At 36.8% G+C, this 72,089-nt stretch overlaps 1 protein-coding gene across 2 annotated transcripts; it reads left to right on the forward strand.

Moving 5' to 3' along the window:
• Positions 1 to 30,099: 30,099 nt before the first annotated feature.
• Positions 30,100 to 58,229, forward strand: LOC149267167 (annexin-like protein RJ4). 2 transcript variants are annotated; one of them, XM_089431662.1, is made up of 6 exons: positions 30,100 to 30,418; positions 34,219 to 34,364; positions 35,132 to 35,269; positions 36,655 to 36,867; positions 56,703 to 56,792; positions 57,817 to 58,229. In XM_089431662.1, exons 1-6 carry the CDS (start codon positions 30,343 to 30,345, stop codon positions 58,021 to 58,023), a joined length of 870 nt encoding a protein of 289 aa, XP_089287788.1. In that variant the 5' UTR covers positions 30,100 to 30,342; the 3' UTR covers positions 58,024 to 58,229. The 2 variants fall into 2 exon arrangements, with proteins under 2 accessions (XP_089287788.1, XP_089287781.1); XM_089431655.1 differs by having other exon boundaries at positions 30,101 to 30,418; positions 35,132 to 35,350.
• Positions 58,230 to 72,089: the final 13,860 nt, after the last annotated feature.

The raw sequence follows: 72,089 nt of genomic DNA on the forward strand, positions 1-72,089 counted from the left end.
TTATCAATTGCACATTATTATTTGTAATCAATTGAAAGTTGTGGTCATGTAGATAAGTAATAATTTAAGTTGGATTAGTCTTGTAGGGCATAGGAATTGTTTGTCAACTTAATTGTCTTAAATTGATTACATAAATTATCAATTGGATTTGGTAAACTTATGAAGTGAAAGTGCACAATATATGCTATAAGCCTTTTTATTAAGTTGGATTTATTAATTGCTTGAGTTATTGGAAATGTGTTTTTAAGTTTTGTATTCCTATTTCAAGATGAAATTAACATTGTTATATAAAACAAAATTATTGTGAATTTAATGCTATATTTCTTACTTGAAAAATGAAACCATAAAGAACTCCACACTTGCAAAAATAAACTCACACTTGCAGAATGAAAACTATATTAACTCACACTTGTAGAATGAAAACTAAATTAACTCACACTTGCCGAATGTAAACTATATTAACTCACTCTTACTTCAAAATTGAAAGTTCAAGAAAGTAATTACAAATAAAACAATCTTCTTATGAAATTAAACTAAGAAAACTTTTGAATACAAATTCTATGAACATAAAGCTGAAAGAAATCTATATACCTAAATCTATAGAGAGAAACATCTTATGCTATGAAGTTGAAATGATTTTTGATGAAATTCCAAAGAAATCACAAGGAAACCACTAGTATTTTAATGAGTCAAATCAACTACATAAACTATAAAAGAGAGTTGTAATGTTATCATAGGAAGATAAAAACTATAAATGGACATGATTAATAATTGATGATCCAAAAACAACTAACAGAGAATTTCACTACTACTTTTCTAATAATAAAAAAATATCATTGTTTTTATCTAATATAAAATGAGACTAAGAATTATGAAATGAACATATGCAAAAATACTACAACAAATAATAACAGAAAAGAAAATCTACAAGTTAAAAAAACCTCACTACTTGCAAGGGCCCTCCACAAAAAAGCAGCCTCAAGCTTCAACGAACAATTAACTGTGCATCAAGTCTTCAAAGGTGCTTCCATTAAATAGAAACACAGGTTCCAAAACGATTGCAATCATGAAATATTCATTCACATCGTATCCTATTTTGTCCTGCCTTACAATATTTATAAAATCCATTTAATAAATTTTTGAAACTTTCATGCCTACTTTCGGCTAACAGAGTTCTAATTCAACTATCAAACTGAGAAGTGGATAACGATTCGTTCATGATTTGTTATTCGGAAAAGAAATTGTGAGGCGTTTTCATCTCGAACTCCTGCTCGCTTGCTCCAGCTATGTGTTGAATTTTGTGTTTTACCACGTGATTCGGGCTTTCTTCTAACAATTTGGTGCAGATGATAGAAAGAGATCGTTGAGGGGATCAACCTATTTTTTCCCATATCTCTCTTTCCTTGAATGAAGCCTCAGACCCTGTTCAACAATGGACTTGGTTGCAAAAACGGATGTTAGCTGCAGAATTGCACGAATCCGGTAGCCAATGCAAAATTTAACTTAATAATAAGGAACATTTATGAAATATGAAAAATAGGATAATTAATACCTTACCTATGTCAAAAACCTACAATTTGATGCCTATCAAGTTAAAAGTAATGGTCAAGGAGAAGGAAAATGAGTGAAGAAGAGTGTCAAGATGAAGCATTCATGAGGCTCTACATTCCCCCACACGGAGGTCATTGTATATCCTCATCAAAAAATTCAAAAATATGTACCCTTGTCAACTACTGCATCTCCTTTGAAAATTGAGCTAGCACATCCAAACTTGTCTTTTTCACCTTTTTCCTTGCCACTGCCATCCTTGGCTTCTTCATCAAAATTTTGTATTTCAGATTTATCACTTTTCTTTTAAGGACCTTATTCTTTTGTTTCAACTTCTTATTTTTCTTATACCACAAGCTCAAATGTAAGAGAATATTGTCATTTTGGGTCCTTTGGATTTCATTCTTCATCTTCAAGGCTTCATGTTCCCTTTGTATTTGTTTATTTAGCGTCTCCAACTCAAATATTTCTTGTTTTAAAATATTTATGACTAGAGGTTCTTGTCGGCTACTAGACTGACCTTCTTTATCATGCACTGTTGAACCAAATGTCTTTTTTGCAACTTTCTTTTCCAGAGATTCGATATAATTGTATATCTCTTGTTGTACTGGATCTATTTCTAGTGTTCTTCGGTCTGGGCTTTGAATGGGTGAAATGACAGTAGGTGAGGGAGTCCTTTGTTTCTATGTTTCCTCTATATTATATTCCATGTCTTTTAAATATGGTTCCTTCAATGTTGGATTGAACCTAGCACTTCTTCTCACATTTGATAAAGAAGGGTTTTTTATTTGAATTCTTTTCTTTTCTATTTTGACATCCTTTATCTCCTTGGATGAGTTTTCTTCTTCTTTGCTGACTTTATTTCTTCTAATAGTTTGCTTTTTTATGTTTCCTAAAAGTTTTGCAATAGGAATTTCATCCTCTGATTGTTCCTGGGACTGGTGTTGAGGTAACTTTTGAACAAGGTTTTCACATACTCTTTATCTCCCTCTTTTTCCTTTACCACTACTGGTATGTTCTTATTCTTCTTCCTTAAAATGGTTTCTAAGTAAGAAGTTTTCCCAATCATCTCTTGAACCCTTAAGGTGGAATTCAATAAGCATTTTGATGAGGCCATGATGATACATAGTGGTTTCTGTAAATCGAATCTTTTTCTGTACATTACCTGACATTTTTCTTAAGCTATTCAACAAAAATTATGGGAGATTGATCTCATTCCCTTCCAGAAAATGCATCATTAGGTGAATGTGATAAAAGAACATGCATCCAAACCTTCCTTCGCAAGAGATAAATTTTTGAATAACTAAAAATATATTTCTCCATTTACTTTTAAGTGTAGTGCTTGGGATTCCTTTCTTGAAAATGGATATGTCCATACTTGGGTTCTTTCAGAAAATCTCCATTCTTCACTTTCTATGCCTCTATTTTTAAACCATCATTCTCCTCCTCTGGACAGGCTGGTAGCTTAAGAAATAAGGGACTCTATCACTGTGAATTTAACATCTCCAATCTCAACTTCTACTCCATGAAAGGCTCTGGCGAAGGATTTGGTCACTTCTTTGTTGAAACCATCAAATTTATCCACAAAATGTAGCCACTATGCTAACTGCAACATCTCTTTTACTTGCGGGTAACCTTCCATGAACTTTCTTCCATTCGGCTAAGACCTCACAATGATCCCCACGATTGGAAAGTTTTTCCTCTGACTTGCTTCTTGACAGAAAATGGATCAGGGTTTCAGAATGAGGGGTTTCTGAAAGGGTATAAACATAAAATGAGGATGAGAGAGGAATGAATGAAGTGACCGTTCTAGAGGATTTAATGAATGTGAGTTGGCGATTTCAACGATCTCTTCAATGAATTCGAATTTGAGTTGGGATTGTTGTGAAATGATTGGAGACAATGGCGGTGTTATGGTGATATGACCAAAATATCTTTCAACCTTAGGCAATGATGGTTTTTAACTGGAAGTACAATCATCATAAAATTCATATACTAAATGTTTTTTTATCATTATTACTAAATTAAATGTTTGCATACCTTTACATTGATATTTCTGACCTTTGTTTGCTCCTTTCTTCATTGTCTTCAGGTGCTTTCAAGAATGAATTTGATCACTACTTCAATTGCCCAATTGGTGGTTCCTATCAAACATTAGCTGCAAAATTATTTAAAAGTTGCAGATTTCTTGCTATTCTGTAGCTATTTTATTTTTGAAAAGAAAAGAGTGGGATATAAAGAAAATGGGTTTAGAACAGGTATGAGGAAAATTTAAGGTGTCAAAAATTGATTTTCACCTTAGATTTTCTATATAAACATGCCAAGCATTGTTGGTTTTCAAGTTTATATATATTATTTCCTTTAAGAAAGAAAAAGACTTTTGGAGATCAAGTTGGGGAAGAAGGAAAATCCTTCTTCACCAACTTTGAATTAGTATTATCTTTCAAATATTTGATAAAGTCTTCCTTTGTTAATGGCTTATGATAGATTCTTATTCGATGACCATTCATAAAAAAAGTGGTCCTTTCTTCATCAATAGTTCTGATCCTAACTACACCATTACCAAAGATTGTTTCAATCTCATAGGGCCCAAGCCAATGAGTTCGAAATTTCCCTTGGAATTCTTTGAACTAGATTGGTTCTTTGGATTGCATCTTGTCTTATCTCATCAAGTTCATTTAGTTGCTCCATCCTTTGATTTTGTGCCTCTGAAAGATCAAGACCCAATTTGTCTGTTGTCTTGAAAGTTTTGACTTGAAACTCAATAGGAAATAGGACTTGCTTCCCATAAACAAGCTCATAGGGAGTATGCCATGTAGTATTTGTCCATGTGGTATGGTATGCCCATAAAGCTTCCATGTAGTATTTCTCCATGTGGTATGGTATGCCCATAAAGCTTCTGGAAGCTTTTCCGCCCAATTTCTTCTATGCAGATGCACATTTTTTGTGAGAATTGCCTCAATGAAATTATTGGTGGACTCCACCTGTCCATTTGCTTGAGGATGATATGGAGTATTCTTCCAATGTTTGATTTTGTACTCCTCCATTATCTTCTGTACCAACTTGGATGTGAATGGAGTACCTTGATCTGTTAAAATTTCTCTTGGGACACAAAAATGAGTAAAGATATCACATTTTTAGTAGCAAAAGGAAGTGCTTTAGCTTCTACCCGTTTTGTAACTGCAAACAAGAATGTACCTTTTCTGTCTCGATGGTGGATTGATTGGACCAAAAAAATTCAGAGCCCATTTTTCAAAATGCTCAATAATTACCTGAGGTTGTAGAGGCATTTCATCAAAAGGAACAAGTTTCCCCATCCTTTTTCAACTATCACATCTCTTGACATACTCCTTGGCATCCCTAAAAAGGGAAGGACAATAGTACCCTAAGAGAAGGACTTTGTAGGAAGTTCTTTTGTCAGTGAATTGTCCTCCACATGGCTCATCATGACAAGCTTTCAATATCTCTGGTACTTCATCATCTCTAACACACCTTCAATGATGAAATTTGGTATGTTTTATACAATTCTTCATTTATCCATGAATAAGATGCAATAATTTGAATTACCTTCCTTTTTTCTCAAGGAAACAAATATGATGGTAATTTCCTAGTAGAAAAATAGTTAGAAATATCTGCAAACCATGGAAATTTAGTAGATACTGCAAAAAAAGGTATTCATCAGGAAAAATATCTTCTACAGGCATGTCATTATTATCATTTTGAATCCTTGATAAAAAGTTAGCAACTGTATTTTGTTTTCCAGGTCGATCCAAAATAGTAATGTTAAATTCTTGCAGCAACAACAACCATCTAATGGTTCCACCATTAGCGATTGGTTTATTCATTAAGTATCTAATTACAGAATGATCAATATGTACAGAAGTTTCATAGCCAGTAAGATAATGTATGAATTTATTTATGGCATGAACAAAAACTAAAACTTATTCTCTGTAACAATATAATTTAACTCTGTAGGAGTCAAATTTTTACTGGTGTAATAAATGGCATATGGAGTTAAGTCTTTTTGTCCTAGTATAGATCCTAAAGCTATGTCTGAAGCATAAGTTGAAATGTGAAAAGGTAATTTCCAATTTGGTCCTCTAAGAATGGGTGTTTCAAAGATTTTATCTTTTAATGTTTCAAAGGCCTTTTGGGAATCAGGATTCCAATTGAATTCACAGTGTTTTGTAAGAAGTTTGAAAAGTGGAGATGCAATTTTTGTAAAATTTTCTATGAATCTTCTATAGTATCTAGTGAAACCAAGAAAACTTCTAACATCTCATTGACAAGTTAGAATTGATAATTTAGAAATAACTTCTATTTTAGATGTGTCCACTCTAATTCCATCTCCTGAAATGTGGTATCCTAAAACAATCCCTTCATTAAACATCATAATCCATTTATGGAAGATAGAGGTATGTAGTCTTTAAGGTATGTATATAGTATGTTTAGGGTTTGTAGTTAGTGTTTCACAATTCCTTATGGCAGGTTTTGATAAGTAGAAAAGTTTCCAGGGTTTGTAAAAATCTTAAAGATGCTTGATATTTAGGGTTTATAAACCCTAGACTAAAATAACCCTAGAAATGAAAAACCCTAACCCTAACTATTTGTTACCTCTAATAAATCCCTAGCACCTATAAGATCTAGGGTTTGCAGATCTAATTTTGAAAGGATAATTTAGGGTATGTGGTAAAACTCTAGCAATTGTTGAATTGAATAAAACCCAGGGTTTGACATCAAAACCCTAAGGTTGATGTTTACGCTAAAAACCATAATAAGCGTTAGATAAAGACATATAAGGTTTGTAACTAGAACACTAGAAGTACACCTTGTGAGAAACCATGGGAACCTTAGATTGACAAAATTGACATCATTCTTTTGTCGTTGTATATTTTGCTTGGTTAAAACCCTTCGAGAGGGAAACAATCCATGGCCTCAACCAAAACGACCAACTTAGTTATTCTTTGGTATATTTCAACCTAATATAATTGATGTATGAAGCAAGAACTAGTGAAGAAGATTTTTTTTTTAATTCTTGAGAAAAGGAAGATACGTGGAAATTCCCCATTATATGTAAAATAAATAATATTGATATCACAATATAATATGAAAGAGATGCGAAATTTCTTATATTTTTACTTTCTTTTAGTAAATATGAATTTCTTAATATTTTTTAGAACAAACTCTTTGAATAAAATAATTGAACATAAAAATTTATAGCTTGTAATCTATCCTTGCAGTTTCCATGTTAGTGATAACATTTTTTATTTATTGATGTTGATTTCTTACATCCCATATTTCATTTTCAAGTATATAGATGAACCTAATGGCGAACCTTATCTTAACCCCATCAAAAAATTCAAACTCGAATCAAACCTAATCATTGCCAAATTGAATTCGAACTGGAACCATGTGACATTCATATTAAAATATTTTATTTAATATAGGCATTGAAATATTTTATTTATAAACCACATCACTAATATTAAAAATAGCATATTTTTAAATATATGTCAACATGGGTTAGTCTTGCATATTGAAACATTTTATTTATTATATGCTTTATTTTATTAATAATATTTTTTAAATGCCACATGAATTTTATAAGAATTGAATCAATCACACTACTATAAGAAAAAATATATAATTATTAATTTTTAAATAGGAAAAATATATTATTTTTATTTTTTATTTAAAATTTTTTAATTTTTTTATCTCTCTAGAGTTGATATAAAATTACATAGGCATAGAAATATTTTTTGAAGGGGTAAGAGTGAGGGTAAAATATTTTGATGTCATCTTCGTTATACTGGGTTATCAACCAGCCTAGATCCATCTTAATACCAGATCTATCAAGCGCCGAGAGGGATCAAATATCTCGAGGTGCAAACCTATTTTTTGAGTGCAAAACTTGAGGAAATGTTTGCACCTCGAGAGATTTGATCCCTCTCGGCACTTGATAGATCCAGTGTTAAGATGGATCTAGGTTGGTTTCAGTCGTGTGCGGTCATACAAAATTTGTTGAACATCTAATTATTTTGATCATTTTAAATATACTAAATATGTCTAAGATTAATTTGGTCAAATTAATTTAAAAATTGCTTAGTTACCTCAGTTTGTTAAGATGGATCTAGGTTGGTTTCAGTCGTGTGCGGTCATACAAAATTTGTTGAACATTTGATTATTTTGATCATTTTAAATATGCTAAATATGTCTAAGATTAATTTGGTCAATTTAATTTAAAATTTGCTTAGTTACCTCAATTTGTTGAAATGAGAGAGACTGTTAGTAACTTGAATGATGAAATACAAATTTTGAGTGCAAAGTGTCAATGTAACAATTTTGATAGATAGAAAATGTGAATACTAAGAATATACTCAATTACAAACAATCTTCATTGTAATCAATCTGAAACTATTTTCTTCTACTATTTCTATTATCACACCTATTAGTTTTTCGATTTTCTCATAAGAGTAGTTGGAATCATAGACCATTCAAATATTTAACTCTAGCTATTGTAGTAAACAACATACCTTGTCTCTATTGCTCTCCAATATTAATAGTAGTTTTCTCCAAAGCCAATCATTGTGACTTATGGAGAGTTAATCCCCAAATAATTTTCAATGGTAGTTATTTTCTATTACTGTGTTGGAATGCAAAGTAATTAACAATGTTGAATGATGGAAAATGGGAATAATTAGAATGTAGCCAATTATAAATAGTTTATAGTTTCAAGAAGCAAACATTTGGGGTAAGAAAACATTTTATTTAGGATGAAAATTCAAGTATTGTATCTAATGTTGAATAATTTTTATGTGCTTACATTGAGAGAGAGTGTGTGTGTTTTGGGGGTGAGAAGGAGAGACAAGGGGAGATAGAGATATAGATGGGGGGAGAGGGAAGAAGAGAGAGGAAAAGATAGGGAGGGAGGAAGAGATATATATATGTAGAGGTAAATGTTAGAGAGAGGGAGAGGGAAGAAGAGAGAGGCAAAGACAGGGAGGGAGGAAGATATATATATATGGAGAGAGAAATGTTAGAATGAGAGAAGGGGAAGAGAGAGAGAGAAGGAAGGGAAAGGGAGAGAGGGAGAGAGAGAGATATATAGATATATAGAGAGAGTGTGTATGTTTAGGGGTTGAGATAGAGAGATAGAGAAGGAGAGACAAAGGGAGATAGAGATATAGATGGAGGAGGTAGAGATGTGCTTACACTGAAATCAATGCACATTATTAATCTAATTACTTTGAATCATACATCTTGTTGCATCAAATCAGAAATCAACATCTACACTAAAATCAATGCATGTAGTGCAAACAATCAAATAGGATTAGAAATCAACATCTATACTGAAATCAATGCATCTAGTGAAAGAAATAAAATAGGATTAGAAATCAATATCTACACTGAAACCAATGCATCTAATGCAAGAAATCAAATATGAGTATAAATCAACATCTACATTGAAATCAATGCATCTAATGTAAGGTATTAAATATGATTAGAAATCAACATCTACACTAAAATCAATGCATCTAGTGCAAGCGATTAAATAGGATTAGAAATTAATATCTACATTGAAACCAATGCATCTTGTGCAAGCAATCAAATAGGAGTAGAAATCAATATCTACACTGAAACCAATGCATCTAATGCAAGCAATCAAATATGAGTAGAAATCAACATCTACGCTGAAATCAATGCATCTAGTGTAAGGTATTAAATATGATTAGAAATCGACATCTACACTGAAATCAATGCATCTAGTGCAAGCGATCAAATAGGATTAGAAATCAATATCTACACTAAAACCAATGCATCTTGTGCAAGAAATCAAATAGGAGTAGAAATCAACATCGACACTGAAATCAATGCATATAGTGTAAGGTATTAAATAGAATTATAAATCGACATCTACATTGAAATCAATGCATATAGTGCATGTGATCAAATAGGATTAGAAATCAACAACTACATTGAAATCAATACATCTATTTTAGTGAAAATCTAAAATATTCATGACTTTCTAGATCTAACTTCTATGTCTGTATTTGTCTCTGTGAGACTCTTTCTTCTTCCCTCTCTCTCCACCTTCCATTCTGTGTCTATCTCCCTCCTCCTCTCCTTCTCTCTCTTCCCCTCCCTCTCTCCCTCGTCTCACTGTATCTGCCTCTCCTTAACTTTCTCTATCTTTCTCTTCTTTCCTCTCTCTCCCTACCATCTATATTTATACCTCCCTCCATCTCTCCTTATTTACCCTTAAACATATTGTTATAGACATTTTTGTGCCTTACAACTCCAAGCACGAAATGTCCATAAACCAAGGGCTTCTAAGTCCCTAAAAGTGTTGTTCTAACCCCTAAAGGAACAAGGTCAACAAATTACAGCTTCTCCCAGAACTTCTCCACCAGAAACTGCTCAGAATAAGTCAAAACAGGATCATTTCAGCTGCTCCACTGGCTAGGTGCGTTGCATTGCACCCAAATACATTGTCTAGGTGCATTGCAACGCACCTAAATGCACTATGAGGGTGCGTTGGGCGAGAAATGACAAATGGCAGTGTCATTCCGCGAGGTGGAGAGGCAATGGAAGCTTCCAGAATCTTCTCCTGTGACACTTGCCTCACTGAATTCAACCAAGGATGAGTAAGAGGCCTTCAGTCTCCAAGTGGAAGCAAGAACTGACAGAGAGAAGACACTAATCAAATCACAAGCTGACTCATCATCCTTACACATATCTATATATGGATCCCTCATCCCAGAGATCCAGAGGCTAGAATTTTGCACATTGTAAGGAATTGTTGTTGGTTTTGAGACAAACATCAGAGTATTGGGTGATCTATGCTTTGTTGGAGGTGAAGAGAGGCTTCTTTGCTGGGAGGTTGATGCTGCGTCAGGAACCACCGGTTGTAACTCCTCCTGGATCTTTTCTTGTTTATCAATAAAAACTATTTGAGTTTTTCCTCCATGCTTTTGTATCATTGATGCTTGTTACATTTGTATGGTTAACTTAAATCTGATCCTAAGTTGTTTATGAATATAGATCCATGTCTTTGTATAGTGTTCTTCTTCTGTGATCTTACGGGTACTTGGTGAAGCTGGGCAAGTAAGGGAGCAGGTAGCTGGAAGCTGTCAAAGAAGAGAGGGATTGGATCAAAGGATTAGCGCAAGACACAGGTTGGTTCTTTCTATTCCTCTCTATCTATAGTTCATAAAGGAAATACAAAAGTAGTTTTTCTCTGTTTGTTTATAAGGCAGCTGTCACACCTTAGTGGGATAGAGCAGTTCTAAATAGACACTTTTCCGGGTAGCAAAATGGCGACTCCACTGGGGAGAATGTCTAATTAGTTTGTTTGTGTATCTCTTTGTTGTTTGTTTCATAAACTCATAGGTAGCATTCGAACTGCATTTGCCATAACAAATGAAAAGTAGACATTTGCTGCTTCAATCCATTCACTGGATTTGTTTATGATTTGAACAGCTAATTCACAAACTATCTGATTGCCCTTGTGATAGCTCTTAGACCCTCCTTAGATCTACCCCTAATTGTGCATTACTGATTGCTTTTACTCGGCCAAAAACCAAAGACTGAACTACAAACTGTGACCCAGAACCCGGACAGATTCTCGTTTCTGGCCCAACGCAGGTACTGTTAAGAGATCCTGCATTTCAACGCACTTCCTGAAAGGGCAACCTGCGCTGCAATGCAGTTTCTCTGTGTTACAGGTGCGCTGATCAGACTAGCCCTGTGCAGCTGAGGTTCTTGTGCTTCATTCTTTCCAGTTCTGTCTCTGAATTTTGCTGCCTGTGATCAGTATATGTCTATTTAAAACCCCTTTTCCTTGTTGTTATTCTGCCTCCTTTGTACAAAAGAACTGTAGATGTTTTTGTGTGTTTGTTGAGTCGTTTGTAGTTTTCCATTGCAAAAGTAGAATAGTCGTACTGTCGTCCTTTGATTTAGATCTGTCGCAAGTGTCGATTTCGATCATAGGAGAAAGTTTGATTGTTGTTGATGGTCGATTATACTTTTACTATTGCCTTTGGTCTGAATTTGTGATTTTCTAGTGTCAAAAACGAGTATTCATTTCAAAATCGTAAGGTGTCGTAATCGTCTCTATCTTTTGATTTCGAAAAGAAGCTTGTTTGTCTTTGTCGCTTGAAAGCAAATTCAGATTTGTACATCAACTTTCTTTTTAGCATCAATACTAAGAAAGTCAAAAACAAATACATGCATGTGCATTTGCATATAGACAGTCTGTTTGGCTTGATTTAGGAAAGTGCATTTACAGTGTGCTCTTTTCTCTTTGTGAAAAGATTGTGTCTTTCTTTTCCTCTAGTAGCTAGGATTTTCATTGCACAAAAGAGATAAAAGTTTGTTTATCATCTTTAGATTGCATTTTAGGAATTACATCTACATCTCGTGGTGAACCCAAAAGGCAAACTTCATAAGCAAGATCAACTTAAAATAAATTCAATGAATCTAACAACGCTTTGGAACTTAAAGCACAACATTTAGAGGTCTAGGCTAGAGACGTATTCCGGCGTCGTAAAGCCTGGTAACTGTTGTCCTCACTGATGGTTGGGTGATTCCTCCACTTTGAGACGATAAGTGCCAGTACGGACTTGTGCTCCCACGTACCGTCGAGTATATTTTGGGAGACCCCTATAGGCTTAAATCCTTTATCCATAGGAAGCCATGTCTGCCGCCCTATCGATCGCAATGCACTGAACACAGCATTCGGGAAGATTGACTGTCGTACCGTAAAAAGTATTCTACAGTTTTGCGATTGGTTTGGTACTCCCTCTACCTAGACCTCCAGAGCAGTCCCTTTCGTTCCTTTTCAGACTCCTTAACGGAAAAGGTCCATCTGAGCACTTGTCACTTCAGGCTCATTAAAAATCGAAGGAGACTAGAGTCATCTTTTGTTTTTTCTCGACTCTTAAAAACTGAAAAAACAAGTTGTGTCAAAGCGTATAAAATTTATTTTAAACGGAATATTCATTACCCTTTCCTACGTTGATCTTGGGTTGAGAAAATGGAGTCTACCAACCAAGGAATTCCCCTTGGAGGAAATCCTAGTCCCTTCTCCTCTTGGGGAGATGTTGGTGCGCCCCATATGGCCACATTGTCGCTTCCAGGGCTGACAATTGGTTTGCCTGTTTGGCTCTTCTCAACCTCTATCGTTCAGAACACCACTATTCCTGAACAATCGAATCAGCAATTAGACGAGTCCAGAGTTGCCCACCAACCTTCTACTTCCTCTAATTTTTCCTCTCCTCCTTCCTCTTCGCTTGATGGGGCTGGTAAAGCCAAAAGTCAAGTTCCTAAGGAGAAGAAGGAAAAGAAGAAGAAAGAGAAGAAGAAGAAGGAGCCAAAGGCGAATGGGGGAAAACGAGTGTCGTCTAACGAAAATCCACACACTGCACCGACCAGGCCTAAATCACCATGTGTCATTTGCAAAGGAGACCACTTTCACAGAGATTGTCCTTGCATCCCTCGGATATTAAGGAACTGGTCTCCTCGTTTGCACAACCCGGTGTCGTCAACCTCTGATAATCATGTTGAAAACACACCGTCGACTAGTGAAAGTGAAGCCCTAGGACAAAAAGGAAAATATAGATTTCCTTGTAAGCTGTGTGAAGGCGATCATGTTGTTCACTGTTTTCCCTTCTTAGATGAAGCTAAAAGAGTTTTGGATGATCGTTCGGTTTCACCGTTACGACTTCCTCCTGGATATAAAAAACTCTTGTCGAGTCCGTCACTAGTCGAAAATTCGGCTGACCCGCTCAAGTGGTCGGCCGAAGCATCTGTCATTGGAGATGAACCATCTGAATCCACACCAGACGAAAGTCAAAAGGTCGAGGTGGCAGTTGACCCGGTTTTGCCTTCAGAAGTTCCATCTTCAGATGATACAATCACTGAAGAGAACAAGGATGACACCGTCCAAATTCTTTTCATAAGCACAGACTCCAACGAACATGGGGACAATTTACCCGTTCCTTTACCGCAAGAAGGAAGTTCGTCAGAGTCGTACCCCGGCCGTCTATTCGGTCCCACCTCCAAGCAACCTAGTTGTCTCCTTCGACTGGAATCAACTAGGCAAACCCCGTTTACCAGCTAGTGTACCATTCTGAATTATTGTTCAAATATATAGAATGGTTATGGCTAGTACCATCATAGATGAAGGGGCTTCTGTGAGTATCCTTTCCTCAACTGCTTGGAAAGCGCTTGGTTCGCCATCGCTTTTGCCTGAGATGAGAAATCTGACAGGCTTTGATAAAGGAACCAGTCGAACTTTATGGATCCTTCCCAATGTGCCCATAACATTAAGAAGGAAAACAGTTCGCATGAACGTAATGGTAGTTCAAGGACCCCTGGATTACAATCTACTCCTTGGATGAGACTATATTTATTGCATGGGAGAAATTGTCTCCTCACTCTTTAGAGTAATGTGTTTTCCGCACGAAGGAAGAGTGGTCAAGCTCGTGGACCAGCTTTCATTTCCCGGATCATACAGAGCAAATAGTCATATACCATCCCTGAATGGTCTTTTCACGCAAGAAATGTCTCAATCTCCAGTCCGTCCTCCCGATGAGTGCAAGTAATTTGGAGGGATATGACTGAAACCCAGGGGGCATGCACCTTGGTCTGCTTCGGCAGGAAAACTTCGAGTATAGGGTAGGTTTCCGCGGGAGAATATGACTAGTCTGTACCCCCGTCCGTGATTGGAAGAGGGGGTTATTCTAGAACAAGATTCTCTTGTCAAAGTTATGTGAGTTGGCGAGCGCCGCCACTCACCTTTGTTTATCTCGGTAGGCATCGCCGAAGAAGTGTTTTGTTTGCGCCGTAAATAGAACAATCTTTGGGTAACCTATAAGAGGTAGGCCTCTCTCAGTAAAACAAATGTTTTAGCGGAAAGAAGTAGGGGTAACCTTGAAACTCTGTTTTATACCTGGGGGCATGCAAACCTTTTAGAGTGCAAACAAAGAGCGATTATTTATCTGTTTTTTGGATTAGTCGTTTCCTAACTTGCATAAAGAAAGGATGTGGGGCAAAACTCTAAAAGCTGTCGTTTTATATGAGACATTCTTATCACACGACTGGATTAATCGAGCAGTGTTACCACAAGGTTCAAGCTCGTTAAAAAATAAACCCGCACCGAGCAAATGTTTCCACCCGCGTTTAAGCTCGTTAAAAAATGAACTATTCCCCGGTAAATAACCACCGTGAATGTAGTACTTTAGCCATAAAAGCCTTGGTTGTGTTTGCACCGTCACCTCCACTTTTTCATTGGCCGATCATTCACCTCCACTTGATTGTTTACCCATTTTGAGGAACAGCTGCGAAGAGTGATTTCACTAGCCATCCTTGTGATACTGCCGTGATTGGAAAATTCCAAACCTTACCTGGAATCAGCTGCTACCCATTTTATCACTCGTTCCTCAAAAGACGAGTCTTCTTTAAGCTCTTTTCAACTGACTCGTAAAATATGAAAAGATTGTCGAGTCCTTGGCCTTTCAGCTCGCTAAAGGGACAGGAAGTGCTATCCCTCATCTAGATTTTAATCTTTTTGGACCTGAGGGAATATTGCACAAAAAGATCGAGCGCTTGTTTTGTTCGGATCGTTAAAACTATCGAAAATTCATCCCTTCTGTATTCTTTTATACTTTTTCGGACTTAAGGGATTAGATGACGAAAAAGGAATTTTGGAGTTACCTTTACGTACCTTTTCAGACTCTCTAAAATTGAAAAGGACCGAGTTATCTTTGTCGTTAAACTCGTTAAAAAGATTAATAGCGACAAACTTGTCTTTAGACGAGAACGAGTTTCACTATCGCTAGGCTCGTTAAAACATAGCGATGGGTTTGCCCGAAGGGAAAATTATAGAACAAGCATATGTTATCCTCCTCAAGCTTGACAAAAATAAAGAGGTACTGGTCAACAATGACTGGGGAAAAATTGGGAAGAAAACTCAAAGAATCTTTATTGGTAGCAAGTCGCTCTTGAACATGACACTTCCACTCCATGTCTGAGTCGGGTTGGGTTGTTTCATTCACCGGTCACATCGCCATGGTCACACCATACCATCCACATTTGGGGTTAATGCTACCAATCCATCACATCAGTGTCGCCGACATGTTCAAGAGAAGTCATCCAGAAAAGCCACCTGTGTCCCACCCACTACCATACATTATATTCCATTCTTTCATGACCGCCACCCTGAACCGTATATCATCAAATCGTTTTCACCTCCATCAAAATCATTTGCTCCGTTCCGTGTCATTGATGTGGGATTCATTAAGGCCCTCCTCTGACGGATCACTTCTTGTCGACATCAGCTCATTATCCAAGAAGTTGGTCTAGGAACACCCCATCCAGTACTTTGAAGCTTGCATGCCTCAATGGAAAGTTTCTCACTTCCGGCAACAGGTTTACATCAATGACCTTCGACCGAAAGATTTTGCGTGGTGTTCGACGCCAAGTCCTTTATTCACACCACGTGAATTGTACTGCAGTACCTTGAGGATCATTATCATTATCGGTGATTCCTCTCGTGCTTGTTAACAGTTCACATCATTGACTGGTAATCAAGCGATGTCTTTCCATGTTCGACTTCAGAACATTTCTCACATGGATCGACTTGTACTTCGAGTGAAGATCGGATGAGATTGAAGACCCTGGATCTAGTTTCATCCATCCGGGCTGCGATATACATCCAGGGAAATAAAGACATTAAATGTACAAGAATTACAGCACAGATAATCATCCTACCAAAAGGATGATGGCTCTATCAGAATCATCAGTCTACAATCAGACGATTGTCTGTCCTATGTACATGAAAATGAATTTATAAAGCTGAGCATGGGAATGCCCGCCTCAGCTAGATCATGAAAAACAGTATGAAGATAATGTATTGTATTGTATCTTATTACAGGTCTCCTCCCAGCATTGAAAGAACTTCGGATCCTCATAATAAAGCATTTCACCCGACACCAAAAGGTTAACGGCCTCATACTTTAGGGGGCAACTGTTATAGACATTTTTGTGCCTTACAACTCCAAGCACGAAATTTCCATAAACCAAGGGCTCCTAAGTCCCTAAAAGTGTTGTTCTAACCCCTAAAGGAACAAGGTCAACAAACTACAGCTTCTCCCAGAAGTTCTCCACCAGAAACTGCTCAGAATAAGTCAAAACAGGATCATTTCAGCTGCTCCACTGGCTAGGTGCATTGCATTGCACCCAAATACACTGGCAAGGTGCGTTGCAATGCACCTAAATGCACTATGAGGGTGTGTTGGGCGAGAAATGACAAATGGCAGTGTCATTCCGCGAGGTGGAGAGGAAATGGAAGCTTCCAGAATCTTCTCCTGTGACACTTGCCTCACTGAATTCGACCAAGGATGAGTAAGAGGCCTTCAGTCTCCAAGTGGAAGCAAGAACTGACAGAGAGAAGACACTGATCAAATCACAAGTTGACTCATCATCCTTACACATATCTATATATGGATCCCTCATCCCAGAGATCCAGAGGCTGGAATTTTGCACATTGTAAGGAATTGTTGTTGGTTTTTAGACAAACATCAAAGTATTGGGTGATCTATGCTTTGTTGGAGGTGAAGAGGGGATTCTTTGCTGGGAGGTTGATGCTGGGTCAGGAACCACCGGTTGTAACTCCTCCTGGATCTTTTCTTGTTTATCAATAAAAACTATTTGAGTTTTTCCTCCATGCTTTTGTATCATTGATGCTTGTTACATTTGTATGGTTAACTTAAATCTGATCCTAAGTTGTTTATGAATATAGATCCATGTCTTTGTATAGTGTTCTTCTTCTGTGATCTTACAGGTACTTGGTGAAGCTGGGCAAGTAAGGGAGCAGGTAGCTGGAAGTTGTCAAAGAAGAGAGGGATTGGATCAAAGGATTAGCGCAAGGCACAGGTTGGTTCTTTCTATTCCTCTCTATCTATAGTTCATAAAGGAAATACAAAAGTAGTTTTTCTCTGTTTGTTTCTAAGGCAGCTGTCACACCTTAGTGGGATAGAGCAGTTCTAAATAGACACTTTTCCCGGTAACACATATGCCACGTTGTCTCTCTCTCCCCCCATATCTATCTATCTCTCCCTCTTCCTTTCCCTCTCTCTTTCTCTTTCTTCCCCATCTCTCTCTCTCTCTCTCTCTCTCTCTCTCTCTCACACACACACACACACACACTAACTCTCCATCTCTCCCTTTCCACTCCCTCTCTACCTTTCTCTCTCTATGTCTTTCTTCCCCTTCCAACTCCATATCTCTCCCCTCTCTCTCAAGTCCTCTCTCTTTTTCCTTCCTTTATCTCCCCTTCTCTCCCACCTCCCTCTGTCTCTGCCCCCATCATACACACACACTCTCTCCACCCTCCAACTCTATCACCCTCTCCCTCCCTCTCCCCCTCTCCCCCCTCCATATATATGTCTCCATGTCTCTCTCTTCCCCTTCTTTCCTATCTTTATCATCTCTTTTCTCTCTCTTCCCTTGTATCCTCTCTCCCTTGTCACCCCCTCTCTTTTCCCCTCCAAATGCATCTCTCTCCCTCCCTCTCTCCCCCTCCTCTCTCTCTTCCTTTCTCTCTCTCACTATGTCTCTCACCTCTATGTCTTTCTCCCACGCTCTATTACCCTTCCATCTCACTCTCTTTCTTAAATATGATCTCATTGTATTGTATTTAAGAAAGTATTTAAATTAATAAAAAACATAATTGGTTGTAAAATATTAAACCTATGTTTTGGATCAATCATGTTAAAGAAAATACAATAATAAAAAGATTAAAAGAATCACTCACTATCTTTCCTCTATCATTGTTAATCACTTTGCTTTCTCACTTCGCTTGGATCCTTGGTTAAGATGCATCTATAATTGTTCTTTATAACTTTATTTATATTATATAAAATTCCCATATGTATATATCAAAGTATTCTCATTTTTTAATTTATTAAAACCTCCATTTAATCTCTATGAAAATATTGTTAGTAGTCCTAAGGTTGGAGGGTTTAGATATACCTCAAAAGTAATTATAACTTTTTTGCTCTTAGATTTAATTAAAAAATGTTATAAAATTAAATTAAAATAAAATATTTGTAAAATATTTCTATTTTGAAATAAGTTTTTTTTGGCATGTGGTATTATAAGCCATGGTATTGGCCCATGGTATTGTAACAATTAAAAGCCTAGATCCATAACATAATAATCAAAAGTCTAGATGGCCCATGGTATTGATAAGCCATGGTAGTAGGCCCTTTCTCTTGTGTATATTGGCCCATGGTATTATAAAAAAAACATACTTAGAAATTAATAATATCCATGGTAAATATTCATGATTAAAAATCTTGTCATATAATAAATATTAACTTTTTATCCGCTTATTAATTAAATTTATAGATGGAACACATCTATATTAAGTGTTACAAATATATTGATTACATAAAATATAATATTACAATATTGTACGTTACCCAATATTTATAACCACCCCGATCTAATATTAATTAAAATGTAATATTATTAAATTTTACCTAATATTTCAGGTCAGACCCCACCCTAAATATTACATTCTACTCAATATTTCCCCTCACTCCTACTAATTTTATTGAGCACCTTCCATTATATTGAGTTTACCTTCCTACAACTGAAGGCAAGGAAATTTAAATTTATCTAGTTATTCTTATTATAGAAATCACACAACTGAAAACTTAAATGCCAGGAAATTTACCTCATTATTATTACAAGATATGCCCAATTGAATCCTCCGCTTCCTTTACCTAATTTTCTTTGTTATTCAATGAATAAGCTAATGGATCTCTTTTTAAATTGTATATGTTGTCATTGATGTCAATATGGCAATATTAGAGGAGCAAATGGAGCCAAGAGGAGTAGACCAAGCAAGAGGAGCAAACGGAGGAGCCATATATATATATGCCAAAGAAGAGGAGCTATCGGAGGCAAAACTCATATATATATATATATATATATATATATATATATATATATATATATATATATATATATATATATAGATATATAGATATATATATATATATATATTTATATTTATATTTATATAGATATATATATATATATATATGTATGTATATATATGTAAACACTATTGGGAGTGGCCTGCGGCCTTAACACTATCGGCGGGCAAGCTATGCATCCCCAACAATACACTATCGGAGGCCAAAACTCACATATATATGCCGTTACACTGTCGTAGGTAGAGACCGGACTTGAAAATATATGCATGGGAGATTTGGGATCCTATCGGGTCTGGCACATCGCATCGGCAATTCGGAAGCGAGCATTACAGTGTCTCAAGCGGCCCCTTTGCGATCGCCAATAGCGATTATCGCATTGGGAAATTGGAGCAGAGGTAATACAGTGTAAGGCCCTGACCATATGTGACTTGCGATCACTGATAGCGATATTGCATCGGACCTAACCCTGTGCGACTTGCGATTGCCGATAGTGATATCACATCAGAGCTCCACCAAGGGCAAACCCCGAGTGCGATGAACGGTTGCGGACCCGAAGAGAATATCAACTGTTGTTTAATGCCATATCGTGTCTGCAGGAGGATCGACTCATCGGCCATCGGCAATGTCATGAGGTCACTATATAAAGAACTCCGGGAAGCCGCGATTGCCAATTGCAATAATGTTGTGGAGGAGTGGACCCGATGTTGTTTAAATGTGGGTGTAATATTTCCTGAAGTCTGCCCCTTCAGTCTTTTCGACTGTTTTCCACATATTTCCTGTGTAATCAAGTTTTTCGGTTGCGCGGGGTTTTTGGGCCGAAAGGCCTATGATAACTATTCTGATGAATTAGAAGGCTAAGCGTCACTTACATGGGGTGTATCAGGGCGATGAAGATTACGATTGGAGCATAACATGTTCGTTAAACGAAACAGTCTTGGTGGATGCCTGTTATCATTGAAAAAAATGGGCCTGTGTTACAGTTTTAACACACAGTGACCGTAAAGCCAAGAAGTTGAATGGAAAGCCAGCACAGAGGAAGCCACAACGACCAAGGAGGGAAGTTAAAAGATCAAGCGAGTCAGAGGAGGAAGCCAAAGAGGCGGTGGAAAGCGGAAACGAAGAGTCAGAGGAATCTAAAATACATAAAAACATAAAAACAAAGCGAGATGGTAGTTAATGGATGTATAATCAGTAAGAGAGGAAGTCGAAGAACAAGTAAGAGGAAGGAGAGGCTAGAGAAGCAAGAGAACAGGAGAATAGCAGAAGCTTAGCAGGCTTGTGAGTAGAGAACAGCAACAGAACAATTCATACCAAGGTTGGGTTGGAGCCCAAGAGGTTGGAGCCTCAAAACTGAACAGGACTGAAGTCATTGGGGGTAGGTGCTCTTAAGTGCAGAACCACTGCAAAACAGAGTTGATGCTCTGGAGGTTGGAGCCTCATTGAAGTCCAAGTTGGAGCTTGGAAACTATTCACAATCAGATTTATACTTATATTGTATTTATTTCATTACATTGTCTTGAGTTTTAATAAAAGCATTAATTCCAGCTGTTGATTTCTGTGTTCAGTGTATACATATACATATCCATACATGCTTTTGGCAATCACTAGAACAATTAAAAATCATAAGAAATACTGATTCACCCCCCCCCCAGTATTTCCAACAATTGGTATCAGAGCAGGCTTCTTCATACTAGCCTAACAGCTTGAAGAAGGATCCACAGCCATGATGAGAAATCACGAAGCATCAGGAAGACCTCCTTTGTTCGATGGCACTAACTTTGGTTTCTGGAAGAAAAGAATGACCTACTACTTAATGTCCCTTGGACTTGAAGTCTGGCATTTTGTTCAAAATGAATACAAAACTACTTCCACTCTTCCAACAGACCAAGACGAGAGGAAAGCCTACATCGCAAATGCAAAGGCCATGAACTCCATCACTAGTGGAATCACTGATTCCGAGTTTACAAAAATCATGCACTGTACCTCTGCCAAAGAAATGTGGGAGAAGCTAGTTGGCTTGTACGATGGAGACTAAAAAGTCAAAAAGGCAAAACTTCAAACTAACAGAAGACAATTTGAAAGTTTGAGGATGGAAGATGAAGAAGATATTGCAGCATACCTCCTCCGAGTAGCTGAAGTGGTAAATTCCCTGAAAGGATTGGACGAAAAAGTGGAAGAAAGTACCATTGTTCAAAAGGTATTAAGGTCTCTTCCAGACAGATTTGACTCCAAAATAAGCACTATAGAAGAAGCAAAGGATCTAGATACCCTCAAAATGGATGAACTCCATGGAATTCTCATTGCCTATGAAATGAGGAAAGGTGGCCCAAGCTCCAAAGATGTAGCATTCAAGGCCTCAAAGTCAAAGAAGGGGAAAGAAAGGAATGACTGTAGTGATGAGTCAGATGTGGAATCCAAATTGGCTCATTTTGTACGAAAGTTGAAGAGAGGATCTAAGCTTAAAGGCAAGTATCCTCTTATCTGTTTTAAATGTGGTAAAATAGGTCATTATGTCGCAAAATGTCCTCATAAACATGACAGTGATGATGAAGGAAATTCTAAAAGAATGGCACATAAAAAGAAAGGGTTCAATAAGAAAAACTTCTTCTCCAAGCAAGATGAGTCTGATGAGGATGAATTTATGGTCATCAAAAAGAAATCAGATGAGGAAAGTGATCATGATGAGAGCCAAGAAGCATTATTCATGGCACTCGCAAATGATGATGACTCAGGGCTGGAGGGAAATGTAGATGAACTGTTAATAAGTGCCATTGAAGAAAATGAGAAACTATGGAACAAAATCGTTTCTCTCAAAGTGGAAAACGAGGAAATAAGAAGGACATAAGATCTCTTGGAAGTAAAGCTTAAAGAAAAGGAAGAGACTTGTGAAGAATGTGAGGCTGAAATAGTGTCTCTGAGAAAGGAGTTGGAGCAAATTAAAAAGGGCTGTAAAAGCTCTCAAATACTTGAGACTATTCTGAAAAATCAAAAACCTCAACATGACAAGTCTGGAATAGGTTTCAAAGGAGAATCCTCAAGCACTAAGAATAGTGCAAAAATCTATGCCGATGCACTTTCCTGCAATCCAAAAGATGAAAAAGTATGTTATCAAAAGTGCATCCCAGATCCCAAGAATGAAGAGAGAATTACTCCAAAGAAGAATGTTGAATCGAATCATGGACACTATAGCAAATACAAACCTATACTCCACCAAGGGCCCACCGGAAATCCAAAGAACGAGGGAGGAGTAAGTCCCAGGAAGGAAATCGACTCAAATCGTGGTTGCTTTAACAAGTACAAAACCATCTTTCTTGGACACTGCTTTCACTGTAAAAGCTTCAGTCGTCAAGCCAGACATTGTATGGTTCGCAGAAGTGAAAAGACAAAGCTAAAAGACCGAATAATCAACTCATATGCCCCCAAAAGGTAGGGACAAATCAAAACCTTCAATTCATTTGATCCCTTGACCAAATTTGATCTAATTTGCTCTTTCTGCTACAATAATGGACACTATGAACAAGACTGCCCACTCAAAGGAAGAAAGACGAGTAGCAAGAACTCCAAAATGGAAAAATGTGACCTGGCTCTATATGCTCAAAATAATGAAAACCAGTGGTTTGTAGATAGTGGGTGCTCCAGACACATGACAGGAGATAGAAGGAAGTTTGTCTCGCTGAGTAAAAGGAAGGGAATGTGTCCTTTGGAAGCGGATTAGGAAGAATTGCAGGAAAAGGAACAGTTACTCTGATCAATGGAAAAGGAAAAACTCAAGATGCTCTGCTGATTGACGGACTCAAACACAACCTCCTGAGTGTCAGCCAAATCTGTGATCAAGGACATAAGGTTGTCTTCAGCACCAAAGACTGTGAAATAAGGAACTCTGCCTCAGGGAAACTTGTGGCAAAAGGGGTGAGAACACCAGACAACATTTACATTTTGAACAAGATTCAAGAAAATAAATGCTACTTAAGTCAGATAGATGAGAGTTGGTTGTGGCACAAGCGACTTGGACATACAAGCTTCGAAAATCTGATCAATATCAACAAGATCAAAGCTGTACAAGACATCCCAAGGTTGTTCAAACCAAATCAAGTAGTGTGTGGGCCATGTCAACATGGAAAGCAGACCAGAACCAGCCACAAGACAAAGGAACACTGTACATCGAAGCCCTTAGAGATCATCCATGTTGATGTGTGTTGGCCAACTTGAAATCAGTCACTCCAAGGAGAAAGGTACTTTGTGTTATTTGTTGATGATTATACTAGAATGATGTGGATCTATTTCATAAAGTATAAATCTGAAACTTTTGAGTGTTTTAAGAATCTAAAAGCCCTTATAGAAAATGAAAAAGATTCAAAAATTAAGTGCTTCAGAACAGACAGAGGAGGAGAATTCACATCAAACGAGTTTAGTGAGTTCTATAATATTCATGGAATTAAAAGGGAATTCTCGATTGCTAGAACACCTCAGCAAAATGGGGTAGTTGAAAGAAGAAACCGAACAATCCAAGAAATGGCAAGAAATATGCTATTAGCAGCAGACTTACAACCTAAATTCTCGAGAGAAGCAGTAGGAACAGTTGTTTATACACTGAATCGAACTCAATTAAGACCAAATTTTGAAAAAACTCCTTATGAGCTATGGAAAGGAAGACCTGCTTCGATGAAGTACTTCAAGATCTTTGGAAGCAAGTGCTTCATAAAAATAAATGATGGCTCACTCGGAAAGTTTGATTCTCGGGTTGATGAAGGGATATTTCGTGGATACTCTACACGGAGCAAGGCTTACAAGTGCTACAATTATCAACTGAAGAAAATAGTGGAAAGCATTGATGTAAAGGTTGATGAAGATCTTCCAGAAAGGGAAATTGAAGAACATGAAGATGACTCTCTCATTGAAGAAGAAGAACCTAAAGAGGAAGAAATAGAAGAGGAAGAAGAAGAATAAGAAGAGGAAAGAGAACCACCTAATACCCCTTCAAAGATGAAGTATGTCCAAAGACATCATCCAGAAGAGCAGATCATTGGCGATAGAGATGAAGGTGTGCAGACCCGAAGAAGGATAACAATCACACCCAAGAGAAAAGTCATTGCCCTCCTATCTATGATAGAACCAGAAACAGTTGTAGAAGCAAGTAAGGATCCTCATTGGGTAAAAGCCATGGAAGAAGAAATGTCCCAAATTGAGAAGAACAAGACATGGGAGCTGATACCTCGTCCAAAGGACAAAAACATAATAGGAACCAAATGGGTGTTCAAAAATAATGAATGAGGAAGGACAAGTTATCAAAAACAAGGCAAGACTTGTCTACAAAGGCTATTCACAAATCGAAGGAGTTGACTTTGAAGAGACATTTTCACCAGTGGCCCGTACGGAAGCTATTAGGATGTTCTTGGCATTTGCTTGCTCAAGAGGATTCAAAATTTATCAAATGGATGTGAAATCAACTTCTAAATGGGGAACTCAAGGAGGAAGTCTACATGGAGCAGCCAGAATGTTTTGATCTAATAGCAGGAAAGGACTTAGTTTGTAAGTTGAAAAAGGCTTTATATGGGTTGAAACAAGCTCCTAGAGCTTGGTATGCAAGACTGGATCACTCTTTACAACAACAAGGCTTCAAAAAGGGAGTGGTTGGAAGTAATCGATACATAAAGATAGATGAAGGCAAGTTACTAGTTTCTCTTGTTTATGTCAATGATCTGATTTTTGCTAGTAATAATGATGAAATGAGCCATGAATTTTCTCAAAGCATGTCAAAAGAGTTTGAGATGTCAATGATAGGAGAGCTATCCCACTTCCTTGGACTTCAAATATCTCAAACCAGAGCAGGATTGTGTATATCTCAATCCAAATATCTAAAAGACATGCTCAAAAAATATGGAATGGAGGACTGTGCACCCATGAGCACACCTATGACCACAAACTGCAAACTGAGCAAAGATGATGACTCCCCTCTAGTAGATGCAACTCATTACAGGTCAATGATTGGAGCCCTTCTATACTTAACAACTACACAACCAAGTGGTAGGAATGGTGGGAAGATTTCAATCTGCTCCCAAACAATCCCATTTATTAGTTGTAAAAAGAATTCTCAGATATCTAAATGGAACTTCTGATTTCGGTCTTTGGTACACAAAGAACTCAACAATGACTGTAACTGCATACACCGATGCTGATTGGGCTAGAAGTATAGATGATCGGAAAAGTACTAGTGGAAATGCATTCTTCCTAGGAGACTGTTTGGTATCCTGGCTCAGCAAAAAACAATCATCCATATCTTTATCCACAGCCTAAGCCGAGTATATTGCTGCAGCCGACTGTTGTTCTCAGATACTATGGATGAAGAAAGCTTTAAAAGATCTCGACATATGTACATATCAACCAATTACCATTTATTGTGACAACACAAGTGCTATCAGTCTCAACAAAAATCCAGTGATGCACTCAAGAACCAAACACATACCGATCAAGTATCATTTCCTCCGTGAGCAAGTAGCTGAACAAAACATCGTCTTGGAATATATCAGTACTAAGGAGCAGATAGCTGATATTTTCACAAAACCTCTTCCTCGAGAAGCATTCGAACATTTGCGTCAAAATATGGAGGTTATTTCTTTATCATCACTCAAGTTCATTCATAAAGATGCAATGGGACAGGGGGAGCATTTTGACAGGGGGAGTCCGTATGCATTCCTTTGCCATTGATGTCAAAGAGGGAGAGCAGAAGAATATTGCCATCAACAACAAAGGGGGAGATTGTTGGACACAGATTGTCAATGATGTCAATATGGCAATATTAGAGGAGCAAACGGAGGAGCCATATATATATATATATATATATGAGTTTTGCCTCCGATAGCTCCTCTTCTTTTGCATATATATATATATATATATATATATATATATATATATATATATATATATATATATATATATATATATATATATATAAACACTATTGGGAGCGGCCTTAAAACTATTAGTGGGCAAGCTATGCATCCCCGACAATACACTATCGGAGGCCAAAACTCACGTATATATTCCGTTACACTATCGCAGGCGGAGACCGGACTTGAAAATATATGCACGAGAGATTTGGGATCCTATCGGGTCCGGCACATCGCATCGGCACTTCAGAAGCGGGCGTTACAATGTCTCAAGCAGCCCCTTTGCGATCGCCGATAGCAATTATCGCATCGGGAAATTGGAGCAAAGGTAATACAGTGTAAGGCCCTGACCATATGCGACTTGCGATCGCCGATAGCGATATCACATCGGACCTAACCCTGTGCGACTTGCGATCGTCGATAGTGATATCGCATCGGAGCTCCGCCAAGGGAAAACCCCGATTGCGATGAACAGTTGCGGACCCGACGAGAATATCAACTGTTGTTTAATGCCATATCGCGTCTGCAGGAGGATCGACCCATCGGCCATCGACGATGTCATGAGGTCACTATATAAAGAACTCCGGGAAGCCGCAATTGCCGATTGCAATAATGTTGTGGAGGAGTGGACTCGATGTCATTTAAATGCGAGTGTAATATTTCCTGAAGTCCGCCCCTTCAGTCTTTTCGACTGTTTCGCACATATTTCCTGTGTAATCAAGTTTTTGGGTTGCATGGGGTTTTTGGGCCGAAAGGCCTATGATAACTGTTCTGATGAATTAGAAGGTTGAGCGTCAGTTACATGGGGTGTATCAGGGCGATGGAGATTACGATTGGAGCATAACATGTCCGTTAAATGAAACAGTCTCGGTGGATGCCTGTTATCATTGAAAAAAAGGGGCCTGTGTTACAGTTTTAACACACAGTGACCGTAAAGCCAAGAAGTTGAATGGAAAGCCAGCACAGAGGAAGCCACAGCGACCAAGGAGGGAAGCTGAAAGATCAAGCGAGTCAGAGGAAACGACAGCGACCGAGGAGGAAGCCAAAGAGGTGGTGGAAAGCGGAAACGAAGAGTCAGAGGCATCTGAAATACATAAAAACAAAGTGAGATGGTGATTAATGGATGTATAATCAGTAAGAGAGGAAGCCGAAGAACAGGTAAGAGGAAGGAGAGGCCAGAGAAGCAAGAGAACAGGAGAATAGCAGAAGCTCAGCAGGCTTGTGAGTAGAGAACAACAACAGAACAATTCATACCAAGGTTGGGTTGGAGCCCAAGAGGTTGGAGCCTCAGAACTGAACAGGATTGAAGTCATTGGGGGTAGGTGCTACTAAGTGCAGAACCACTGCAAAACAGAGTTGGTGCTCTAGAGGTTGGAGCCTCACTGAAGTCCAAGTTGGAGCTTGGCAACTATTCACAATCAGATTTATACTTATATTGTATTTATTTCATTGCACTGTCTTGAGTTTTAATAAAAGCATTAATTCCAGCTGTTGATTTCTGTGTTCAGTGTATACATATACATATCCATACATGCTTTTGGCAATCACTAGAACAATTAAAAATCATAAGAAATACTGATTCACCCCCCTAGTGTTTCCAACAGTATATATATTGTTTTCAAAATTGAGTTTGTTAATATTAGCTGACACATGTTTATTTTAATTAATTTTTTATTTATTTTTTATTTTAAAGTAATGTTACACATATCTTCAGCATATACAATATATATTAGCCGACACATATATAGTAACATTACACATATCTTTAGCGTATACAATATATATTAGTCGACACATAGATTTTTTTAATGACAACATCTCCTTCATATTTTTTAATATATTTTTTAATGTAATGTTACTATGTGACAACATCTCCCTCATATTTTTTAATGTAATGTTACATTACCTGACAACATCTCCCTCATATATTGGGTTGTTACGTGACAACATCTCCCTCAGATACTGGGTTGTAGAGCGCCTCTCGGTGCAAATAATAAACTTAAGCATAGTGGGAGTGGGACTACAAATGTTTTATAATGCTTGTACTTAAAACTAACCAAATATGTATATTCATTTTTGTTTTATTATATTAAGACATTTTTTTATATAGAAAATATTTTATTTTTTATTTTAAAAGGGAGATATGTCAACTTGAAGTTGAGAACCAATGAATTACACATCTTCCTCATACATCTTGCTCATATTAAATTATAGAATGCACTTCTCGCATGATATGATATATGTGTGTGTGTCATGCACTTCTGGCATGATATGTGTGTGTGTCAAAAGGGATCAAATTTATTAAGATGCAAATTTGTTTTTAAATTTTGCACTCTAAAAGATGTTTGTGCCTCAAGAGATTTGGTCCCTCTAGGAACTTGATAAATCCAAGGTTAACATGAATCTATATTGGTGGCTAAAACATTATGATGATGCAAGAGATGTGTAATTCATTTATGTTCAAAATGGAGTTGACAAATGACATATATATATATATATACTTCTTAACTCCATATCTAACATAATTTGAGAGGCATAAATCTCAAGTGAAAACTTTTTTTCTAAAATTTAAAAAAAAAAAAAAAAAAAGAGGAAAATTTTGCGACTTCAAAGGATTTGATCCCTCTTCGTGCATGATAAATCCTAAGTTAAAATAAATCTTTTATTGAGGTGCTCTACAATCTCGTATGGAAGAGATGTTATGTCTATGCTATCTCTTTTGTGTAAACAAAAATAATAAAATAACCATAAGTTAAAATAAAAATAATGTATTCACCCATGTTATTTACCAATGGTATTGACCCATGGTATTCATGTGGAGTATAACCTATTTAAAGGGGGGAATACTGGCTTAGATCTATATTAACTCCATATCTACCAAGCTTCGAAAGGATCAATTTTTTCACTCTAAATGAGGTTTGCACTTCAAAAGATTTGATCCCATTGGACATTTGTAATGGGGAGTCAATATGGATCTAGTAATTAAAACAATTGTATGGTGTGTGGAGATATGTAATTCCTTTTATAACATATGATATCCATTTTAACTTTAAATTTATCATTGAAAAAAATTAAATATTTTGAATTCTAGAGCCCATTATGGTAAAAATGTTGTAATGTTTAACATTTTGACTAAATCTAATTACATAAAAAAAATAGAAATAAGTAATAATATTAATGTAACATAATGTAAACATTTTAACTCTCTCAGAATAAAATAAAAATAACTCTATAAAAATAAAATAATAACAAAAATAAAAATGTCTCATAGATTCTCAATACCAAATGAATACCATGGAAAAAAAATCCAATTTCCAAAGATTAAAACAAGTTTAATCCAAAACAAAATGCTTATACATCATAATATGAAAACTATATCCATATACACTAAAGATTTAAATGAATTTTTCACACCTTTTAAAATATACTTTTAAATTATATATTTTATTTTAAATTTAATATTATTAAAATATTTTGAATTTACGTTGAGAATATCAAACCCAACTAAACCATTTAAATATTACATACTTTTTGCACACCTTAAAAATATAATTTTAAATTATATATTTTATTATAAATTTATTCTTATTAAAATATATTCACGTATTTTGCCTAGACGAGGTTGCCCACAAATCGACGATAGATATAAAGGGGAAGGGAAGAAGTCGTTGTGACGTTACAACGGGCATTCTTGTGCCAAATGGAAAAAAACAGTAGTCGGTGTGAGCGTCAAATAGGACAACCAGCGGCTGTTTTGTTGAGCTACTCGATTTTGCTAATTCAAGAAATTCATCAGCTGTAAATTGAGGCGTTTGATTTCGTTTTAAGATACATTTTGGTGGAGTTGGTCATCCAGCATTGCTGAAGATACTGTGCAAGATATCTGATTTCTCAAGAAGATGTCAACAATTACAGTGCCAGTGCCAACACCGACCCCAACTGAAGACTCTGAACGCCTGAGGAAGGCTGTTGAAGGTTATCTCCTTTCCAACTTTATTTTTAGGTTGGTTTGTTTTTTGTAGTCTAGATAGATATTGGGGTTCATGTGATGTATGAAATCTTGCATTTTGGTTTCCTGTTTTATAACATTGATTGTGAAAACCAAACTGCAAGATTTAGCACATCATGCATCACATGAACCCCCACATGTATAGCATCACTGCCTCTCAATGTTTTATAACATTAATTGTGACTGAAACCAAACCAAACTGCAAGCTTTAGCACATCATGCATCACATGAACCCCCACATGTATAGCATCACTGCCTCTCAACCCAAAATGAAATGACAGATCAAGTTCAAAATTGAGCAGATCATGCATCCATAGGGTCACTGTCTCTCTTCACTTACGACCATAACCAAAATGCAAGATTTAATCAGATCATGCATCACATGAGTGCGCATATATATACACATATATATGGTCATTGTCTCTCTTTGCGCACAATGATACCAGTTTTGTTTTTTTTTTGTTACATTTAATGTTATAAAATGTCTCTTTGTAGGACAACCAGTGGTTGACACAATGCGATGTTATCTCTTTTACCCTGTTTCAAATTTGATGGGACATTTTTGGCCCCTTATGATAAGGCTCAAGGAATAGGTTCCCACCCTCGTGGAGTCTCAACTCTTGCTAAGTCATAATTTTTTTGGGTTACAGGCGGTTAGATATACTTTTTCAGTGCTATAGTACCATTATAATAGCAACCTAGCTTGTGATAAAACTAAGAGTAGGTTCCCACCCTGGTGGAGTCTCGGCTCTCGCTAAGTCATAAATTCTTGGTATATCTGGCTTATGGGTTGTTGGATATACTCTTGGTATTATAGTGGCATTATAGTAGCAGCCTCTAAGTTTGATCTTGAGTTTCACCCATAAATTCTTGGTATATCTGGCTTACAGGTTGTTGGATATACTCTTTTGGTGTTATAGTAGCAGCTTAGCATGTGATAAGGCTCAAGGAGTACGTTCCCACCCTTGTGGAGTCTCGACTCTTGCTAAGTCATAATTCCTGGTATATCTAGCTTACACACTGTTGGATATACTCTTGGTGTTATAGTGGCGGTATAGTGGCAGATGCTAGGCTTGATCTTGAGCCTCGCTCAGATTACTCCAACCCGGCTCTTGCTAAGTCATAAATTCTTGGTATATCTGGCTTACAGGCAATATATACTCTTTTGGTGTTATAGTAGCAGCCTAGCTTGTGATAAAGTTCAAGGAGTAGATTCCCACACTTGTGGAGTCTCGGCTCTTGCTATGTCATAAATTCTTGGTATATCTGGCTTACAAGTTGTTGGATATACTCTTGGTGTTGTAGTAGCAGCCACTAAATTTGATCTTAAGCCTCGCCCAAATTACTTCACCATGGCAAAAAAATTTTATAAAACATAAAACCAAAATGCAAGATTGAAACAGATCATGCATCACTTGAACTTATATAGAGCGATGGGGTGGATTGCTGTTATACCTGCACACACTATCGCTATCTCTATCGATATCGATATCGACAGATGTACAATATCTCTGTATTCAAGAGCTTAGACCTAGATGTTTGCACTGGAATTTCGTCTCCATATTTTCTTCAATATACCCATATCTCATCGTGAAAGAACTCCTTGACCTGAACCTATTTTCTAGACTTTAGTATTCACACATATTTGAAAACATTTGAGAAGTTTTAGACTTTGTCAAACTTAGACTTCCATCTTCCAAAATCTGTAGAAAGCAATTCTATTTTTTTGCCACATCTCCGCATTTGACACTTCACCTTATGCCGCTTTCTATCCCGGTTTCCAGCACTGCAATTGTATTATGGAGAGTCGTGTTCAGAAACTTGGCTAGGTGAGGCTAAGGTGTAAGATTTGGACTCAGATTCTGCAAAAGCTCTGCAGAAAAAAATAGTTCAAAATGGGGATTTTACTTTTCTTTGGCACTTATATTTGATGCTGGCGAGTTTTCCCACCCGGCAGTGAATACACCGAGAGTTACAGGTGGGTTTGGCTCACTCCTGGTGGGTTTGATGGAGTCAGACTTGGGACTGGGTTAGCTGGGCTCGGCAAAAGGACCGAGAATTGTTTCGCTTGGGAGCACATTCAAGTCTAATGCAAATTTTTTATGTTGGGGTCACGTATTGCCAACCCTGACGAACTTTTTAACAAGGAGGTGCATCTTGAATATGGCATAGAGCACAGAGAAGTGTGGGCCTCCGAAGTTACGGTCAGAGTGTGAATGCCTGATAACTTACATCTGAGCCTTCAACCTTTTTACCTTGAAACCCTAATATGCTTTCAGTCGCGTTAGCATTGCCCATCAGAACAAAATAAATTACCTACTACAAGAAATATGATTAAAATTTCAATGCAGGATGAAATTTTAAAACAAACTTGGGTTTGACACCATTTTGTTTAACATAGGTCTGCAGTTGTGATTCATTAGAAAATTGTAACCCTCTCCAAGGTCTTTTATATAACAAAATCCAAATTGAACTAGGATGTTTACATAATTGACCTGTTTAACCATAGAAATGAGAAATCTTAAAATTCCAACATCCTTGATCAAATCTCTGCTTAAATTTGATTTTTTATCTGCTTCCAATCGAGGTCCTATCGACCAGATAGGTCGAAGTATGTTTAAAGCAAACTGACATGAAATAATATAATATAATATAATTAACTGGTAAAGGTCTTTGTTCTTCTGCATTATTTATTGACATCTACCAGTAAGTTCTCATTATGTTCAAATTTCTTATTCATATTCATATAAAGATAACTGACCATAAAGTGACTATCCAACTAGTAATGATTCTTCTTTGTAACGTCTGTGATGGGGTTATATGGGCTTATGAATTTACGAGAAACCAGAGTTAAATTTTCTTGTTTTGTGCAAGAAAATCAACTTATTTTTCTTGTTGACCCCAGAAACAAGAGGGAAAAAGGTAATTAATAAATTGGTGAGAAACTGTTAAAGGGAAGAAGTAAAATGCATTCAGCTAGGTCATGAAAATGCAGAGGACTTGAGCAATATATTGCCGATTTATTATCTCTGGAGTGTTCCTTCTTTATAGGCATTCTATTTGACAAATATCAACATTTTTATTCGGAATAATATGCAAATTATCACTGAGAAGAAAAAAACTGGTTCAATGATCATGTGAGTGCTTCTTCACACTGGCTGTTGGTTCATGTAAGATCAGAGCAACCATTCATCAGCTATGAAGATGGTTGAAATAGGAAAATGAAAAACGTGGACAATGTTTTAAGGAGAGAACCAGCATTGGTAGTTTAATGCTGTAACACAACAATGAATGCAGTATGCTGTTTATTGCCTAGATGATTTAAACTTCCTTACAAGGCTTTCAGAATGTTCTGAACTCTGTCATGCATCAAGCTTGCCCTTGCACATGCTAACAATCCTTGAAAAGCAACTTGTAGCTATTGTTCTTTTATAGAGGGCATCCAAATTGCTCCTGCAGCCCAGCGATGATTTAGGAAATATCAGTTAATAAACTGTGCTTGTTTGAGGCCGTGATATGAAAATAATTCTCTTTCTTAAGAAACAAACCCATATGTGTGTTTTATTGTAATTAGTTTGGAGGCCTACTTTTTATGTAGGATTTCGAACCTTTTAAGACTTGATTTCTAACAGGTTGACTGCCCTTGCTTTATTAGAATAACACCATCATTGAAATGCTTAATTTGGTATAAGTTCCTTTTCATCAGTGTGGTTTTTGTGATAGCAGAGGTTTCATTATGCTGATCAATGTGGTTAATTTTTCATAGGGTGGGGCACGGATGAGAAGTCAATCATACAAATATTAGGACACAGAACTGCAGCACAACGCAAATTTATCCGGCAAATTTATTTTCAACTGTACAAAGAGGATCTCTTGAAGCGATTAGAATCTGAGCTTTCGAGTCATTTTGAGGTATGTACAAGCAATTGCATATTACTAAGGTTTGATAAAAAGTCTTGTATGAATCTTGCACAATTAAATTTTTTGATAGACCGATCAATGTTAGATGTAGGATGTAAAGGGTAGTTTAAATGTGGTTTAGAAGATAAAATGCCTCATTATAATTATAGATTTGGAGTGATATTTACTTCTGTGCCATTGCCAGCGGGTGCCTAGTTCCAATCCTGAGTGAGGCAGACTAGTGACTAGTCTAAGCTGAAAACCTAAAGGATGCTTCGTGGATGGCTACCCTAATAAATCCATCAGCTTAGACTAGTGTGCCTCACTCAGGATTGGAACTAAGCACCTGCTGGCACAGAAGTCGCAAAAAGATACCCAGCAATATTGAGGCAACCAGTTGAGTTAACCCTGTGGCTATCTATCTATCTATATATAGGCCCTAAAGGTTAGATTGATTAGTAAAACATCCTGTGCAATGTGTGCACAGAGGTCTCGAGATCCATTCCCGTCAGGTCCTTTGGGGTTACCACCGATGGTGCTGGCAGTTGATCTGCTATCCATCCCTGAAATTCTGGGAAGATGGAGATGATTCTGTGAAACTATTTCCTAGGAGAAAATATATGGGTTTACTTTTAATTTGAATATCCTCATCAATTTGACAAGTAAATGTTTTCTCTGTCAAATATGATTTACGTTGTACTAGATTACAGCGATAAGAAAATGTTTTCAGACTTTGTTGTCATGATTCTAACCTTGGAAAATTTGTTTGTGTGTAAAAGAAAGCTGTGTTCCGTTGGGTACTAGATCCTGCTGAACGTGATGCGGTCATATGTCATGATGCAATAAAGAAGTGGAATGCAAAGGATATATCGCTTTTAGAAATTTCCAGTGCTCGATCTTCAGCTGAACTATTGATGGTGAGGCAAGCATATCATATTCGGTACAAAAAGTCTCTCGAAGAAGATGTGGCTGAACATATAAGTGGAAACTTCCGCAAGGTGCACCATTTTTTAGTGGTTTTTATTTCTTTTCTTTTTAATTAGTGATCCATGTTTTGTATCTGTGATGCAAATGCCATGTTTTCCCAAAGCAGAGAACATATTGCATATCTTTCCCCTGTTTAACATTGGTAAAATTTGATGGTATTGGTCATACGTTAGCATACTAGGAATTCATATATATTCACTAAAATCTAATCTATTCTCGGCATTACAAGTTTTGGTTTGCCTCAATTCTGAGGCGTACGAGTGTAACTAGTATAGAAGGATGTTGACCATTCTGTTGATCAAAACTTAATCCTTTGGCAAATATTTTGTCAGTCATTGTTAAATGGCTAATTTCATTCTTCCGTAGATGGATTTCAGCATATATCTGTCATCAGACTTTAGCTTCTTCACCCTAGTGTCATATTTTTGGGTTCTCTTGAAACTGCATCAGTATTGATGTGTATCCTTTATGGGCAGGAGCTGGCATCTTGAGTTTGTGTTTTTTGAACTTTAGTGCGTATATATTTCTGGTTGGTGTTATAACAGTGTAACCTCAGGATATGATATATATGCATTGCATCGATGATGGATCCCTGCTTTAGTATTTGGAGTGTAATCTTAACTGATTCGATCTTGTCTCTATGCTGTGGCTTGGTAGCCGGCATTATCACTTTGGCCTAACTCATCCTGTTAAAATTCACAACCGGTGAATAACATTTTTTATATGTTTACTTTTCTAATTGAAATGTAAAGAAGGATTGTTGTCTTACGAGTATATGATTTCATGATGAAATCAGAAGAATGTAACTGGCTCTGTCAAGCCATGGGGATATGCTCTGTGCAGAAGCAAAGCAATCCTTGAAGACAATAATTAACAGCAAAGTCCTTCAGGAGTTTTGTCTTTTCTCGATTATTCGTAACATTTATGGGGCATTGTGATCCCATGGAATGCCAGACATTTCTATATAGGAATCGATGTTTGTAGATATTCTTAACAAGTTATGAACAGAACAACAAAGTAGATAAGTCACATCTTTTTCTCAGATAACAATTTAATGAGTCTGTCTAGTGGTCTTTAACTGGAGTCTTGGAAACTATTGCAAGTTGAAACACTAGAGCCGAGGTATTTTTATAGAGCTGTTCATTTCTCCTTAAACTAGGGTATTCTCACGAATGAAGAGCAGATTAACAGCAAGACAACTGTAAGTCCCGTCAATGTATGCAGTTATTAGATTAAAATTCCATGTAAAAAGTGACATAATGCCATAGATCTTTGTGTTTGCCTTAATGTGTATCTAGTTATTTTTCTGTTGCAGTTGCTGGTAGCGCTTGTAAGTTCATATCGGTATGAAGGTCCAGAAGTGGATATGCGTCTTGCAAGTTCTGAAGCAAAGAAGCTAAATGAATCTATAACGAGCAGAAAAGATAATTACGAAGAACTCATTCGAATAATAAGTACAAGGAGCAAAGCTCAATTGAATGCTACATTCAATTGTTACAAGGATGCATATGGTCATCATATTAACAAGGTCTGATAACTCAAACTTTCTATTATTTTCATACAATACATTATTTCGTTCTCTTCTTCTCTACTTTGAGCTTGTTTTGGCATTGCATTGATTTGAACTTTTTTATCTACTTTTGTTGTAATTGATCACACAACCTGAATTAATGTATTGAGATTTTGAACCTTCCGGGTATAAAAGAAAGCGTTCATGTTCATTTAGGAATGGATATTACAATAGCATGTATTAATGAGCAGTTCCATTTTATTAATATTATGATAGCATGTATGAATGAGTAGTTCCATTTTAATCCAGAAAATATATGTATGTAGTGGAGTAATAGAGATTTCTTTCTCTTAACCTGTTGCCTTAGCATCCTTGAAATTGACCAACTCCTATTGACTTCTAAAATATGACTTTGATCACTAGACTTGGACTTGCAATGATATGCACGAGAGATGAAAGATAAGAAGTGCTATTTTATTCTTAAAGAAGTCACTGTTTACAATAAGGGAGATTCCCTTATGTCTTTATTCATTACTTACCTGACTATCCTAACTAATGGCATTTTATGGTTAATAACTATTTATTAAAGTCACTTTAACATACTATGACTTTGTTACATCAATTTATAGTGTTGGAGTGTTATACTCCAACACCCTCCTTTAACATGACAAAGCTATTTTCACTTATTAAACTCTCTTTACATCCAAGATTAAAACTTATAAATATGATTTTAGTACAGATATGACATAGATACTATTTTATTTTTCAACTTCTCATATTTCCATATCCTTGGACCTGTATTTGTGCTCCATCAAACTGTCATCTCCTCTATCTTCAAGGTAGAATTCATCGATATCAACTCACATGATCATCTACCCGTCCCTTCTTTTTGAAATTGGAATCCACCTTAGCAACCTTGTTGTTGTCTCTTCTCATTGATGCAGGAATCCACTTATGCAGTATACGAATTCAGCTTGATATGTGGAGTACTCAATTCATGTCTCAACTAAAAATTTAAGTTATTGATTAAAAAATAGTCCGCCTTAGATATTGCTTGGAAGCAATCATCTTCTTGTACATTTGGTTTGATTTCTTCTTCTTCTTTTATCAATTCCAAGCCATGTAAGTTCTTTCAGTCATCCTTACTTTTCCTTTGAGTAGGTCCCCTTGTTTTCCACAAGATTAACAATTTATTCCCTTTTTTTCTCTAAAATCACAACTAGAAAAGTTATATTATAAAGGATTGTACTTGTAGTCAAGCTTAACAGCAAGATTACAAAATTTGATAGCCTTAGATTTCATTCTATATTGTCACCTCCTTTTTCGTTGATTATAGACTATAGAGAATACTTGTGTTCACAAAAACTACATTCCGATATTTCTTGCATAAGTAAATTTTGACAAATTGCTTACATAATAAAATCTAGAACTAGTACACCTAAATTGGATTACATGCGCAACTTCTTGTCACTAAAGGAGATTTTTTTTTTCTCCTTTACTATTGTCATACAAACCTTTGTCGCTTTGGTTGAAGTCTGTGTTGTTCCCCACAATCTTTGCTTGCATTGATCTGGATGTTCAAGTTGTTTTAGAATCTCATCATTTTTAGCCTGATCCACGCAACTCACCTTAGTTCGATGGCTATGCAAGATTTTTGCTTCCTGATTCAGATTTAGAGGAATAGTGGATTCCTCTTTTACCATTCTTTGAGGTGCCAAATCTTATTGAAAAGTAGGGTCTTCCTTTAATGGTGTGTCTTTGATTTCCTTTGAATCCATTTTGGCTCATCCATTTTTGGGACTAGGTTAGCTCATTCTTCCTTGCTAATCAATTGATGTTCTTCCGTAGTGCCTACCCACCAAGTTGATTTTCACTAATGCTTCCTGTTACTGATCTTTTTTAGTAGGGCTGCTAAGGCCCTGGTAGGCTTGCTCGATGAGTACACATGGGATAGGGGCCCACTATCACCTTGGCCCAACCCCCTGTTATTTAGGCCCAGTACCCCCTAAACAGCCAAGGGATGAGTCCCTAAATATTCCCCAGTAACTTTGGTTTATGTCTAGTGCCTTATATGGAGTCAATGGGGTGGAGACCTTCTTACTCTATTTGTTGTCATGTGTAAAAACAATTCTAAAGCATAGCAAAATTCCAACAGCAGATATTAGTAGCTAAAACAATTCAAAGATATAATGTGTAACTTATGAATTTTGGTCTACTGAACTTACCTTAACCTAATATGTGATTATTTATCAATTTTGAAATCTAGTTAAGGAGTTATAAGTCAAAATAGCTTGTTTTCCCGTATGACAGCCCATAAAACCTGCACAAAAAAACAGGGACAACGACCTATTTGTTTGATCAGCCAACCCACTATGTGAAAAACACATCTAGGGAGTTTCCCTTGAGTGTGGAATGGCTAGAGGGTGATTGTAGAGGCTTTTGGGCCTTCCCTCTACTAAATTTGGATTGAAAAAGAAATTTCTAGCTAGCTAGAAATTGTACAATGAATTTTTGGAAAAGCATAGTGTTTGCGAATTCAGTTTGTCCAACGTTTCGAGTGGATACTCCATCCATCATCAGGGACATAAAATCTTTGAGATGATGTGAACAACTACCACAAGGAAAATAAATAGAATGGGGAGGAAATTAATCGTTAATGGAAAAATTGAATTAATTATTAAAAATTATTAAAAATGAGTTAAATTTCTTGAAAAAAGGAAACAAAATAAAAGGAAGGGGAGGAAGGAATCGGTCAAGAGTTATGGGAGAAGAAAATATTAAAGATATGATAGGGCGGGATAAAAGGTCTTAAAATTAAGATCATAAAGAGATATATAATTTTTTTTTTGCTGAGTTGTGTGAGTCCTGAGATGACTACACGATGATTGCATGAACCTTTGGCTTGAGACATCGCGACCCAGGGGCATCTAAGTTGTCATAATTACCCGGGGATCGCAACCCAGCCTAGGCCACACTAGCCCTTAACATGGCTGGATTTTTGCCCATGGAGTTTCGAACCGATGACCTTCACATCACTTAGTTCCTTAATAGTACACCCTATCACTGTCTATTCTACGCCTCATGGGTGAGATTTATAAATATTAAAAAAAACTTTATTTAATTTAAAATGAAACTCATACAAATTAAAAATTAAACTTTTAATTTAATTTAAAAAGAAGAATTAGAAAATAATAGAGAATTTAAACATATTTAAATAGAGAATTGAAAGTCATAAAATCTTTGAGATGATGTGAGCAGGCGTAGTAAGGAAAATCTCTAATGAGTGGGCCAAAAATCCCAAGTATGATGCTCAAATACAAATGAGGTCTCTCATATTTATATGAGCCTCTTACAAGTTCAAAATAGTCATAAAGAACCCCTAATAATATTTAAATGTGCACAATACATGCTTTTGGTGACAAGCCCAGTAAATAGCTACTAAAGTGAATGATAATCCATGCCAAGATGGTTGAAATAGTGCAAAATGAAGTAGAAAGGGACGTTGGAAGGCCAAGATGAGTCCTCAATGTGCCATAACGAAGAGGAGGTCCCCATAAATAATGATCAAGGATGGCCCCTTGATTTCCAAGCAAAACATCATGTGGTGCTCCCAAGTGGTTGTGGGGCACAACCAATGGTCTCATGGGTCTCCAATGGCTCAATAACAAGTCAATGCTCCATCAGTGAAGGCTAGAAGATGATACATGCCCTATCGTGTCTCTCCGAAGGAGAAAAAACCTCATCTGGGCCCTAGATCAATTGGCAAGTGTTGGGTACATGTGTGACCGGCTAGGCAACGTGGTCCAAGTGCATCATCATCTCTGTATGGTTAGGGCACGAACAAGCAATGTGTGGTGCTGAAGAATCCCATGATGTGGCAATCAATGATCTGTTGTAGTGAAGGCCCGTGTCTCTCAACGCTCACCCTACAAGTGCCATGATGACCCTCTGGAGGGCTTTGATCCCGTATAGGGAGACCAAGTCCAAAATGGAGACCCAACTGCAATCCTATATAAGATCCAATGCACCTCCTCACCTTCTAGTACAACCAATAATTAGTGCAATTGAGTAAATAAGCTTGCTAAACAGGGGCAAAAGTGGACACTTCATAGTGGCATGCCTTTCCAAATGGGCTTTAAAATGTACAGGTGTTTCCTAGTTCGACAAGAGAGGTTAATAAAGGACCCTATTAGGTGGTTTCAGCCTCTAAGGGAGTGAAAAGTCCATGGTACATCCATCAAATGGAAGGTGTCATGTGAAATGATGATGGAATGGAATGGGGCAATTGGGAAGGCTCCAAACCACATGCCATGGTACAAGGGAAGCTAGAATGAGGGAAGCCCACACCTTGGATATATGAATGTAGGAGGGAGCAATTGTGGTAAATGAATTACCCTGAACTTTGTTTTTCCACCATTCTTCATATGCCTTTTGACTTTTATTGATTTCTCTTTCTTTATTGCTCGGGGCTCCAGGGGATGAGAGCATGATGTGTATGATCTAGCAGTGATTTCCCCCTTAAGCTTGGCCATTTCATCACCCACCGTGGGTTGGGACAATCGTGGATTCCTTAATGATGCAGGGAGCACTCATAGGAGCCTTATGAACCAGGGTGATGGCCATAGTGATGGGGGTAGAGCTCATGTTGGTTTTTGCCCACGCACTAAATTTTAATGTCTCGACCATATTTTGCATTTTGTGGTACATTTCCTGTTGTAAGTGGCCAAATTATGCTTTTATATTTCTTTTTAGCTGCATCAACCTCTGGGGCATTGTTCCAGGCCTGACACAAAGTGTGGACAAGGGGAGGGGGAGGCTAACACCTTGTGGACCTAATGGACAAATGTGGATCCAGATGGGAAAAGTGTGAAAGGGGTTATAATGAATGGAGGGGAGTGAGATATATGGTGTCAGGAAGCGGGACTACACAACCAAAATTAGGGTTTCCCATGTAGTGCCATTCCTAAAGCTAGTAGCCAATAGAGGAGATCCCACGGGACTAGGATACAAGATTAACCCTCAGGTTGGGACAAGGGAACAAGAGTACAATCCAAGCCTATTCTTTCCACCGAATCCCCTCACTAATCCATGTCCAAATGTGCCCAAGAAAAGCGAACATAAACACCCAATTACATAATGAAAATTCATACCTTTGGGGTTGGAAGGACCACCTTCAAGCATATGTACAATCATAACATATGTGTGAGGGCACACAATGGTTGGCTCGTGTGGCGGAGAATGGTGTCACATCAAGCTATCTGGTGGCTACAAGAGGCTATTGGCTGCCGGCTGAAAACAAATTGAGGAAAAAAATTTCTCCTATATGGGTCACCCACTAGTGGTGGGTAATAGGCCTTACATCCTCCCCCACTAAAATCCATTGTTGTTCCTATCAAAATCCTCAAGAACTTACTATCCTCCAAGTCTACTGTCTAGACTCGTGCATTTGTCTGTGGTTGGCTTCTCTAACCACTATATTGTGGCTAGCAGAATTACTTGTGTAATTGCTCACTATCCATTGCTTCCTTTGACAGAGCATATTTTGCCAACTTCGTCGTAATGCACTTGGATGCCTACGTTGTTGTTGTAGCCTAAGTGTCCACCATTGCTAGAACTACCTCTTGCTACTGTGGAATCTCAAATCTCTACTAAGAAGGTTGTGCAATTGTCTAGGTGTCACACTCCTCAGTGTTACAATTGCTTCCATAGTTTTGGCCTCTTTGTGATGCTCTCATACATTGAACTTCTCTAAGACCATTGGAATAGAGGTGTCCCCAAGCCAACTCCCTAAGAAAGTACTCCATCATTCTCAAACCAGGCACTTCCCTTTGCACTTCATTCTGTTTGTACAACTCTGTTGGACCAAGGCAAGATCACCACCTTTACCTCTAAATTGTCAAGTCAACTACCACAACCCAATATTTCTAACTCCTTCATTGGTGTTGACCCTTTTCTTGGTGCATCTAGGCTCTACTACCAACTTCTAGGCGGTAAGTTGCCTTAAGACAACTACTAATGAGAAGAGGGTGGTAAATGGCCATCACAACCATTTCCCTCAAATGGTCCAACAATTTGTCCAAAGTTTAATAAGTGTGATGTGCTAACTAAAAAATATTCCCATACCTTTTGTTTAAGAGAGGCACATTTGCACTAGTGCTTTTGTTTCCTTCAACCAACAATCTCATGGTCTTCGACTCATCTTGGAAATCATCCTTAAACTGCCAAAGGAGCACTTTGGCTCGTCCTAGGTCCCCATATACGAAGGAGGGCGAGCATCTTTATTGTCAACTTGGTTTGTTTTCATATTTGAACCATCTCGGTTGAATGCACACATTACTTGGTTGACTCCTTTACTTTGGCATTGTCATTGTTGTTGCATAAGGAAAGGTATTAAGCTTTTCCTTGGTTGACTCCTTTGCTTTGGCATTGTCATTGTGGTTGCACAAGGAAAAGTATTCAGCTTTTCCTCAAGCCTATATAGTTGCCTTTTGCAACTTAACAAATTATTGAAGGAACTTGTGCACTAGCACCTCCTAGCCCACTGTCTTATTTCTTGGACAACAAATTGCCTAAACTAGCATTAATGTGGAGAAGATGGTCTCCACACTTCATTTTTCTTACAAAGTGATTCCTCCTTTGTCAACCTTTCACTAATCTAGGCACCTCTGTTGATACCCTAGGCTCCATTACATGCTTCTAGGTAGTGAGCTATTTGTGGTGGCAAGTGGTTGTTAAGGCCGCCTCCATTTGGAAGCAACTGTGTCTAAGGCTTTGTCCAAGGACCATTATAGGATTCAACCTAACAAACTTGTGACCTTCTATCATGGGTGCGCCTAAACTTGCAATTAAGTTACCCAAAAACTTGCAAGGTGCCCATTGATGTTTGGTCATCTTGTGTTGAACCTTCTTAACTTTTATCAATGGACATTTGCTAGTATAATGATTCCTTGCACACCCATCAAAGAATATCCTTGTTGTTAGCTTTCTTGCCAACTTTTCTAGACAGGTTAGTTCTTCATCCTTTCTCCTTGGTGTCGCCTAGATACTCCTTCCAAGTGTCCTAAATCTCCAACCTTACGTAGGGTATCGCTATTCTTGGTTCTCTTCTAAGATTATGGATTTTCAAGGAAAGCTTTTACATAGTGGTTTTTACCACACAGAATTCATGTAACCCACTTCTACTATACTGGCGTCTCATCTTATGCCTAGTTGCTAGATGTTTCCTCAGGCTGTAATTGTGCTTCTGCTTCGTCCATCAAGATTTCCAACCTACAGGACAAAGAGTCAAGTCACCACCAAGTCAATAAGAGAAAAATAATTTAACTCATCAACCATAGGCAGTGAAAACACTTCTCACTTTGAATAAATTGGTGGATCAGTTAGTTCAAGTCACCACCAAGTCAATAAGATAAAAATAACTAAACTCATCAACCATAGACGGCGAAAACACTTCTCACTTCGAAGAAATTAGTGGATCAGTTAATTCAAGTCGTCCAAAGTCAAGAAAGGTCCGATGAGTTAAGCTCTTTTTCTCTTATTAAGTTTCCTTTTAGTGTTATATATATATATATATATATATATATATATTCATATTCAAGGAAATCTTTATGGTGGGCATTATACAGAAGCTTTGACCTGTTAACCTGAAAAAGGCTATGGTGATAAAGGCCGAGGTAGAAAAGCTGCGAGGTTTCCTTTTAGTGTTATATATATATATATATATATATATATTCAAGGAAATCTTTATGGTGGGCATTATACAGAAGCTTTGACTTGTTAACCTGAAAAAGGTTGTTGTGATAAAAGCTGAGGTAGAAAAGTTGTTTAAGGAAGGGTTTATCTTCTCACTTCCTCTTACTAAATGGGTTTCAAATTTCATTCTAGTGGATATAAAGTGTAATAAGAAGTTTATTTTCTCTTATTAGAATCCATACTTACCCAACCAAGTGGTTCCTTGTCCTCAATAGATATATTTTAAGAAGGAAACTTAAAAACAAAAAAGGAAGATCCCATATTTTAAGATGGAAACTTAAAAACAAAAAGGAAGATTTTTGCGTCAAGAGGCACGTTACAACCGAGTAATGAAGGAGATGTTGTCACGTAACATTATATTAAATATTTTAATTTTCACATTTATTTTGTTGTTCGAATAGGGGAAAATGAGGGAAGAAAATACACATTCAGTTATACATTGACCAAGAAAGATTTATAACTAACTAGAAAACTGAATTAAAACACACGCATAAACACACAGGATTTACATGGTAAAACCTTGATAGGGTGTCAAGGAAACATCCACGGGGAAAGGGATTGGAATCTCTATTAATTCAACAATGATTCTCCACGATTACATTTCTCGGGCATTCACTAGTTTTATACAAGCCTCCTCCGTTACATAACTGCTATTTTGGTATAAAACTAACTAGTTACATTTTTTACCCAAATTTACATAATTCGTTGTCAAACTTCCAACAAACTCCACCTTGACAACAATTTTCCTAATCCCTTGCCCATGCCCATTCATCATCTTTTCTGCAAACCAAGAGAAGCTAAACACCATCGCAGCTTCTCTACTGTAACTGGTTTTGTGAATATGTCTGCACAATTCTCTCGTGTATGGACCTTTTGAAGAGCTACTTTTCCGCCATCGATCACATGTCTCAGAAAATGATACCTTACATCAATGTGCTTGGTTCTGCTGTGATAAGCAGGATTTGTAGCCAAGTGAATAGCACTTTGACTATCACAAAGTACATTCATTTTCCCCTACATCCTTCCAATCTCATCGAGCGGACCCTTTGACCAGATTGCTTCTTTACTGGCATCTGAAGCAGCTATATATTCAACTTCGGTAGTGGACAACGCAACTGCTTCTTGAAGCTTTGACATCCAACTAATTGCTCCACTTGCAAGAGTAAAGACATAACCTGTAGTAGATCTTCTTTTGTCCAAATCACCTGCATAGTCAGCATCTACATATCCGTAGACTGATCCTTCACTACCATTAAAGACGATGCAATGGTCACTTGTGCCTCTTAGATATCGAAGCACCCATTTCACTGCTTGCCAATGTTCTTTACCTAGATTTGCCATGAACCTGCTGACAACTCCAACTGCATGTGAAATGTCAGGTCTTGTAGATACCATCGCATACATTAAGTTGCCTAGAGCATGTGCATATGGTACATGAGACATATACTACTTTTCTTCATCAGTTCTAAGACTCAAAACCGAAGAAAGCTTAAAATGGGAAGCTAGTGGAACATTAACAGGTTTCACATTGTTCATAGAGAGCTTTTCAAGTACTTTCTCCACATACTTTTGCTGTGATAACCAATGTTTTTAAAACCAGAACCGGTTTACCGACCGGAACCGGTCTAACTGGGACTGGTTTGGTCTAAACGAACCGGTTTTTAAAAAATACATTAAATAATTAATTTTTAATGAAACAAAACTATTTTTAAGATGTAAAACCATGATTCCAAGCCAATAGAGACAAAATATGCAAAGTTTGCTCATTTATATACCATGCAAAGGTGAATATATCAAAATGGCACCGAGTGCAATACATATCATCGACAAAATAGCAAAATACATAAGAAATGAGGCTCTAAATGGCCTATAAAGTCCAAAAACAATGTTGCAAGCTATGAGGCCATTGGCCTACTACAAGTCTACAGTGTACACATGATCAATCATCAAGTCCATCACCACTACTAGACACAGGATCATCATCAGGAGCTACATAGACATCATCTGGTTCAGAGTCTGAGGATGCCTCAGCCTGATCTGCAACATCAGTATCAATGCCACCAATGACAATAGAAGTGGACCTAATGGAAGCACAAGTTTGTCGACCTGCACGACTAGTGCCTTCCATTGGTTCCTTGCCTTTCCTTGATGCCGCTACTGATCCTGGTTCTGATGCCACCACATAATCTGCCTCATCCCCTGCTAAAGCCATGTCGATATCAAAATCAGCCTCAAACACAGGATCTTCAGTCTCCTCCACCCATTCTGATGTTGGATCAATATCGTCCAACACAATGGGATCTAGATCAGGTGATTTGCTCATCATTTGGTTCCTCCTCAGTCGAAGGTTGTATTGCAAAAAAACAAGATCATTTAACTGTTTTTGTTCCAAACGGTTTCTCTTCTTCGTGTGTATGCGCTCAAAAACAGACCAATTGCGCTCACAACCTGAAGCACTGCAAGTTTGACTGAGGACTCTAATTGCAAACCTTTGCAATTGAGGACACTGGCCACCAAATGACTCCCACCAATGTGCTGCAAAGAAAAAGACAATAATTAGTAACTTAGTTTATAATTTGAATTGTAAAGAACGTAAACAATTTTAACTTGAAATGAAAAACAAAATGGAAATTGGAATTGCTTACCTGGTTGGTCCACATCTCTTGCCATCTTTGCCAAGTTTTTGCCAAAAGTACCACTTGCCATATTGAAAATAGTAAGTTGTCTATGTATTTCCAACTGGTCTACATGGTTAGGGACCATGCGCTCCAAGCAATCAATCAATCCAGCTCTGACCTCCCCATCATGCTGATCTCCTAGCCGATTTTTATAGTGATACCTTGGGTTCAAAAAATACCCGGCTGCATGTATAGGACGATGGAGTTGATTGTTCCATCTATTATCAATGATCTCCCATATACGGCCATATTTAGCTAACCTGTCCTTGTAAGCTGCCCGTATCTGCTCCTTTGCCTGATCCATAGCTTCATAAATGTAGCCCATGGCCAATCTTTCCCCATCCACCAACCTTAGCACCTTAACAAGGGGCTCGGTAATTTTCACAAGCTCTACAGACCTTTTCCAAAAATAAGTGTCAAACACTTTCTTTTTGGTGTCTTTTCCATCTGGTCTACGAGCCCACCGAGATTCAGACCATTCTTCAGAGGAAAACATTTTCTGCAAGTTTTTATGTTGACCATTGAGACATTGCAACGTGAGGAAGTGAGTTGCAAATCTCGTAATTGCAGGCCTAACAAGCTCTTTGCCTCCAGTGTGTTTCCTCATTAGGTTCAATACCCATGAGTGGTTGTAAATGTATTTTGTAATGCACTTGGCATGCTCTACAGTGTTTTTTACCCACTCCACTTTGCCTATATCCTCAAGCATGAGGTCTATGCAATGTGCAGCACATGGAGTCCAAAATATGGTCTTATATTTGGCCTCAAGCATCTTTCCAGCAAGAACATAGTTTGAGGCATTATCAGTGATGACCTGCACAACATGCTGCTCCCCAACTTCCTGAATAACGTTATCCAAAAGCTCAAATAGAAGGATTGCATCCTTTATCTTATCAGATGCATCAACTGATTTCAAAAACATGGTTCCTTGAGGGCAAGAAACAAGGAAATTAATGATAGTGCGGTTCTTTCCATCGGTCCATCCATCTGACATAATGGAACAACCTGTTTTGAGCCATGACTCTTTAAACTCAACCAAATACTCATCAATGGAAGATATTTTTTTTTGCAAAAGAGCTCCCCTCAAGTCATGCATACTAGGGCCTTTGAAGCCCTTTCCTGCAGCTATAACAGAGTCCCACATAGCTTGGTAATAAGGTGAGCGAGCAACATTAAATGGGATATCTGAATCATACCACCATCTAGCAATGTATTGGTGAGAAGTTTCTTTGCATTGTTTTTTCCAATGTTGATCCAAAGTGGGTTGAGAACTTGGATGGGAGGAAGTGGGATTAGATTTAGAAGAGACAATGTTGGCAGAAGATGAGAAATAAATTTGGATGTTTGCTCTCTTTGTTCCTTTTGATGATTGGCCAACTCCAACAGAAGGATGAACATAGTGAAAGGGGTCATTGGTGGAAGGGATAGAAGTGGAGTCTTGAATCTCATAATCATCATACCCACTCCCTTTCATGGCTTCTATTAATTCCCTCTTCCTTGCAATTTCATCTTGGATGGCCTTCTCCCTAGCCTTATCCTCATAAAAATTTTCAAGCTTGGCAATGTATTCTGCCCTAATAGGACCTAACAGTTCTTTTGGTGCATCACATGGCTTTACTTGGCCTCTTACCCCAGCCAAGTGTTGTTTCAACCTAAGAATACCCCCACCTCCAATAGATTTATGGCATAATTTGCATATCATTTTTCCCTCAATTACATCACAATGAACCCATGCACTGTCCTTTCCTTTTGGAGCCATGTTTGCTTGAAATAATAACAATTTGCAAAGAAATCTGCCATTTAAAAAAAAATTGCAGCTAAGCAAAATGGAAAACCAAAGATAAATGTAGGAAAACAAATGCACATGCAAGGCTCAAGCTACAAAATTTGATAGCATATAGCTAGAGAGTTTATAGCATACATGATAGATCATAGAAGTGAGAAGTTTATAAGTATAACACATTAAAAAAAAATTCATGGACAGCAGACTCAAATGAGGAATTATCAAGTGCAAATCCTTACCTGGAAATGCAAACTAGCTCCCTTAGCCTCCTCTTGAAGATGGCAACTCCACTGACAGCTACACACTATCTCCAAAATAGCTCCAACTCCAACTCCAAGATGACTACTTCAGCAAAAACTCCACACTCTCCAAGCTCACAAACAAACTCACAAACACTCCAAATCAGCTGTGTGAGACAAATGAGAGTGAGAGGGGTCTCTTATAGCAAGTGTGAGGGTGTTTTTGGAGGGAAAATACCTTTCCCTCCCCCCCAAAACCCCTAAACCACAAAACAGCTGCGCTTTTTGTCATTAATCGGTGGGCTGTCCATAAACCGGCCGGTTTAGGATGGAACCGGCCGGTTCTGTCCTAAATCGGTCGGTTTTTACCGGTTAAGGCCAGATTTCGGGCACAGGAGGGAGCTGACCGGGTTTTTTAGGCCGGTTCGGACCGGCCAGCTATCTAACCAGTCGGTTTGACCGGTTACCGGTTTTTGTGAACGGTTTTTAAAACTATGGTGATAACCAAAACTTATCATTTTTCCTGTCTCTATGTATCTCCATGCCCAAGATATGTTTTGCTGCTCCAAGATCCTTCATATCAAACGTCCTAGAGAGTTGAGCCTTTAACTTGTTGATCTCTTCCATGCTTTTGCTTACAATAAGCATATCGTCAACATACAAAGCTAAGATAATGAATATGCCATTGAAACTTTTGAAGTATACACAATGATCATACTCACTTCTTATAAAGTTTTGGCTCACCATGAAGGAATCAAACTTCTTGTACCACTGTCTGGGAGACTGCCTCAGACCATATAATGATTTCCTGAGCTTGCAAACTAATCTTCTGTTGCAACCTTGTACAAAACCTTCTAGTTGTTCCATATATATCTCTTCATTCAAATCACCATGTAGAAATGTTGTTTTAACATCTAATTGTTCTAACTCAAGATTAAGTAACGCAGTTAGTGCCAACACAGTACGAATACAAACAAGTTTTACAACTGGAGAAAAAATCTCATGAAAGTCTATACCTTCAACCTGAGAATACCCTTTTGCTACCAGTCTTGCCTTATACCTTTCGATACTTCCATCAACTTTCCATTTCAGTTTGAAGAGCCACTTGCATCCAACAACACTTCTCCCTTCAAGAAGCTCTACAAGATCCCAGGTATTGTTCTTGGCTAAGGAGTCCATTTCTTCTTCCATAGCCATTTTCCATTTTTCGCTATCTGTATCATCTACTGCTTCCTGATAACAAGAAGGTTCACCATCTTCAGTAATCAAAGAAAAAGATGAAGCATAATCTTCATACCTTTTGGGAGTTTTTCTTTCCCTTGTAGACCTTCTTAGAGCGACTGGTTGCTGAATTGGTTCAAAAGCTTGAACTGGTTCAGAAACTTCAACGGCTTCCTTTGTGTCTTCAACACCTTTTTGTCCATAAGTCTCTCCTTCCTTTCGACTGTCACCAAAAGGTCTAGCCTCCAACTGAACTCGTTGATTTGGCGATACCTGTTCTTGTTCAATTATTTCAACATTTGATTTTAAAAGAGAAGATTCATCAAATGTTACATCTCTACTAATGACTATCTTCCACAATGTAGGATCCCACAACCTATATCCTTTCACTGCATAGTCATACCCAACAAAGACATAACATTTTGACTTTGGATCTAATTTTGAATGCTGATTTTTCAGAATAAGAGAATAAGCATCACAGCCAAATATCCTCAAATGTGAATAATCACAAGACTGACCTGTCCAAACTTCTTCAAGAATTTTACAATTAATTGCTACTGAAGGTAATTTGTTAACTAAATAACAAGCGGTAGATACTGCTTCTGCCCACAACTCCTTTTGCAAGTTAGCATTGTTGATCATGCTTCTGGCTCTTTCCATAAGAGTCTGATTCATACGCTCAGCAACACAATTTTGCTGAGGAGTATAAACAACAATTTTGTGTCTAATAATTCCCTCATCCTTACAGTATTGTTCAAATTCAATTGAAGTGAACTCACCACCATTGTCAATTCTTAAACATTTAATAGATTTGCCTGTTCTTTTCTCTACCATTGCTTTAAATTGTTTAAAGACATTGAATACATCAGCTTTCTTTTTTAGCATAAAGACCCAAACTTTACAAGAGAAATCATCAATAAATGTTAAAAAATATAGAGCACCTCCATATGACACAACAAGGGATGGTCCCCACAGATCAGAATGAATATAGTCTAAAATATCTTTACTATTATGATTTCCAACTTTAAATCTTTGTTTACACTGTTTTCCATACACACAATGTTTACAGAAATCTAACTTCAAGGATTTCATATCAGGAAGAGATTTACGTTTCATCAGTATCTGAAGACCTTTCTCGCTCATATGACCTAATCGCTGATGCCATAGACGAGTACCTGCTTCTTCCTTTTCTGACGCAACCGCTGCTTCACTGACTTGAGTACTTCCTTTTAACCTGTAAAGATTTCCGACCTTTTCTGCTTTCATAACCACTAGGGCTCCTTTAGAGACTTTCAAGACGCCATCCTGACCTGTAAACTTATAACCATCTGAATCCAACACTCCCAAAGAAATCAAATTTTTCTTCAAATCAGGTACATGTCTAACACTAGTTAATGTTCTAACTGTGTTATCATACATCTTAATCCTGATATTTCCCATCCCAACAGTCTGACATGACACATTATTACCCATAAACACAGAACTACCGTTTACATTTTCATACGAAGTAAACCAATTTCTATGTGGGCACATGTGATGAGAAGCACCAGAGTCTAACAGCCAGCTTTCTAAACCCTGAGAGACATTACATTTAGGTGAAGTTTCATCTATCATACATAATTCTTCAGCAGATAAAACTTCGTCTATCATACCTGAATCGACCTAATTCGCTTCCTTCTTTGGGTTATCAGATTCCTTTCGTTTCCAACAGTCTTTCTTCAAGTGTCCAATTTTATTGCAGTGCCAACATTTTGCCTTACACTTCTTTCCCTTCGATTTCGATCTGGAAGACCCCCTTGGTTTTTCTCCTCTTTCCTTTGAGCGTCCTCTAGCTACCATGGCTTCTAATGCAGCTGTTTCAGTACTGGATTTCCTTCGTACTTCTTCAGACAAGAGAGCTCCCACGACTAATTCAAACTTCAAAGAATCAGCAGTGCTCAAGCTGATTGAAGTTATGAAGTGATCCCATGATTCGGGCAAAGAACACAACAAGGTTATGGCTTTATCTTCTTCCTGAATTTTAACTTCCATATTTGTTAATTGACATATAAGTGTATTAAAAACATTCAAATGTTCTGCAACTTTTGAACCTTCTTTCATTCGAAGACTGTACAACTGTCTTTTCAGATAAATTTTGTTGGTTAATGACTTTGTCATATAGAGTTTTTCCAGTTTTTCCCACAATCCTGAAGCTGTAGTCTCTTCAACAATATTGAAGAGAACTTCATCCACCATTCATAACTGGATGGTACTAAGAGCTCAGGCATCCAAGTCCTCCCAGTCTGAAGTAGTCATGGTTGCAGGTTTCTTAGTTGCCCTATCCAATGCCTTGTGCAACCCTTGTTGCACAAGCAGATCCCTAACCTTCAGTTTCCAAAGAGCAAAATTGTTCTTTCTGGTGAATTTTTCCACCTCGAATTTTGCATTCGACATCTTGGCCATTTTTCTAGAGTTTCAATCTTCAATCTTTGAACTAGGGTTTTTCCTTTTCAAAAAAAAATCTCAGTCTTTGAATTAGGGTTTATATTTTTCTTTTCAAGAAATTTTTTTTTTTTTTTGGTTATATATTTATTTGCAAACCCTTTCTTTCTTGCAAACCCCTTTGTTTTTTTTTTTGAAAACAAACAAAGAAACCCTTCCTTTTCGTACAATAAAGAAACCCTTCCTTTTCCTCCAATATTTGTATAAAATCCACCCCTTAAAAAACCTTGATTTGATTTCAATCTGTTGTTTTTGTTTCAAAACAAAATTTCTACTGAAAATAAAAATGTTCTGGAAATTTTGATAAATACTCGGGTTCAACAGGCAACAGCAGCAGCTTGATGGGGTTCCTCTTCACGCAGCTCTGGCTCTGCACACAGGCAGGTCACTCCTGCACGCGCAGATTCGGCAGCAGCTTTGCGCAAATTTGGCAGCAGCTTCTTCAGCCACGCAGACTTCCTCTTCACGCTCTGCTCAGATGGGCAGTATTGGCAGCACGCTGGACAGAGCAGCGACCTCCCTTCTCACGCAGGTTCTGGATCAAAAATGGCAGCACTTCACGCAGAGCAAAGGTAGGGATTTCTCTGGTCACACAATAGTAGCACCAGACTCATGCCACGCAGCACTACCAGCAGCTTCCTTGCTCCTTACGCAGAGGCAGAGTCAACAACAGCCTTCACGCAAAAAAAAAAGTCCACACGCAGAGCTTTTGCTCTCCACGCAGCTCTGACAGCGTTAACGGCAGAGTGTTTGGCGGCTGAGACAGCCAACACCTTCACGCAGAGACAAGCTTCTACTCGCCTTCATGGTTTCCCTCAGAAAACATACGCAGAGAATACACACCACGCAGATGTGGAGCGGCAGCAACGCGCTCTGGTCTTCAGATGTGAACCAGTTCAGCAACGCACTCTAGGTCTTCACAGCCTCCCTTCATCTCTTACGCGCAGTCCTCCTCAGAGAATAACGCAGAGAATAGCTTCACGCTTTTCCGTCTTTTTCACGCAGTCGTCTTCCTCTACCGCGGCAGGCTCACTCACACGCAGATGACACCCAACAATTTCATGCCTTTTGCTCTGATACCAATTGTTGTTCGAATAGGGGAAAATGAGGAAAAAAAATACACATTCAGTTATACATTGACCAAGAAAGATTTATAACTAACTGGAAAACTGAATTTAAACACACGCATAAACACACAGGATTTACATGGTAAAACCTTGACAGGGTGTCAAGGAAACATTCACGGGGCAAGGGATTGGAATCTGTATTAATTCAACAATGATTCTCCATGATTACATTTCTCGAGTATTCACTAGTTTTATACAAGCCTCCTCCGTTACATAACTACTATTTCGGTATAAAACTAACTAGTTATATTTTTTACCCCTTGGAATCTGTATTAATTCAACAATGATTCTCCATGATTACATTTCTCGAGTATTCACTAGTTTTATACAAGCCTCCTCCGTTACATAACTACTATTTCGGTATAAAACTAACTAGTTATATTTTTTACCCAAATTTACATAATTTGTTGTCAAACTTCCAACATATTTTACATGATACTTTATATAATGAGATAAAAAAAAAAAAAACAAACAAACAAACAGAACAAAACTTTTTAGTATGAGTGATATATGTAATTTTTTCATTAAACAAACAAAACAAAACTTTTTAGTATGAGTGATATATGTAATTTTTTCATTAAGCCGCGAACTAATTCCACCTAAAGTTATATTAAATATTTCAAATTTCAAATTTATTTTACATCACACTTTATATAGTGAAATTAAATTTTAAAAAATAATTACTTTTTAGTATGAGTGATATATGTAATTCTTTCATTGAGCCGAGAACTAATGCCTATAATACGCTAGAAACGTGTAAGGTAGTGTAATGTAAACATTAAAATTAACTAGGTGAAAATAAAATTAAAATTACCCATGGTATTGATCCATGGTATTCATTTGGAATATAACTTATTTTAGAGGGGACTAAACTAGCTTAGATCCATCTTAGTTTGATGTTATATTTAGATACATGATAAAAAATGAGGACCTTGAATCCATATAGCATGGTGTGTAAAGATTAGAAAAAAATTAAGCAACGTCTTCAGTAGAAATAAAAAAAGCAAATAAAAATAATAATAATAATAATTGATATGTTTGCATTTGTTAGTGTATGTTCAGAGGTGGGGAAAATATTAAAACAATGTAATTATTACATTTTATTTAATATTTTTTTTACCTCCATTCACTTTTTACTAGGTTATATTGGGTAAAATATAATATTATAATATTACATTTTACCCAATATTTCCCCTCTAATGGTCCACTTCTTATTGTAATTTTTATTTATATTTGAAGTTTGAAACTAAACAAACTCAACTATAAAATTAGCAGAGATGAAGTGAACAATTTAGCCAAATTTTATCCAAGATTTCCCCTAGCCCAATTTACTTTTTATTAAAAAAATTCTTTATATTTGAGGTTCATAAGTAGATTTAACTTCTAGGTAAACATTTGATCCCAGTTGGTAAAGATGTTATAATCTTTAACATTTGAATTAGTAAAAACCAAAATAAAAAATTTAAAATTGATAATTATATTTATAATTATAATTATAATTTATAATTAAACCAATGTAGATACCAAATGCTTAAAGAGAAAATTTCTTGAGATTCAAAATTTTTAAAATCATATATATAATTTTATTTTATTTAAAAAAACAAAAAACAAATATATAATCTTAAATAAAAATAAAAAGCCCTTTTTTTGTTTTTACATTTTCTATAAAATATTTTTTTATAAATTTAATTTTCAAGGAAATATTTACGGAAACTCAAATGATTCTTGACATTTATGAATAGCCTTCCTAATAAACTTGTTGGTGTAAATTAACATGTTTGTGTTTCACTTGGGAAGATTCTAAACTGGGTACCTGCTAATTTGGAACTAACCAAATACCCAATCCATCATTGACAACTAGTTGAGCGAACTTATCAACCAAATACCCAATCCATCATTAACAACCAGTTGAGCGAACTCATCAAGGGAAAATTTGCATATAAACGTTATAGGTAACCATGCAGATTTATCAACCAGTTGAGCGAACTCATCAAAGGGAGAATTTTCATATAAACGTTATATGTAACCATGCAGATTTATCAACCAGTTGAGCGAACTCATTAAGGAAAAATTTTCATATAAACGTTATATGTAACCATGCAGATTTATCTCATGTAAATATGATTTTTCAAAATATGATTTTTTTGGATACTTTTACCGAAAAGATTTTTGACAAAAAGAATTCCAATATGATTTCTACCACCCAATAAAAAAAAAAAAAAAAACTCTTTTGAAGTATGGTCATAAGTGAATGACTTACTTAACGCAGTTGAATCCCAAAATGATATCTAAAAAACTCTTCTTAATACTTCAATATGGTCAACTATGTATGTCTTATATGGCCCTTTTGTGTACATTCCATTAGTTAGAGACTAACAAATACTCATATTTTAGTGGCCTTGCATCTCTTCCTTTCCATTATAAGCAATTTATTTCTGATTGTTAACTAGCTCATGGAAATTAGTAATTTTTTTCTGATTGTTAACTAGCTCATGGAAATTAGTAATTTATTTCTGATTGTTAACTAGCTCATGGAGATTAGTTGAAGTTTCCGCCTTTGAGTTGTGTTTAGGCCTTGAAGACTCAAGTACCTGAAGATTTCCAAGATGCTGTGCGAGTTTTGATCAATTGTATTTGCTCTACTGAAAAACACTTCTCAAAGGTGAGAAATATTATTTGGTATACTTCCTTTAATTTGAGTAGTTAAAGCATCTTTCTGTTGTCTACAATGTCAACTTTCAAGTGGAAAAGTGCAAAGACAATAACAGTTTTCATATTAATTTAAACTTTAAACGCTTTAATGCCTTTTTATAATCTTTCGGGAGCCATGTGGAGCTATGAAATTTGAATACCAGCTTTTACATTTAACAATATCAGGAAGGACTTTATGAAATTTGGTCTTTGAATTTTAAACGTTTTTGTTGATATGTGGGGAGCCTTGGGGAGTTATGTATCCCAGCTTTTACGAGATTTGCTTTTTGGGAGGGAGTGATTATTTTCTCATCTTTTGACAATTTTAGTTTTCAAAGTTAAGAGATTTACATGCTAATTATTTTTAATAATTGTCCGCATTTTTAGAGATGTTACAAGTTCATTATTAGAGATTTACTCATGATGTGCAGACTAGTTGGTTTGTTTAGGGTTTAGGCTCAATTCAATTTCAAATTTCATTAGTGGGATTGAGAGTGGGAGCTAATTGTGAGGGTTAAATTGTTATATAGGGCATTCAGGCTCAATCCAGACTCACATATATTTAAAGATAGCATGCTGTTGTTAGACAGGTCATTCTTCCACCCAACATATAGGCTGACCTCAACCTAAGCACACTCCAGTAATGAAAAATAAATAAAAATATTAGAAATTTCTTATGTTCATTATTTTCCACTTATCTCTTTTACCTGAGAAATATGTCAATGGGGTGTAAATGCAATGTTTATTGATCAGTTTCTATGCATTGCAACATGGTCTAATGTCAATGGGGTGTAAATGCAATGTTTATTGATCATTTTCTATGCATTGCAACATGGTCTAATTATTGCTTATGCCTGTAATGATAGGGTTTAAATTATAGCTTATGGTTTTGATGATGATAGGTTTTGCGCTTATGCATTGCAACATGGTCTAATTATTGCTTATGCCTGTAATGATAGGTTTTAAATTATAGCTTATGGTTGTGATGATGATAGGTTTTGCGCTTAGCGCTGGAAGGACTCAGAACAGATGAAGATGCACTTACACGAGTGGTTGTAACACGGGCTGAGGTTGACATGAAACATATCAAAGAGGTATTTGCTAAGAGGACCAGCAAGACTTTGGAACAGGCTATAGCATCCGACACCTCTGGAGATTATCGGGAATTTTTGCTCACATTGATAGGCAAAGATCATGCTTAAGCTCATTCATCCCGATGGTCTCTTTTCAAGCATTTATGTGTGGAATTTTAAGCTTTAGAATCTTAATAATTTTAAGCTAGACACTTATTTTTCTTTGGGTTGTTTGAAAGTTGTGTTGACTCACTGGATCATAAACCTGTAAGTTTGAACATGGTAATTTCATTACTAGATTATAAGTATGTATGCTTATGCAAAATCATTTCTTATATTATTTCTTTTCTTTAACGACTACACTACCCTGACCAATTTTTCCTGCCTGTATGAGCTATCTTTATCATATCTAACTGTCCTTCCTGTAAGGGCTACTGTCTGGATAGATTGATTGTTACTGGCTGGCTCCTAGGGTTGAAACTATCTCTACCAGATAGGAGATACTGATTTTGACTGGCAGGCTTGGGTGGTTTCAATTTGCTGATAATTCAACCTGGCTTATTTTTCCTAAATTTAGTAACTTCTTTCCTGAATATGTCAGTATGTAAACATGGCAAGTGCTTCCCATTATAAAATCCTCCTGGGTTTTAAATTTTGATCAATATATTAATAATATTATCATTAATTATGTTGTAGGGGCTTGGTTGGTTAAGCAGGGGTGGTTATATTCCACATTAGGATTCAATTCCTCCAAAGATCTGACATGTCCAGCCTTGTGAAAGAGCAGGGGCGTCATGGTCGTTTAAGTGGCTCGCCTGTGGTGTTTGCCATAAAACACTGAGGTATCTCACCTCATGGTTAGGTGTTGGGTGCTTGGCACTCTTAAATTTTGAAGAAAGGATGCAAGCAAATCGGTGTTGATTGATAATTTTCAATATTATTAATTAGCACGAATAGTGAAAATCAACATCACTAATAGCATGAATAATAAAATATTACAGAGGATGCAAGCAAATAGGTGTAGATTGAGAAAGGAGATCGATGCACTCTTATTTTATTACGAAGTATGGATATGGAAATTTTAAGACATAAAAAGTTCTAGGTTTTATTCTGGCTATTTTGTTTACTTGGATTCTGTACTTCCTTATGTTTTGTGTTGGTAGGTTATTCACAATATTTCAGGTTGATATTATCTTTTTCTTTTAAATATAGTTATTTCTTTTAAATATAGTAAATAATATAATGAAGTTACAATTTTGCCCATAAAATAATAGAAATTTTGGCAGAATTTTGAAAATTTTAGTAAATTTTTTTGGCAATCTTTGTAACAGCTGTCAAGTTTCAGGATTTTGGGTACCCAGGGATTCTTGATGGTGCTGAATCTATTTCCCTCATCAAAAAAACTATTCAAACACTCCCAAGATTAGATTTCTTGAAAAAAATTCAATAGATTCATTTCATTATCCAGAAAAAATTGTCACTTTCGTAGACAACACCAATAATAAATCTCTATTAGAAAAATAACTACCTTACCTTTGAGACATATTATTTAAAAGAAAAACAGTATTTTAATTTTTGAACTAAGCCGAGTGAGATTTGCCACAATTTGGTTGGGAGAATATCTATGTAATTTTAAATATGATAAAATAAAAAAACTAATAAATAATATTATATATATAGATATATATGATTTATTTTAAAAATACTGAACAAAAATTCGTTTTAATTTTAAATTTATTATTTGTCCAGCTGATGAGAAAAGCTAAGGCGTGGTTTTATTCATGTATTTCCTCAAGAATAAGTTGTCTCATGAAAGTATCGAGTTATCACATTGAAATGAATGACGAAGGGGAAAATGATGATAAAAGTCCTAAGAAAAATAAATAATAAAACCAATTTGCATACGAAAACAATGGATGAGATTGCTTGAGTGGGCTTAACCGTAACTCTTATGAGTAAATTATAAAATTTAAGTAAAGTTCACTTTTATATTGGTAATGATATGTCATTATTAAAACCACTGCCTTCAAATATAAAAGGAAAACAATATTGCATCTATTTGTAATTTTGGCTAAAATAATTACAATAATTACAAAATGCTATATGAAATTTGTCATAATAGTTATATTAAACTTTATTAGTCTTTGCCCTCAGGCATGGACTATAGTAATCGAAAACGAAGGAGATAGCATTATTTGAGCCGTTTTTACTTCGGGCTCATTAGCGATAAACAAAGTTCTTAGAAACATATTAATTTATCGTGTTATTTGGCCTCTTCCCGAGGACCGAAGCTGGACCGAAGCTAAAACAATAGGTTATTTTTGTTTGTGTGATATTTTCAAACTTGTAAATCCTACAACCTAAACTAATGTTAGCATTATGTGAGGAAATTAAATGTTAGCTCAGCTCTCAGGAACATGCTGGTATATATGAACATATAAGCATATAAGCATCCGCAGGTTCCTGGCTACCCACATGGCGATTTCACGGCACATCTATATTGCATGTGAGTGTTGCTGCTTCTGCTGCCTTCAAATCCAGATAGGAGGGCCTCAAGAATACAAACAGCACGGGCAGCAGCAGCAGTTTGATCATTTGGCTTGCCATGATTTTAACAGCAACAGTATGCACCAGCAGCACAAGTAGCAGAGAAAGCACCACCACCTGAGTAAGCACCAGCAACACAAGTAGCAGAGAAGCACCACCACGGCTACCTGTCGCCTATGCTGCCATCTGCGTGAATGGCTCTGCACCGGGAGCCACCACTGCGTGAATGGCTCTGCGCCAGGAGCCAGCCACCACTGCGTGATGTGGTATGCGAGCTCTAAATAACTTCCTGTTACGAGCTTATACTTGACTATGTCCTTCAACCTAAAATACCAGAATGCGGTTGTTACAGGTTGGGTTCCAAGAGAGTCGGCTGCCAAGTTCTTTCTCCTTAATTTTGCTTAGATGATCTGTCAATTGCAGTGGCTGCCTTTTTCTTCCAAGAAAGGTGAGTATAGGGCTTCGCTCTGATCCTATATACAGATTTCAACTGGCCTGTGTGAACCCAAAATAAGTATTCGCTACCACAGAAGTTGACAGGTGCTCGTCCGCAGTCCCAAACAGTCTCAGGGCGGAATTAGGGTGACGTGCTGCCCTAAACAACCTTAGGAAGAGGAAACCAGCCACCGAACGTAGCTTAGAATGCCCTTTCTGCCCCGTTGAGGTTTCACTGGTCCAAACTGAACTCCTGAACCTCCAGCGAATTGACTTTTGGACTCGGTTAGAGCACCACTTGGCTTAGGTGGACTTTGCTGCATGACCAGCACGTTGGTAGCCACAGGGTTCCACAGGTAGCCTTCGTTGTTTGGGTAGAGAGAATCCTTGGTGGCTACAGAGAAGAGATGACTTTCACTGCCTAGAAACTGAACTCGTTGAGCTAGTAAATAACCATAGAGAGCTGCTTGGCTAGAACAGATCCAAATTGCTTTAAGAGAATATGTTCTTACAGGACAAAGAGAAAAAGAGTGACTTCAAACGGGCGAGGATGCTACCTTGGATACGTGGGGAAGGAACGTTTGTGCCTGCCTGCAGAATACACGAAGGCACCCATGTTGGTTCAGACAAACACCTTGATGCAGGGCTACTGTAACATCACACCCAACTTGCCTCTCAGAGGAACAATCACCGCCTCAGGGGATCTGGTTCCCCTCTCCTACATTGTCGGATTGGTCACCGCTCGCCCCAACTCAAAAGCCCTCTCGCCTCACTGCGACCTGTTGGATGTCATGGAAGCTCTCCGGAAAGGCGGCTTCAGAAGTTGGCTAGGATGGCTCGAATAAACCCGGGTTGGGAGATGAAATGAAACTGACCTGGACTTGGACCTGCTTGCTGCTTCGACGTTGGGACCTGAAGAGAGGTGGAGCCACGAAAAGATATGGCTATGGCACGAATGATAGGAAATAAAACTTATAACCTTATTCAATGACATCTGTCAAAAATGCATGTGGAAATATTTTCGTAGATTGAATGCACTTTCTTTAGAAATTGTCTTCTTTTATAAAATTATAGGATATCTTTTCAACTACATGCTCTCGACGAGATTCAGCGGAAATCATGAATGCGAATCTTTCCAAATCGTGCAATCGCTTAACTGCAAGTCCAGAAGATCCTGGCTGTTGAATTCAGTTCTGCAGCTCAATAAGAACTAAGGGCCCTTAGTTTGGTAAAGTAATCCCTCAGAGCAAGCAGGCCTTGAGCTGGTTGACCGGTTGTAAGGATACGTTGCATCTACTACAGAGCTTGTTGATGGAGATTGTCTGACTCGTATGGAAAGGTCTCAAGGATCCCAAGCTTTCCAATTGCCATTGTGATCCTTTATTTAGTTAGAATTATCTTTATACATCAGAATCTTGCTAGGAGCGTTAGTGTTTATGTCTCATGGCATATATGTCCAGGCCCACCCTCCTCGATTGTCATATGTTGTTAAGTTCGATTGTCATATGTTGTTAAGTTTGGCACTCTTGTTTTATTTACAGGCTTAATAGACCACATGTAGCTTACCCAGTCTTCCACAACATCCTCATCACGTGATGAGGCAGGGCGCCCATGTGACACGTCAGGGTACCTTGGTAAATGTTCAACGACATCGATTTGTTCCCTGGTGATCTACGGTGCAGCTACATTTGCAACCCTAATTCATCGCATTACCCTAAGTCCTCCTCACATTTCGCCATTCTTCCACCGCGTTAGGGGTGAGGACTTGCAGAGGTAATCTGCCTGGTTGTCATATAGACGCCACTGCATCTCTATATTGGTCATTCTTCATCGCTGATGGTATCATTTCCTCTTCAATCGCGACATAAGGTTGAGAAAGGTAACAATTACAAGTATCGCCTTTAACAAATTCAGGGTTTTATATTGATTAATTTACATTTTTTTTTTTGCATTCTGGTTTCCAACAAAACAATTTATTTGGGTCCATAATTGGTAAGAGGAGGTGGCTACCGGTCCATGTTGGGGTGGCCTCATCTCCGGTGTTTACAAATGGGTTTTGATTTCTTTATGCCGAATATACAGGTACCAACTGTATCTTTTGGTTTGGTGGTTTTTGTATAACAACATAATTTTCTGTACAAGGTTTTCATACTAACTCATTTCTCGTCTTGTTCTGGGCATATCCGAAGATGGCGCCAAGCTCTATTTCTGATTCTTGCATTTTCTCATAGGTAACAGCCTCTTAGTGGTTTCTCATTTTCTAGTCTTTATCTTCATTCAAGGATTTGATTCTTACTGCGTTTTCTTTTTCTTTTCCTGTATACTCTTGGATGCACGTATCCATCTCTCACTGGTCTAAGATTTGAGTACGATGTGACCAAGGTTTCTTTCTCTGATTACTTATGGGTCAACCTGAATTCTTCTCAAGGTCGGTGGAATTTCTTCATCTCGTTGGAGTTTTGGGACCACAATTTCTATAAGAAAAAATGTTTTCTTACCTATGCTACCGACAATAGGGTTCAACATTTCCGTTGAAAACCCTCAAGGCTAGATGCATTTGTTGCCTGTACTACGGGAATCTTCCTAGTGTATACTTGTCTATGATACTTTGCATGGCAGTTTATAACCAGCCTTTCTTGTACTTTGGCCCTATATCTACCATGATTGACTCTATTTTAGTTTTGGTACTGAGTTTATCTGATTAATTTATTTTGGTGGAGAAGGAGTGCACGTCCTTGGCTTATGTTAACTTTACAAACATATTTAAAATACATTCAATTATTATGATGTTGTTAATGGGACTGTGTTGATATCACGATGAGGGACTCCCTTAGTGTTCTGTTTTTATCTGTATAACGAAGATATTATTTCTGCTTTTATATATGGTTCTGTGATACACAGTTATTTCTATGGCAATAAACAGTCCTGTGGAAAAAAGTTATTTCTTTACTGATATGTTGCGTCTGTCAAGATTTAATGATTCCAGAATAGTTTACTATTTATTACCTATTGGATCGCTATTATTCTTCTACTTCCGGTTTCACACATGCACCATTGGTTTCTCCTTTTTCCTGAATTATAAAAGAAAACCCACGGAAATTATATGTGGAGTATTTTTCATTCTTTTGATCACGTTGAAATGTTGAGGTTAATACCATCCCTTTAGATGTTAACCTACCACATCTATCTAATAGCGTAGTTTATAATTCATGTTTTCAAGCCAAATTTATCTCTCTGATTACTGTTGTTTCCGCATCTCCTGTCTGTCGATTGTCTTAGTTGGAATATGATTCCTCAACCCCAGATCGAGCTGTTGTGTTTGCTTCTGCTCCCCGAAGGGGTTTGATCTGGGGGACTATGGAAAAGCCTCAATCCATCTCTCAAGCGATCAATGAACCTGTGACACTCGTGTGTTAGTGTGTTATTCTATTCTTCTAATGCTACGATCAAGATTCAGGAACAAGCTGTTATATTTGTTTGCTAACATCATTAGAGAAATTAAATTAGAAACATAGCCCTCTTTAATAAGAGTACATAATAAAATGGATATCATTGTTACAAATACCTATAATTTTCATAGGAGTACTCTATTTCTCTTCCATAATTCTGTTCTTAACTAAATCTTCATTATATACGATTCATATATTTCAATTGGTTATAATCCTAAAAGAACTAATTTTTTTTCTTTATATATATACCAGTCTTCTCTTTCATTCCTACTGTAAATTCTCATTATTTATTTCTTCCTGTTACCAGAATACTTGTAGTTCTGTAATATATAACTTCTAGTCATACTTTCCACACTCAGAGTCTATAATAACTCTTGTCTTAGGATCACAATTCATAAACATAGGGATAATGATAATATCTCGAGAGGTGCCACAATATAAAAGCGTTCAATTTGTAAATACTGACCTCGATTCTGGGTTTTGAAAAGATCGGGAGAGAGTAAGTTCCGAATGCAAAAATTGCAATTCCGACACTTTAATGCTGGCTATACATAACTCCTTTAGAGTGGTTACCTAACTTAAGGACAGTGGCCCAACCAGCCACAGGCAGAGCATAGCCCACGGATAGACAAAATGCATGAAGGTAGACCTAAGAGACTTGGACGCAGCTCTGATTTCTGGACCTTCAGGAAGAAAGGATCGGCACATTATGGTACTTACCTCAAAGGGACCAAGAGATCGAAGGAAGAAGTTACTGCGGGAACAACTATCAAGTTATGTTTCATCCTCGTCTCTTCAAACGGCAGACCTGAACACCTCCTCGCAGGAGAATGAAGTCCAGTGCCTTGATATCGCTCAATCAGGTAAACCCAAGAATGATACAGCATCGTCTGTGACAGAGTTTAGAAGAAAATTCAAGCCCAGAAGAAACTGCTTCGAGAAGCCTAGTAGATACAACGCTCAAGGAAGAGATTTCAAGACTGAATGGCTCAGGGGATCTCCACAAATTAACTGACACTGATGCAACAATTGCTGCATTAGAAGAGCAGCTTCAGAATGTGCTCCACAACTAACAAGGAGTAGAAGTTGTATAGCTGAAATAATGACTAGCCCTCCATCCTCTCCCTCTTCTCGGGTGACAAATAGTTAGTTTTGGGCATAACGAAAACACTCCACCAGAAACAGCTGGATGGGTAAAGAACGCAATGTGTTATCCACAGACAGCACATGGGAATGGTCTGAGATCTCTTATGGAAAATAAGAAACAATCCTAGACTATGGCAAATAAGAAACAATCCTAGACTACTTACTTTACCTTTCTGGTGGTGTTTTTGTGCACTGAAATTGTTGGACTGCAAATTACCAATGTCAATGCTGTTGTCACCTGCATGGGAATGGTCTGAGATCTCATGGCAGGGACTTGCTGCCATGCAGCTCCTCTTGTTTTGTTTTAGTCTTCAATAGGAACCTTTTTTCATTTGGTTGATGTATCCCTAAAGATGAAACAAATTCAACCATTTGATCCTTTTTCCAAATCCTTAGGCCATGTTACTAAAAACAAAGTAGAACTTGAGGCTTTGACAAGTCCACTTGGCCATCACAAAGTCTTTTGTTTTTTCATTCGATTCATCAGCCTATTCATAAAGTAAAGTTCCTTGGAAAAACTCTTCTTTGGCATGTATACCAAAATTTGAAATTGAGAATATAAAAAATCTTATTAAAATATTTAGATTTTCCCCTTTAGTCAAGAAACAAAACAACAAATATGTTCCCCAATTATGTTATATATGAAGACTTATTTGACCATGTATGTTCTCCAACTCTTTAGAACTTCCCTATATTACCTTGTTTTGATATCCCTATTTTGTGCATAACTTGGTGTAAATATGATGCATATAGATATGTTTGCTCAGGCGTTAAAAGTCACATTATGATTCATATTTGAATATATAAAGTTGTGTGAAACTGTATTGTTTTTAGTGGGAACCTAAGGCCAAGGCCCACTGGTGAACATGATTAGTTATTTAGATTATTTATTTGTTTTAAAATAAACATGGTACAATCTAACAAACTTAATATTAATAATATAAAGAACATAAATGGATATAACAAAGATGGGGAACTATGATATGACAAGTGATAAGTGAAAGGACGATAGCCGACTAGAACATGTTGTAATATAACACATCACCCATAATTAGAAAGGTGACATGCTTACAAAAAGAGTAGGGAATGTTTGACTTCTTTCTTGCTCATGCATTTATTGCACTTCCTACCTTGTCCAACTACATATACCTAATTTTAACATTTTGCAAAGTTCCTATCATTTTGGCCATTTAGAGAAAATGCAATTTCTCATGGGGGCTTGATTGGGAGAGAAATACCATACCACGTGGGTTCATATTGGGTGATATATATTGAGCAAAAAATGATATAATATATTGGGGGGGTATATAGGGAGTAAAGGGTTTTTAAATTGGTAGGTATAAAAAATGGAGCTCAAAGTTAATGAAAAAATATAAATGGGTATAAAAATGTTAAAGAAAAAATGGATACCTACAACATCTAGTGGAAGTAGGGGTTTTTTAAATTGGGAAGATGTATTGGGTTCGTATTGGCATGAGGTTAATAATATTATTTTTAAGTGTATTTTCCAATATGTAGTCAAATTAAGGGTATTTTTTAATATGCGATGAACGCACGTGATAAGTCGGAGGTTCATTGAGTGAAGCCTTGTGCAATTTCTCAGGCAACACATTATGATGTATATTTGAACATATGAAACAAGTTGTGTGACCTTGTATGGTTCTTAGTGGAATCTTAAGGTTAAGGTTCCGCTAGTAAACATGGTTAGTTATTTAGGTTATTTAAGTTATTTTAGCTTTTCCCCAAGTCAAACAAAAAAATTGCGATGCGAGCACAATGTAATCTCATTAAGTAAAGGTAACAATATAAATAACATAAAAATGTCTATAGAAAAAATGGAAAACTATGATATGACAAGTGGTAAGGGAAAGTGGGAGAGTAAACTACGACATATGGTAATTATGCAACTCATCATCCTTCATTAGAAAAGTGGCATGATCACAAAAGAAAAAGGGGAATGTTAACTCTTCTCTTTCTCATTAATTTAAAACACTGCTTACCATGTCCTTCCATATATATTTCATGTTAACATTATGCAAGATTCCTTCATTTTGATTATTAGGGAAAATGCATTCTCTTATGTGACGCTCAAATATAACCCATGATGGTTGAGAGAATCATATGGAATGTGTAGTTAGAAGTCAAGCACCCATGCTTGTGTCCATGAACATGAGATTTTCGTTGACATTGTGATAGATGACATGGTTTATATACAAACTTGACTAATTTTCCTAACTTGTGGGGGAATACAAATTATAGATGAAGGCTAGAGGTGATGCATTGTAGTTGTCACATGATTCCTTATTCTAGGAAGCATATCATCAATATTTTGGATCATTTATGCTAGCAAGTAGGTTTACAAAGAGGCCCTACACTAGTGGGTAGGCCAACAAGTTTACTAGACTAACTATTGCAAGCCAACCTCTTGATGAGACCTAAAGTTATTTATGCTCTCTTCAAGTGGGTAGACAAGTAAGGTTGTGGATATTTGTTTGGTGCTTGATGATAAATACAACCCATTATTTTATTTGTGAATCCTTGTCATATAACCTTAGCTTAAAGGTGGCGTTCACATCCTACATCCTTGACTCGCTGATATATGCTTCCCTACCATCCATTCCACATTCAAATTTATTTGCTAATAAGTATCGTTCTATGGTTTGTATACAAGATTTCACAAAATGAAATATATTTTTTTGGTTCTAAACGTATTAATTACTTTGCATGGTAATGAATTGCATATAATGCCAATGCTAACTTGCATCTTTGGGCAGTTTGTACTACGTTTCATTTTTATTTTTTTTTGAGTCTCTAAAAGTGATTTAAGCTTACATTTGGAGCAATGAAATGTATTTTGGGCAATAGTGGTTTTTTCCTGCAAAGGACCATTGTCCACAATAGAGTAGTATTAGAGATCAATTCAAACATTATTTCCTTTGTGGGATGAGATTCAATGAAATAATTGTTGAAATACCTTGGTAGGAACAATCTTGAAGTTGTTGGGAAAATGATGAGTTGTTTGGGTAAACGTTGAGTTATTGGGCTAACATTGAAGTTGCTATTATCTTAAGATACAAAAAGGTTGTTTCTAAGAGGTGTAATTGATCTTATAGAAGTAGATACATGCCATTTTGCTTGAAAAGAAGTGTTGGAAGAATAAATTAACTAATAAACTATGATAATGAAAAGTGAACCCTTCCAGAATTGGTTAAGTGTCATTTTGTAAACAAAGACTTTCATATGTTAATGGAATGATCAAGAATACAATGTGAGTAAAATGGCCATTTTCTAAAAAAATTATAATTCATTCCATAGATAAAGGAAATTTGTGAAGCGGTGATAATTTGGCTCCAATGTTCACAAAATAGTCAAATTTCCAAAATTCAATATAAGTGAATAATTTTGCTAGTAAATTAAAGTGATACGTTGACTAAATGATTAGGGTGCTTGAGATGACTAAGATTCATTTTTTGAACAAATCATTTTTCTATTAAACTCTTATGAGCAATAAGAACCTCACAGTGATGCACATGATGGTATTTATGTCAATATGGATGCCATTGGATATGTAACACATTTACATCCAACAACATACATATATACATATACATTGCAAGGTACATCATTGTGGGGTTCATAAGGTTGCTTGTAAGGTTTTTTTTGTCTGCAAAATGATCAAATGATTGGAAACTATCATTGCTATATATTTATACATTTAGGAGTTAGTTAAGATCAACTTGGGCTTATGCATCTTTAGGTAAAAGTGTATTTCTTTAGTATGTATTAGTATACATTTGTAGTTTTTTAATTTGATGATCATGATATATTCTAGATATAAAGGGATTAGACAAGTCATATTCTCCTCATTACTAATGACTATTTTGATTTGTGGCTAACACTTGGTTGGTCCATAATCTCTATTTAAAGAGTGTGGACGGTATTTTTATAAACATTTTTTTCTTTTGCATTAATAAATTCTTTCAAATGACCATGTTGGTTGGGGTTTTAGATTGTTTCCTTCTTTGATTTGATTGCACGAGTAGTTTTTCAAGGTGTTTTACATGTTTGGAAATACCTTGTTTTGTTGAACATCATATAAAAGCACATTTGAAGACTCACTCTCTGTAACATCCCTCATAAATCTTCTTAATAATTTATAATAGAGCAAAAGGACATGAATTTTTTATTTTATTTTAAATTGTTGCAACCAAGGAGTCTTATATGGACATACTCAATTATGTATGTTATACATACATATGTTTGTATATGCCCCTTCTCGGCAATGTTAATAACATAATTATATTTGTTTTTAAATTAAGAGGTGTGTCTTGTAGACTCCCCCTAGCGAGCATATGTTTTAAGAAGACTCACTTTGTCACATAGTATGTGGATTTGACTTTGGTTATGGAAGAAATTTTCTAAACTCTGAAAGATTTTAATAGTCTTCCTCCATCACGATGACATCATGTTACCATATAAGCATTCATATTTTCATTGATTCACTATAGGGATACCACAAGGTATTAAGGTTCACACAAAGTAACATTTATAAGGTTCGGTAGGCTATGTTACACATTACCTCCGACCACGGAGCTTGATATTAACACAACTTTTATCATCATGAAGTCTCTAGATATTGAAGGTTGTCATGTGATATGGTACCTATGTGGCAACACGTTGGAGGTTTGGTCATCAAATACCATGTTTTATAATATGTCTTAACATTGATGGTCCAGGAATTTAGGGGTTTTGATCGACGACAAAGGGGTTTTGGGGTTAGTTTGGAGTAACTACCCACACCCTCTCCATCACACCAATTCCATTTGCACTCTCTCATGTTCGAAAACGAGCTCTACAACCTAATTTTTATCTACTATGTTCTTAAACATTTCTCTACATTGGCGACAGTCAGCCTTGTTATCACATGCAAAATTTCTTTGAAATCAACTCTCCTAAGTTATACATTTCAGTATGGAGTCCTAAATCAACACCATTCTGCCAGTTTAGCTAGTGTCGCCTTTTAATTTGGCAACGCTCATCATCACGATATAAATAAAAAGTGTTTGCTAAATTAAGTGTTTTTTAACCGGTCAATCGGGATTTCAAACCTTGCCAGCGAAGATCAATATGCTCTCGAGACTAAGTGGCCTTTTTTATCAGGGAATTAGTGGTTATATATATATATATATATAAATAAATATATATATATATATCTATCTATATATATATATATATATATATATATATATATATATATATATATATATATATTAGTTGGTCATAAATCATGCATGGTGAATCTTTCTTTTGAGTGTATGACGCCTAAAAGATGAATTTGACTTACTCTAGAATGAATAAAAGATTAAGAGTTTCTCACTAGAATATATAGAATGGTAACCAAAATCTAGTATGGTCTTCGAAAGAAAATTGTAACTTGGTAATCAATTTCGATCATTGGGCACTCTGATGCATGAAGGAAGATTCTTGTGAGGTGGACCATGAGGATGTTGATGTTTTAATGAGAAGGTCATCATGAAGAGGTAAAAAAAAAAAATATTTTTATCACTGGTTATCTGGTTAACATATTTTTTTGCTACCTCGAAGGATATTGCATGAATATAAGTTGAATATTGAGGCAAGCTCAATATATGATTTTAGCAATTATGAAGTCCAAATGTTTTCATCTTGGGATTAAAAGGTAGCAGTGCGAGAAGATAACTTGAAGTTCAAACAAAGAAGATCATTTTTATGAGGAAGCTATGATTAGCTACAAAATCGATAAGGCTCAATATAATGCCTTCATTAATAATGAATAGATGAAAGTGATATGCAAGATTAATCCTATCACAAAATGAAAGGAAGAAGATGGCCCAATGAAATCTAGAAGAGAAGAAAGCTCAATATAATGAGATATGAAGGAAAGAGGGAGTCATGCAACAAGAAGAAAATGTAGTTGATATTCTTATGGAAAAAAGATAGAAAACTTATGGTTATGACTTTTCATATTAGACCTCCTCTATATTTGAGAGAGAGCAACGGAGTCTCCTTGAACAGGAGAAAGGATCTATTCCCTAATCAAGAGGGAATGGGGATATCCTCTCTGGTTGAGATGAAGTGATGATGGACATCACATGTGCATTTTCTTCTTCATGTGTCACGCATTTGACCAGGACTAACAGTCGTAAGTTTAAGTGAATGAACTGAACTGGAGTAGATTAGTAATGCTATGCTAATTCCCCATTTAGAATAAAATCCAAGATGTTTATCATTTGTTTATCAAGTGCTTAAGGATTCACCATTTTTGCTTAATTAACTTATTCCCATGAGAGTTTCTTATATAAATGTTATAAACAATTTAACATAAAACATATCTTGAACAACAACAAATAACATCAAAATACAACACGCAACACAAAGATTTGATGAGGAGTTCACCCCTCCTGGGCTATGTCTCCTTGGTCCAACTTCCAATGCTTGGGCCTCTCTAACATGCTTAAAATTACAACAAACGTGTGTTTAAAATGTTCAAATGCCTCTGAAACCTGTCTCAATGAGTTTAGAATATCCAAAAATGACTGTTTAGCCTCTTTTTGCATTCAATTTGGTGAAAAATTTCCT

This window comes from Pinus tabuliformis, chromosome 6 (assembly GCF_031772625.1).
Source record: "Pinus tabuliformis cultivar Carrire ecotype Pingquan chromosome 6, CPIR1, whole genome shotgun sequence".
Taxonomy (NCBI): Eukaryota; Viridiplantae; Streptophyta; class Pinopsida; order Pinales; family Pinaceae; genus Pinus; species Pinus tabuliformis.

What these genes read in the sequence shown, in the direction of transcription:
- LOC149267167 (XM_089431655.1), top strand. Translation starts at nt 30,343, where the DNA reads ATGTCAACAATTACAGTGCCAGTGCCAACACCGACCCCAACTGAAGAC. An exon ending in AGCTTTCGAGTCATTTTGAG is followed by an intron (nt 34,365 to 35,131) that starts GTATGTACAAGC and finishes TGTGTGTAAAAG; the next exon opens with AAAGCTGTGTTCCGTTGGGT. An exon ending in CTGAAAAACACTTCTCAAAG is followed by an intron (nt 56,793 to 57,816) that starts GTGAGAAATATT and finishes TGATGATGATAG; the next exon opens with GTTTTGCGCTTAGCGCTGGA.